Genomic DNA, 71,156 nt, shown 5'->3' with positions numbered 1-71,156 from the left:
TTAATTTATCTATTTCTACTTCATGGGTATTAGATACCGGATGTGGTTCTCACATTTGTACAAATATGAAGGGTCTCAAAAGGAGTAGAAAACTGAAAAGGGCGATGTGGACCTACGTGTAGGCAATAGAGCAAGAGTTGCTGCCTTAGCTGTAGGGACTTATGAACTTGTGTTGCCCAGTGGGCTTTTGTTAGTTTTGAACAATTGCTTTTATGTTCCTACTTTGAGTAGGAATATTATTTCAGTTTCTGTTTTGGACGATGAAGGTTTTTCATTTCTTATTAAGAATAAGAAATGCTCCATTAGTAAAGATGATTTGATTTATTGTATTGCAAATTCATATGATGGCCTTTATGTCCTTAATCTAGATGATTCTAGAGACAACAATATCTATAACATAACTTCTAAGAAAACTAAGCCAAATAAGTTAAACCCAACATATTTATGGCACTGTCGTCTTAGTCATATGAATGAGAATCGCATATCTAAGCTCCATAAAGATGGTTTATTAGATTCATTTGATTTTGAATCATTTGAAAATTGTGAATCTTGTTTGCTTGGAAAGATGACAAAGGACCCTTTTACTGGACAAGGTCAAAGGGCTTCAAACTTATTGGGCTTAATACATACAGATGTATATGGCCCACTAAGCATTAGTGCCAGGGGAGGTTATCAGTACTTCATTACATTCACTGATGATTTCAGTAGGTATAACTATGTCTACCTAATGAAACATAAGCATGAATCTTTTGAAATGTTTAGAACTTTTCAAAATGAAGTACAAAATCAACTTGGTAGAACTATTAAAATGCTTCGATCTGATCGAGGTGGTGAATATTTAAGCCAAGAGTTTGATGAACATCTTAGAAACTGTGGAATTGTTTTACAATTAACTCCTCCAGGAACTCCACAATGGAATGGTGTTTCTGAAAGGAGAAATCAAACTTTATTAGATATGGTTCGATCTATGATGAGTCAAACAAATCTCCCTTTATCATTTTAGGGTTATGCCTTGGAAACAGCTGCATTAATTTTAAACCGAATACCATCGAAAGTGGTTGAAAAGACACCATATGAGTTATGGACTGGTAAAATGCCCAGTTTGTCTTTTCTTAAGATTTGGGGTTGTGAGGCTTACGTGAAACGCCCAATTTCAGATAAGCTAGCTCTAAAGTCTATCAAGTGCAATTTGTGGGGTATCTTAAGGAAACCAAAGGATACTATTTCTATATTCCCTTAGAGAAAAAAGTTTTTGTTGCTCGAAATGGTACCTTTTTGGAAAGGAATTTATCTCTCAGAGATTCAGTGGGAGTACAGTGCGACTTGAGGAAACTCAAGCACCATAAGAGAGCATTGAACCACCGATAGAACCACTTCCAGAGCCACAAGCAGTTGTGGAAACTGAAAGGGCGACACAAGTCCCACGCAGATCTGATAGGACACGTCATCAGCCTGAGAGATATGGATTTCTCATGACTGACAGTCGTGAACTTCTGCTCATTGATCAATATGAGCCTACTACCTATCAAGAGGCTGTGTTAGGTCCAGATTATGAGAAATGGCTTTCTGCCATGAAATCTGAAATGCAATCCATGTATGACAATCAAGTTTGGTCATTAATTGATCCCCCTGAGGGTGTTAAGACCATTGGTTGCAAATGAGTTTTCAAGAAGAAAACAGACATGGATGAAAATGTGCATACCTACAAAGCAAGGCTTGTTGCAAAAGGTTTCAAACAAACTCATGGTATAGACTATGATGAGACCTTTTCGCCAGTTGCAATGCTTAAGTCGATTAGAATTCTCATTGCCATTGTTGCGTACTATGATTACGAGATATGGCAAATAGATGTCTAAACAACTTTCCTTAATGGAAACTTGCTCGAGGATGTGTACATGACACAATCTGAGGGTTTTCTAATCCCTGAGAATTCTGGAAAGATTTGCAAGTTTCAGAGATCCATTTATGGACTGAAGCAAGCTTCTCGGAGCTAGAATCTTCATTTTGATGAAACAGTCAGGGACTTTGGATTCATCAAGAATGAAGATGAACCTTGTATTTACAAGATGGTTAGTGGGAGTGCAGTTGTGTTTCTAGTCCTATATGTGGATGACATATTACTCATTGGAACCCTACCTTGCAAAAGGTTAAAACTTGGTTAGGGAATTCTTTTTCAATGAAGGACTTAGGTGAGGCTGCTTATATCCTTGGTGTTAAGATCTATAGGGATAGATCTAAGAGGATAATCGGTTTGAGTCAAAGTACTTATATTGACAAGGTGCTGAAAAGGTTCAGCATGCAAGATTCCAAAAGAGGATTCTTGCCCATGTCTCATGGTATTCATCTCAGCAAGAATCAATATCCTATGACATCTGATGAGTGAGAACGGATGAATAAGATTCTTTATGCTTCTGCTATTGGATCTATCATGTATATCATGTTATGTACTAGACCAGACGTCTCATATGCATTAAGCACATCAAGCAGATATCAGGCAGATCCAGGTGAAAGTCACTGGACAGCTGTTAAGAATATCCTAAAGTACCTTAGAAGGACTAAGGATGCATTCCTAGTTTATGGAGGATTGAAAGACAAGCTAGTTGTAAATGGTTACACAGATGCTAGCTTCCAAACCGACATAGATGACTTCAGATCGCAGTCAGAATTCGTATTCACTTTAAATGGTGGAGCTGTTAGCTGGAAAAGTTCCAAACAGAGCACTGTAGCAGATTCTACAACAGAAGTTGAGTATAGAGCAGCATCAGATGCAGCTAAGGAGGCAATCTGGTTGAAGAAATTCATCTCAGAGTTGGGAGTGGTTTCCAGCATTGCAAATCCTATGGACCTTTATTGTGATAACAATGGTGCCATAGCACAGGCAAAGGAGCCCAAATCTCATCAGAGATCTAAACACATACTCAGGCGATATCACCTTATTCGAGAGATCATTGATAGAGGAGATATCAAAATATGCAAAGTAGACACAAATGACAACATTGCAGATCCACTGACCAAGCCTCTTTCACAGGTCAAGCATGATCAGCACACTAGGTCTATTGGTATTAGATACTTGTATGATTAGGCCTAGTGCAAGTGGGAGATTGTTAGTGTATATGCCCTAGACCATTATCTTGGACCTTTTTTTGTATGTCGTTTGGTTATTAATAAAAGAAGTTTTTATCATTATTATTTGTTTGCATATTACATAATAATGATTATCATTCCTGGTTACTTATTATTATGTTGATAATAAAAAAATATAACTAGTATGATTATTGATTGATAATCATGAGATGATTATATATATGTTGATATAATTCAATAATCATAGATACTTGTTAGAGAACAAAGTATTGGATGGACCCGCATTGAGATCACTACATGGGTTAATGTCATAAGTGAATATCAAAGTAGTTATATCTTAATCCTTTGACTTGAGATTGTCATAGTTTCCAACATAAGGACTATTATGTTTTGACATAACTAAATATTGTCTTTAATCGGACAATCATAAAGGTTATGATTGAGCATAATAGAAATTAGGTAGAGGATATTGAACAATCAAGATAGGATTTGTCCCTCTCTCTGAGAGAGATATCTTCTGGGCCCTTTGATAAGTGAGACTGAAAAATGCATGGCCGTGCTCAAATGAATTGATAGTGTGATCAATATCATTTGAATTTATTAGTCTACTTAGAGATCGAGAAATCATAAGTTTGAACATTAAAAGTTTGACATTGACCATGACTTATGTTCAAACTAATATCGTGTGACAAAGAGATTAATTCATATTCTATTTATTAGGCTTTGTCGAACTATTGATCCTCATATTAGTTGGGTAATCATAATGTCTTGCTAGAGGCCACTTATGACTTATAGGCCTTGTGGGACTAGGCCTATTGCTAATTAATGTGAGTCTATTGGGTCACACACAAAAGAACGTTGTTGATGTGTTGTGTCATATTAATGGGCTAAAGCCCATTAATATAATTAATAATAATAAAGTGTTATTATTATTAATATTAATCATTAATATAATTAATAATAATAAAGTGTTATTATTATTAATAATTTATTATTATGAGATAATAATATTTAAAAGATCTGCAGTCTATTTGTAACTGTTACAGATAAAGGACTCTATCACATAAGATATTTGAGTATCTGCGAGATTGTGATAGTGGGTTATGAACACAACTCCTTTTAGGAAAAGAAGTTGTGGGAAAAACAAAAGACTGAAACATATAAATACCCCTTCTACGAATTGTGGAAGAGAGATATTTTTTTGAGAAAACTCAGTCTAAAAGGCTGCAGATTGTGGAGCACATAATCTATCTATCTTTGAGAGAGCTAGCACTCTAGAAGGATAGAAGGCGTTCGTGTGGATACTATAGAGGGTGTTCATTTGAAAAAGCAGCACCATCAGTCCACCATTGTATCTTCTCAACGAGATTAATAGGTTAGTCTCACATCCTTCTTATGAAATAAACGAAGCACTCAGATTCTGGGAATAGAAAATTGGAGAAATTTTATTTTTCCGCTGCGCCTTTGGATTGCAATAATCTATGGATTTCCCAACAGGATGTGCCTAAACCATTCTCTTCCAATTGCTTCTAGTGTTTAAGGTGGTTAGGACACACGAATTTAGGAGGGGGAAGGGTTCATTTCAGGAGCATTTGTTGTATTGGATTGGTATAGAGCAAATGCCAATTCCACCAGGTGATCAAGGGACGTAATTTCAGTGAGGCTTAAGGAACGTTTGTGGATGTCAATGGGGCGAGGGCATAAGTCTTGTTTCCTTATAGCCCAAATAGATAGGGTGGTGTAGGGTCCTTTGGGTCATGAAGAGGCTGGATTGGTTCTATTGATAGAGTTGGAGAAGTATTTGAAAAAAGTATTGTCTCATATATTGGGTGGATTGGGTTTTGATTAGATAGAGGATTTAAATGGGTGGGGGTGGATTGTTGGCTTATGAGGGGTTAGCCCTATTAAAAGAATATTCTTCTTGTCTGCAGTATCTCTAGGTGCTTATTTATTATAAATTTAACTATTTAAGTTTAGTGCTCAGCTTGATTTAGTTCAATAGTTAAATGCATATATAATTCACCTAAAGACCATATTTGAGTCCCCAAACTCCATTCTCTGCTTAAATAAAAACTAGTTAAATTTAGACACTTAATTGAATATTTGTGAAACCACTACATATTCTTTTGTAATTTTACATCAATAATATTTAATTGTGTTAAATGAAAATTTATTTATTTATTAACGACGCGTAATTATAAAATACCACTTTATCACAAATTTAACCTCAGACTCTACTTTAAAACACATATAACTAGATAATATATTTTTAAAATTTCTCCTAAAATAAAAAAATATATATGTTTTTTTATCAATGCGAATTGTATTGCATTTCATCAAGGCCCATTGGGCAATATACAAAAAGGATATAAAACTTATACCAATGGCCAGAAGCCAAACTCAAGTCCAACTAAAGACAGAATAAAAAACCAATCCAAAAGCAAAACAAATCGAAAACCAAATCAAATCAACTCCAACACAAACAAACACACAAACTGATGAAAAATACAAAAAATGAATTGATCGTCGAGTGGACTGTGTACTGCCATTGACCGACTGCTCATCATCGGCATCGAGAACTAGAATGAAGCTTAGTGAAATGAAATAGCACAAAAGTCATTCAGCAACCACAAACCGAAATAGTAGAACAAACACAGACAACCAAAACAGGCCAAAGGCTAAGTAAGATCAGAAAAATGCTCAAATCAATAGCTAGAAAGAGAACACAGTAGAGCTCACACGAGTGGTTGAGATGCATACGTCTCACTATCGAGTGCTCTCCCCAATCGATAGAACCGAAGCAAGACTAATTGCTCATCATCGGCATCGAGAACTAGAATGAAGCTTAGTGAAATGAAATAGCACAAAATTCATCCAGCAATCACAAACCAAAATAACAGAATGGATACAGACAACCAAAATAGGCCAAAGACTAAGTACGATAAGAAAAATGCACAAATCAATAGCCAAAAATAGAACACAGTAGAGCTCATATGGGTGGTTGAGATGCATACGTCTCATTATCGAGTACTCTCCCCAGTCGGTAGAGTCAAAGCAAGACCCCCAAAGCAAATCCACAAAGAAATACCTCTCACAAAACACTGTGACCTGCAAACAACAACAAAAAAAAAAAACTCAACACATCCTCTCCTAGGCCAGAGAACCAATCGGGGGAGAGCCAAGCAAAGGAAACCAAACAAACCACACAAAACAAGAAGACGAAGACCAAAATAAAAAAGACCACAAAACAACAACATGTAGAGGAAGCCGCTCCCGATCAAGGGCGAAGCTCTTCCGCCAAGAGGCGGAGAAGCTCAAACCCTTAAAAAATGAAAAACACGCCTCTTTAATACAGAGAAGGAGAGGAAGATGAAGGATGAGAGAGGAGAAGGAATGATAAGAAAAAGAGGAGCGCAATGCTTCTACTTGAGGATATTAAAGTAATTTTAAATTTCTATTAAAATAATAGTAAATTAAAACTTTTGTAATCAATATAGTGATTATAATGAATTAAAAGTCTTTTTTTATTTTAAAAAGTTTATGTTTTATTTTTTTTCTGCATTGCTAACAGACCCTTGCATCGAGTAAAGAGGAGAAACTATGTTTACAACCACCGGAAAGAGACATCAACACCATGGCACTTTTATCCTTTTATAACTATAGAGGAGGCGGTTTTAGGCCTACTACCCTTCAGCTCCTATTTTATCTATAATACCCGGCTAGACTCCGGTATCGGAATTCCTACCGTCCGGTGGAATCTCGGATGTCGGAGACCTCTAGAAGGGTAAAACCATGTTTTCATGAAATGTTTCAATGTTTTTGATGATTTTAAGTAAAGAGGAAATGAGTTTTTGAATAAAAAAAACCTTGGAGGAAAGCTCAGGTTCGGCCGCCAAACCTCAAGTTCGGCCGCCGAACATGCATGCGTTGCGGGTGTGCTTTAGGCCCCCGAAAGCATAAGTAAGGGAAGTCCAGGTTCGGCCGCCGAACATGGCATGCATGCGGAGGCACATTCGGCCCCCGAACGTGGCCTGGCCAGCCACTATAAAAGGGTCCCTTAGCCGAAAACGGGCGAGCTTTTTCCCCATTTTCGGCCAAGGTGAGCTCTCTGCCGTCCCTCACCGATCTTTGATGTTTTTCCTCTAGATATTTCGAGTTTTTCATTTGTTTTAACTTTGTTTTGAAGATTTGAGCTTTTGAGCAAAGTTTTGGAGCTTGGAGGTTCAAGAACCCAACCTCTCCTACCTCCGAGTTTTAGGTCGTCTCTCTCTCGATCTTCAAGAGGTAAGAGCCGATCTTAAGCTCATTGTATGTTTTAAATAAGTTTTATGCAAGATCTATGGGGTAGAAATGCATGTGTAGGTTGTTAGTGAGTTTTGGATGATTTTTGAGTTTATGGACAATGTGGCTTGCAAGTGCTTGTGTATGTGTATTGTAGTTGGGGTTTAAGTTAGTTTGAGACCCCTAGGAGCTTGTGTGCATGTTTTGGTTGAGCTAAATGCATGATGGTATGAGTTTGAGGCGTTTGTGCATGTTTGAACCAAGTTTTTGCCCTTCGGGAGAAACCAGGTTCGGCAGCCGAAGGGACTTTCGGCCGCCGAACCCTCTTGTGGAAGCAGCCTTCGGCTGCCGAAGCTTGCCCCCGAAAGAGGACTTTCGCCTCTGTCTGGGAGTTTCGGCCGCCGAAAGTGCCACCGAACATGCATGAGTTTCGTCTCTGTCTGGGAGTTTCGGCCGCCGAAGGTGCCGCCGAACCTGCCTGACTTTCGGCTTTGGAGGGACTTTCGGCCGCCGAACCTGCCGCCGAAAGTGCCCTGTCCAGCCTTCCTTTGCATGTTCTTCTATGGATGTTTTGAGATGTTTTAGGGGGTTTTTGGGAGATGTTTTTAGAGTTATGTTCTAGTTGTTTGGTCCCTCATTTGAGTCCACCTGTGTAGGTTCGGACCCGAGGAACCGAGGACCTCAACAGTGAGTCAGCTGCTTCAGTCAGTGTTAGAGCTAGCCAGAGGTGAGTGGAATAACTCTTATGCTTTTAAATAAATAAATCAGTTTTGAGCATGTTCATGCATCACGGATGCCATGTGATATTTTAGGTTGTTTGCATTAGAAATCACAAATATGTTGCATTGCATAATATGTTGTTGATGTGGATGAATGTTGAATGATCCATTAGCCCTCATATGTTATGACATGATGATATGATATGGAAGTCCAGATGTGGCCTGCACTACGCCCCTGGCACTATGTAAGGGAAAGACCGGACGTGGCCTGCACTACGCCCCCGACACCATGGATTATATATGTTATGTTATGTTATGTATAAGAGAAAGACCAGGTGTGGCCTGCACTACGCCCCTGGCATGATTGGATTATGTAGAGGGCTAAATGGTGACAAGTTCATCCTTGATATGATTAGTTGTGATGTGATGCATTCCATGATAGCATGTGTTTTAAATGCTTTATGATTCTGCTCACTGGGCTCTAGCAGCTCACCCCTCTCCCAAATTTCCCCAGGATTTGCAGGTACGGGTTAGACAGAGAAGTCAAGAAGAGTAATGAAGTCACATGTATGTAATATTTAGAATGTGGACATGACAGATTGTATTATGATGTATAGATATGTAATGTAACGATATTAAGGTTAGAAGTGTGCTTGACCATAGTATATTGTAATCCCTTTTTGAAACATGATCTTAATGTTATTGATGTCCATGTTTAGCCAACTCAACACTTGTTATGCCACCCATTGGGGGCATTGATGAGATCCCACAGAGGGGTCAAGTTTATGATTATGTATATATTCAGTGCATGAACAGGTTGAGTTTGGTGTATGATAGAATGTATGAAAGAAAAGTTCTAAATTTTTATGTATGTTGTTGATCATGTATGAGATTAAACAGGTTTACAGGTAACATGTCAGGCTTGCTACGGGTCCCGGCGGCCTTAAGCCGATCTGGATCCTAGCGCCGGTAGCGGTCCAATTTTCGGGTCGTTACAGAATGGTATCAGAGCCCTAGGTTCATATGGTCGGACCTAGAGTGTCGGGCTCATAGATGTCATAGAAGGTCAAGCACAATAGGAAGATCATGTCCACTAGGATAGGATGTGGAGTCCTGTCTTACATAATGATGTAAAATGCCATGATTATATGCATGTGCATTAATGATATGCTATGATGTGTGATGCGGGTTCATGTGGGCCCACATGAACCATATGATGCTAATGTTTATGTGATGTGTACTGTTTTTTCAGAAAACAGGATGAGAGGAACTCGTCGATCAGCAAGATTGATTGGAACAATTGGTACTCACTCTCACCAGACTATTCCCTTAAAGTGGGAGGTCAAGGGTTCGAGTAGTGGGGGAGGCGACCTAATTTCCAAAGGGAAATTTGGGCCAAATCCACTTGGGGAAGGATGCATTCGATGCAAGAACCCAAGGGGATAAATCCTGCCAGGAACCCGTGAGGGTGAATGGATGTTAAGAGCTGTTCACGACGCCAGTGGAAAGCTCGAGGTGGCAAGAGGTCAGGCGAGGGATAGCCCTGGGCCGTGAACGGTAACAGTGCCGGGGTTCACATCCGGGCTGTTACATTATCGGTCTTTACCAACTTCCAACAGCCACCAACCAAAGGAGACTTCTCCAAAAGTCACATATACATACAAAGAAAATCCAACAAAGTACCTCTTATATAATTATAGTGTATCTATAATTTAATTTTAATGGGGCATAGAGTTGTTTTAATTAAAATTTATTTATAAACTAGATATATAGATAAAATAAGCTCTCTATATATACTAATAGATGCCGAAATCATAAAAAATAATTTATTTCTTGTATATACAGTGAATAAGATCATATTATAGGAATTTGATACTAAAAACTTGCAATTATAACTAGAAAAATAAATAAAAAATAAAAGGGGTTGTGATTAATTATAAAACTAAAGCAAATATTATATAAATTACATATGATTGATTAATTTAATTATACTGATTAAAATTATATGATATAATTATTTAATATGATTTGATACGAATAAATTAATTAACATTATTTGGTATAATAAATTTATTAATGCGAATTGAAACGATTTAATATATTTAACATGTTTTAAAATAATTTTATTATTTATTTAATATATTTTGATGAAATTTAATATTTTAAATATTTATAGAATAATATATTATATGAAATTTATAGATTTATTTTAACTTTCATAAAATTTAATAATATATTAAAATATAAAAAAAATAATATTTTAACAAAAATTTATAAGACCATACAAGATTTAATGTGGTATATAAATACATAAATTAAATAAATTATAATAAATAAAATAAAAATAAAAATAAAAATGAATATTTATATTAATAATAATTCATCGTGCTATAATTTTTATTTATTTTATTTTTTTATATAATTTTTATTAACTTTTTAATTATATTCATTTTAAATATATTAAATTTTATTAAATATTAAAAAATATTTTAAAAAATTTTTAAAAATAAAATAAAATAAAATTATAATAGTTAATTTATATATTACCTATAAAAAAATAGAATAATTTTAAAATAATAAAAAAATATAAATAAAAATTATGAGACAGAGTGTATATTTTTTTAATAATGTAATGATGAATTGATACTTAAAATAGATTGGCAAGTCACAGGTCACACATGAACAATTATGATGGATTTTGGGTCAAATCGAAAAATTCGTTGGAATTGAATTAATTTAAAAATTCAGCTTAATTTTTTATTTTTTTAACAGATTTTATTTAAAAAAAAATCAATTATTTCGATTCAAATCGATTTTAATGAAAAAATAATAAAATTAAATCGAATCGACCGGTGAATAATAATATACTACTTTTAATAATATTGAAAGATTAGAGTATAATTAAAATTGAAATATTTTAATTTAATTTTAGAATAGTAAAAATAAAGCATAAAAAATAAAAAAAAATTACTCAATTAAATCAAATCAAATTAAATTAAATCGAATTAAATTAATTTTTATCTCAAATCAAATTAAATCAAATCGAATTAAATTAATTTTTATTTCAAATCAATTTCAACGGAATAGTCACCTTTATAAATAATAAATCATATTGTAAATATGTAAAATCAAATTAATGGATCAATTCGTAATCCGATTATTAATGAGTAAATAGATGAACATGATTTTAACACAAATATAAATAACCTCAATTCTATTTTTTTTTCCTATCATTTTTTTTAAGTATTGTATTAATAATTGCGACCCGTAGACAATACCACCGACCTGCAGAAGACAACAATAAAATCACCGAGCGGAAGCCAACTTTCTGCTGGCCGAAGAAGACTCTCTCTGCCGCCCCCCACCACCACCCCCCCCCCCCCACCCCCGCCGAAGGGCAAAGAAGCCAAGAAACAGAACCGCCTCCACCTTTCTCTTCTCTTTCCGTTTCTCTTTCTTTTTTCTTTTTTTTGGTCCAATCTCTTTTATCGAGAATTCTCTCTGTCTCACTTTGAAACGCCTCCCAAAGTAAAGTTCAGATACCATGTTATTACAACATTTTATAATTCAAAATTTCAAATGAAAAATCTCTTCATTGTGGAGTATTTGATGTGTTGTATTTTGTACCTTGAATTTCCAGAAAGGCATCCTTCATAACAGGGCAGAAATTGGGAATCCATATCTCAATAAAATTTCCAATTCCTATGAAATTGTTCCTTTCTTTTAATATAAAATTCTTCTCTATTTTTTTTAAGGAAAAAATCTGTTTATTCCTAGTAATAAATGCAATAAGAACTCTCAGTATTTTATTTATTTATAACTTTTTATTGATTAAATTATTATTTAATATAATTTTTTATTAATTAATAAATTTTTTAAATATATACTATGTCAAGTAGGAATTTCATATTCTTATTAAGGAAATAATAAATCAACACATCTATGTAGATCTGCTTTCCATTTACTCGGCATTAAATAAATTTCGGATTCCGAGGGTATATAACGTCAACTCTTCACTGATTATTTTATTTTTAAATTTGAAATTATCTCTACCATATGACGCAATAAATTGATATCAAATTGGTCCAACTCAAAATCTCCAAACGAAAGTCTACTATAACATAAAATATTAACCTTACTTGAGAGGTCCTTACCACCTCTCCGAGATTCCGACCATCAAACGAAACAACTACCCCTCTCTCTCTGTCTCTCTCTCTCTCTCTCTCTCTGGGCCTGGACCGACAAAGAATGTCAGAAACAAGATCGCCGCTGCCGTTGCTGTTCCGGCGACGATCAAGCAGCGAAATGATGAAAAATTTAGCCTCAGTTTCAAGCAGTCTATTGCCAGCTTTTGGAACTGTTGTGGACGAAGGATACTTGCATCTCCGGAAATACGTTATAGCTCCATATGATCGTAGATATAGGTAATTAAACTCTTCTTCTTCTGTTTTTTTTTTTTTTTTTGGAGAATATATAAAGTAGTAGTATTGGTTTGGTGAGCGTGGAATGATTGGAAGCAGGTGGTGGCAGACGTTTCTTGTTGCACTGGTAATATACTCTGCATGGGCGTCTCCGTTTGAGCTGGCTTTCAAGAAAGCGGCCACCGACGCTTTTATGCCCGTCGATTTGGTGGTTGATGCCTTTTTCGCCATGGACATTTTGCTTACTTTCTTTGTGGCTTACTTGGACAAATCTACCTATCTTCTGGTTGACGATCACAAGAAAATCGCACTCAGGTAATTAAATTAATTGATTAATAATCTTCTCTATTTCAAAAACTAATACTTTTTAAATTTGTATAATGAATGGCAAGTCGAATTCAAATTTATATCGTTAGATTTTGAGTTCAAAGGATAACTGAACTGATTATTTGATTGAATCTCAAATTTCTGATTCAAGGTTGAATTCTAATTGCATTATTTTTTTTCAGGTACGTCACAAGCTTATGGTTCCCCATGGACGTGGCCTCGACTCTGCCGTTTCAATTCTTATACAGAATCTTCACCGGGAAAATGAGCCACGGTGAAATCTTTGGCTTCCTCAATCTGCTTCGACTCTGGCGACTTAGGCGCGTTAGTGAACTCTTTAAAAGGTAAAAATGCCTGAAAGATTATATCTCAATTTTTGCCATTTTACTGATGCTTCATCTCTTGAATTTTCTCCAGGCTAGAGAAAGACACACGTTTCGGCTATTTTTGGACAAGACTCTTTAAACTAATCAGTGTAAATCATTCTTTCCTTTTTTTTTTGGATAAATTCTTTGAGAACACTTCGTCAGTTGGTATTATCTGTAACATTTGCTCAATCAAGTTTTGTCTTCAATCCAAGACAGGTTACTCTATTTGCAGTGCACTCAGCAGGATGCTTCTACTTCTGGCTGGCTGCCCATCATAAAACACCAGAAAATACATGGATTGGAGTTGAAGTTAGTGATTTCAAACACAGAAGCATCTGGCTATGTTATACCTATTCTATTTACTGGTCAATTGTCACCCTAACCACTGTTGGCTATGGAGACTTGCATGCTGTCAATACAGGAGAGAAGATTTTCAACATGCTTTATATGCTCTTCAACATTGGTCTCACTGCTTATATAATCGGAAACATGACAAATCTCATTGTTCACAGTGCAGTCCGGACTTTTGCCATGGTAATTTCCACCTATTTCTGCTCAAATCAATATCACATCTCAACCACCTCTAAAACCCAATAGCTACAACCTCCTAAAGAAGTGTTATGAAGCATCCCACACTTGTGGGTTCTGTGCAAAATTGATACACAACCTTATTGCATAGAAGTTGTTTTCTGGCTTGAACTCGTGATCTCATATCACACCAAAGTAGAACATCCTAAAAGGACCATAACTAGAAAGTTCTGTTCTTGTTATTGATGTGAATTGTGGATGATGGTTTGACAGAGGGATGCCATAAATGAGATATTAAGATTTGGAAGCAAGAATAGGCTACCAGAAGGCTTGAAAGGGCAAATGCTGGCACACATGCAACTAAAATTCAAGACAGCCGAGTTACAGCAAGAAGAAGTATTACAGGACCTACCAAAAGCTATCAGATCCAGCATTGCGCAGCATCTTTTCCATAGCACTGTTGGGAACACCTACCTAGTCAAAGGAGTCTCCGAAGACCTTATTAGCCAGCTGGTAACTATATCCTTTGCTCTTCTCCATAGAGCTTGAGTAATGCTATCAATGAAATTACATAAGAAATTGCATCAAAGGGACTAAACAAATAAATAAGTAGAACAGTAATGACTAATGCATGCAGCCAAAGCAATTGTAACTTCAGGAATATATTGTTTGTTCTTCAGGTATCAGAGATGAAGGCCGAATACTATCCTCCAAAGGTAGAAATTATTTTGCAAAATGAAATTCCAACAGATTTCTACATTTTGGTGTCTGGAGAAGTGGTATGTCTCCTCTCTTTTTCTCTCAAGCAATCCTATATAATCCTAGACATGAAACTTGAGATTTGTTTCAAATTGCAGGATGTGCTGACATACAAGAATGGAACAGAGCAGGTATGTTACCATTTTCTTAAACCATTGTGTGAGAACAACTTATCTAGGGATTGTTTAGCTTTATACAGTATATAAGAATTTGAATGAATACTTCGTATGCAAAGATAATATCAGACCATAGTACAACCTTTGCGTTTTAATTTTTGCCCTGCAGTTCTATTTAACCAAATAACTGTGATTTACACTATAACTGGTTTACGTATAACTCCACACCATGCATGATGAATGTCGAATCCGGATCAGATGGACTGATTGGACCGAAGCATAATCCAGTTTAGTTTATTAACAAACGCTGATTGTTATAAATTCATAATGAGCCAAATTGAACTTGTTGAATAACCAAGCTTGTTACCACATCAACTACACCTAACGTGTGCGACTGTGTAGCATTAAATTAGCTAGAATACAATACTTAATAATTATTCACATGTGACAATTGTGAAAAAATAAATGACAGTCTTATCTATTTCTCTAATTTGCGATGTGAGTAATCAAAAGTGTCAATAACTAATATTGTTTTAACAGAAGTTTAAGATCAAGATTTACTTATTTTTGTAATTATAGTGTTCAACATATATTATGAAATTGTTTTTCTATTTATTAATTTTTTATATAAAAAGAATTGTATTAAATTTTCTCAATAGACAGTTCTGTAAAATTTTAGTACATTAAAATTTATTTTTTTTATTAAAATGAATGAATGAAATTATTATGCAAATTTTATTCTGCATGTATTTTTATCATAACATAGGATTAATTAAAAGTGGAAAATAATTTATATTGAAATTCAAATAATTTTATTTACTAATTATAAAATATATTAAATTACTAATCATATTATAATTATAATTGAAGAACATATTAATTTTATATTATATGTTTAACGTTTAATTGATATTATATCAATTAACCTTTATTTTACCTCAATTAAATCTTAAAACCTCCAACCATCTTCTCACCAATCCAATAACTGCCTGGGCTTTAAAACCTTAGAATAAACACTAGGTTAGTTATCTTCAACTAATCAGCACAAATGGAAACCAATGCCAAGATTTTTCCCGAGAACAAGCGCACTTTATACTCTGTTTACCAGAGGGGGAAGAGTTCTTTAAACTGAAGGTTATAAAACCTCTTAAAAAATGTCCGGGTTTTGAATAATTTGGAACTTCTGAAAACTTTAACCTTCCTAAAAAAATTTTGCACCCAAACAAGCCACCCATTTACCCATTACTTTAAAAGTCTATAGCTTATCCCAAAAAACTATCTGCCAAATAGAGTGATACTGTCAACAACATCTCAGGAATTAAATAAACAAATAGGTTAAGGTACAACAAAACACGCTAGCTGAAATAGGAGTTTTTTGAAAAAAATACAATGTATAAGCATGCTAACTGAAGCCTGTTCTCCTAAGATTGTGCAATTAACATACTTTATCAATTTTCACAAGAGTTTTTCAGTCTTTGTCAAAACTAGGAGCTGCAGATATGGCAGGAGAAATAGGAGTTATTTTCAATATCCCACAGCCTTTTACAGTGAGGACCAAGAGGCTTTCTCAGGTTATCAGGATGAGCCATCACCATTTCAAGCAAATGGTGCAACCACAAAGTGAAGATGGGAAAATAATCATCTCCAACTTTATTCAGGTTTAAAGAAATTTCATGTCATACTCGTACCATCTAATTAATCACTTTCAAACTTAATATTTGACTAAATCTTAAGTTTTTGTTCACGCTGAATTCTTTGTTTTCAGTACTTGAAGGGCTTAAAACAAGAGATGCAAGAAGAAATACCCTTCTTAATGGAATTGTTAGATGATATGAATGCCACGGTATTTCTTCGTCTTTGACTAATATAACATCATTTGGTGCAAGAAAGGATCTAAGCTCACCTACTTGGCTGCAAAAGAATAAGGTTTAATCTAATAATCATGGGGAAAATACATTGCCCGGGAATTTAAAATAAGTTTTGGAAGGCAGAAGAGAAATCCTCTCAATCAAAATTATCAAATCACTTGATCTACTTTTCAAATTCACCCATTAGAATGGTGTGTTACACCATTTTGGATTTTTAATGAAAGAAAATTGCATGTGCCAAAGTGCACAGGGAGAGGAAAAGGGAGGTGCAAGGAAAGAAAGAGATAAAATCCAAAGAAAAGCAAAATATTTGTTTATTAAGTTTTAATTCATAAAAACCGTAAGACAGGTATGAGAATTAGTGGCTTTTATTAAACAATATGATAGGAAAAGTATTTGACATTTCGACTCTTCCTTCATTATGGTATACATAACCCATAACAGCAAGAATGAAAAGGTATTTGACAAAAATATTTGTGATCAATAAGTTTTATTATTATCTTTTAAGTAATTTTCTACTCTCTTTGCAGCACACAGAAACAAATGAGGAGCTACAAAATCCCGGAGCACTAAATTCTCACGCAGAAACAAATACAGAAGGTAAAGTGACACGCAAGGACCATGGAACTATCTTTATTCATATTTAACGATGTGCCCATGAAAGAGAAGAAAACAAACATGCACACAAAAAGATAAATAAAAGAATGCATTTGCTCCGACCATAGTTCTTAAGATCACAAGTTGACTTGCATAATTTTTTGAGTTTGAATCACTAAAAAGAATTTATGTAAAATGAAAAGCAAGTAAAATCGAGATAAAATTGCATTTTTTATGAGGGAATTTATGAATTAAAAAAACATCATTTACAATTCTATTATGTTACATATTTGAAATTTTAAAATTCAAAAACACTATCTTTATGTCAAAATCATTGTCATTCGTTTGTTTTAACATCAATTCTAGATTTTTTCTTCAAATTTTGATTTTAGTAATAACTACTCCCTTTGTCAAAATAAGGCCCATAGTTATTTTCCAAAGATTAAGAAATATAGTTGACATAGTTAAAGCAATAAATTTTATTTTGTACATGCCTCCATTGCTCGATTACTAAATTATTCTATTAACTAGTAAATTTCAATTTTTTAATGCTTATTAAATAGAGGTGTATAAGGGATCTAATAAATAAATTACCATCTCAAAAGAAAAATGGTTTATATCTTGAGAGAAAAGAGAGAAAAAAAAGAGTAAGCCCATCTTGGTGTAACAAACGGAATATTTTGTACTAACATGCCTATATATTGAAATCTCTTATATTATTTTTTGAGCAACTTTCTTATGTTATTTTAATAAAATATGATCTAATCCATATATGTATATATTATTCATCAAATATTTCTATTATTTGTATTTACATCTTTTCACAATTGGAAACTAAGAATTATATTTGCAAATATAAAATTTTTATGTGTTTTTTTTGTGTTAATTTCGTGATTAATAATTTTAATTATTCTGATAGCATGTCAAACAAAATATTGCCTTTAAAACTAAAATAATTTGAATATTACACTTAACAATATATTAGAAAGATTTTTAAGACCAGATTGAATCAAAATCAAGTTGAAGAATTATCCATAAAGTCTGGTTTAGGCCTTTAGGGCCGTTAGTTTCGTGGACTAGAATCAACGCTTTTGTGCCGTGATTGGACCTATTAATATCTTCATCTAAATTGATGAGCTAAGCAAATAAATCATTCTCTATTAAGGGAAAGCCTAGGTTCACCCAATGGTGGACCAAATACCCGGGCTCATTAACTTTAGAAACTTTCTATGTGGAGATTGCTAACTATTGGACCAAACTCCCTTTCCCATGCAATTACATGGTGGCGTAGGAAGAGATTAGTACTGCTTAACTTAATTTGAGATATATATATATATATATATAGAAAATAGCTAATTTTCAGTAGTTCTATTGATTTATAATTCTTAATTATGGATGCAAACCAGTAAAACCACTGAATTAAAATAAACCATTTTCTATAATTTTTCCTAAAATAAGTAGCTATAAGGTCCCTAGGATTTCCTACATAAGTGGGTGCTCACAAGGACCATAACCTGATGTCACATACAAGAGAAGAAAGTGGAAGAAGGCAGAAGATTCTGGAAGATCGAGAAAGAAGAAGTTTTATCGTCTCTCTCTATTCCTCTTCTCTATCCCTATTCTTTCTCTCTCTCTCTCTCTCTCTCCCTATACTCTTCTTCTTCTAGTTCCTGTTGCAGTAGAACCCTAATCCAAGGACTGCTGCTGACACCTGAATACCTTGCGTAGGAATAAAATGGCTTAGTGTTAATGTATGCACATGCTGAAGTCAGTAGCATTCTATATTCACTTATTTAATACTACAGTATTCATATATTAGATACATGAATTAAGTTTACTTTCCAATAGAGTAGGACACCGTCATCCTTAGTCATGAAGGTATCGGTAGCTCAGAAATCTAAAGTACGACATATCCACAATATGGTTATGGCCAATACGGGGGATGTCAGGAAGAATGCCTCAGTAACACAATAATGGATAGGCTTTGGAATGACCACATTTGTCATATAATAGGTGTATCACATAATGAAAGATAAAGAAAATCGACTAAGATGGTCTAGTCATGTCCATTGTCGAGCATTAAAAGGCGTTTTTGCATGGAAAATGTGTCCCTTCTCTTGGAAAGTGGCAAAGGGTATCTAGCTATACATTATACATTTTAGTTTACCTGAGGGGAACTATAGCTTTCCTGCTTGACAAAAAGACTCGATTTTTCCAATTTACAGAAAAATATATTTCGGTTATTGACCACCAAAGGTTCCTGACAAGTCTCATCTAACAATTTTGCAGGAAGACCAGAAACTTCGAGTCCAATATCACGCAAATGTCCCATAAGAGTGATAATCCACGGGCATCATTCAAATGAAAGTCCGAAAGAAGGTGACATATCGGGAAAGCTCATACACTTGCCAGATTCAATAGAAGATCTTTTTAGACTTGCAGGTATATAATTGCAGAAATAGAACCTTATATTTTCTGGGTATTTGTAGGACCTTATATGATCCCACTTTTTTTTCTGTGTGATTTCATTTCTACATACAAATGACAAAATAACAGAAAAAAAATGGAAGGACAGAATATATTGAACTTAAAATTTTGGCATGCAGAAAAGAAGTTTGGCAAACAAGGAAACACAATTCTCATGGAGGATGGCTCGCTAGTGGAAGATTTGGTTGCTTTAAGAGAGAACGATCACTTATTTATTTTCTGATAGTTAAAATAATGTTTTGACTAACAGCATATTACTTCTGTTTCAAGTGATCATTTGTCAATCTCATTGTGAAAGTTTTGAGTTGCCTAATATTTGACAAAGACAAACTATGTACCTCTCGTGTTTTGCGTCTGTGTCTACAATTACCATGTGATTTTGGTTTGGCCAACTGGCCACAATACATCTGTATATATTTCAGAACACAAAACTGCAAATATTAACAAAATTTTTGAACTTACAGTTCTTTAGCATCTGTTGTTGAGCATATCCAACACAGTATAAGCAGCTTTCTGAAACCTTTCCTTCTCTTCGCCCAAGATTTTCTTCCTTTCAAGGGCCGAATCTTTGCATTTTCCTATGTCCTCCATTATTCCAGTAGAGTTTTGATCAATTTCCCTGAAGATAATTCATCAAAAGTAAAAAAGATAAGGAATGAAATGTGTGCAAAGAAAGGAGATAAAGGGGGGGGAATTAATAATATACGGACTTATAAAAAAGATACAAGTTGAAATGGTGGAGAAGCAGAAATAACCATGTGCTAAACATATATATATCTCAATGCATTAACTGATGCATAAACAAGACCTTTTCCAACAATACTAGTCGTCGTATTCATTAAGAACTCACACTATCATCTTAAGCATGTTCCCCATTGCCGTCTGGACCTGCTGTGACAAATCTGCGAACACAAAATGCAATCTGAGAATTTTTTTTTTTCTCACTAGAGAGATACATTCAAAAGATATATGAGAAACAGATTCTAATATAGCAAATAAAAGAGAACCATTATAAGAGAAACATATTCTACCAGACTAAGAATAGCAAATTCTACGCAAGAGCATGCATTCTGTGCGTCCGTGCGTGGGAATTGAAGTGTATTGTAAGCACAGAGTTGTACAAACTTCACGAGGTTTTCTGGACTTTGAACATCTTGGAACTCCACGCTTAGCAGTTCACAAAATAATAATTTACAATAGGCAACCTCTGAGCACATACTCACATTCTCTCTCCCTTCTGCTTTGTGATAAAATTAAGGTAATAGTCATCACATTACCGAAAACTGAACTTCAGAGAAAAGGTACCTCATGACATTTTTCCTGATTGTTGATCCTAAAAATATTAAAAGGAACTCACAACGATGCCTTGTTTCTGATCATAATGAAATAAGAGTTCAAGCAATTTAACAATAAAATACGCAAATTCTAACGGATTAAGCGAGTTCTTCAAATCAGCATATAATATACGAAGAGATTGCATAACAAATTCTAACAGCTTAAAATTGCATGATTGCGATTAGCATATGGTGCGAAAACGAACCAGAGAGGAGAGACGAAAGCTGAGACTCTGCCTCTGGAGAAGAGGCAAGAAACTGAGAGTCAGGATCGATTGGTATAACCGCCATTGCAGATGCTTATGAAGCTTTCTGTAGAGAAAAGCAAGAGAGAACGCCCGGAATCAGGCAATCAGCGGGAGCGAGTGGGAGAACGGAGGAAGTTTTTGAATTCTTTCGCTTCCAGAAGCGAGTTTTTGTGAAGGGAAATTGCTTGGGAAATGATGTGTGCTCTTGAATGGGCCCGATTTGGATATTGGACGGGCTTTTGAGTTTTTATTGAACTTGAAAGCTGAAACCGAATCAGGCTTGCCTTTTCTATGATTTGTAAATCAAGACTCCTTAACACATATCTTCTCATTTTTTTACTAAATTATTTTTAAAATTATTTTTTTTAAAAGAATTAAACTATCAAAAAAATTCCTACTCATAAATTATATATTTGATTTTATAATCACCAATAGATCTAACAGATCAGTATCGTGATCCGGTTTGTCAGATTGAATCAAGTTTGAGCTGATCATTCGAGTCAAAATTCCCAACCCTCATATGGACATATTTATTAAACACGTTACATGATATTGACACGTGTAATTTATTTAAATAAATTGATCATTATAATGTCCTATGACATGAAATGATACTTTTAATCTATTTAAATGATAAGTTATTTTATACTAATGTTTATTATAATTAACTTAAATTTAAAATGTTATAAAAAGAGATAATTATAAAAAAAATTTATATTTTTAATTTTATTAAAATTATGCTATATACTATTTTTTTATTAATTAAATTTTAATTTTTTAAAATTACTTTAATTATATTTTTTTATTATTTGTACCGTTAAAATTAACAAATTATCACATTATTCGATAAATATAAGATAAATTATTAAATTTTATAATAAAATAATAATAATTTAAAATTTTAAAATAAAATTATAATAAAATTAAAAGTAGATATTTTTTTATAATTATTTATTATATTAACAAAATCTTTTTTTAGAGATGAAAATGACTTAAATCTACAAATTATATATTTTTTTAACAATTTAATTAAGTCAGACTACGCTTTTAAATTTTAATTTAATTTATATATTATTAATTTTTTAAAATTTATTATAAATATTAACATAAATTAAAAAAAATACTAATTAGTATTATTTTTGAGAGTTAAAATAAAAATTTTAAAAAAATATTTAAAAAAAATTATTTTATTATTTTTGATATTTTTAAAGTGAATTATGTTTTTTTTTAATGGAAAGTGAATTATGTTAAATATTATGTTAAATTATTTTTTAATATTCTATAATTAATATATTTAATAAGATTATTTTTTTAACTATAGTTTTAAAAGTAATATTAAATAATAAACATATTAAACATATTAAAAAAATTGATTGATAATTATTTTAGTCAAAATAAAATTAAAATAAATTATTATTAATAAAAATAAAAAATAATAATATAAATAATAATTTTAAAATATATTTAATAATAAAAATAATAATTTTATAATTTTCTAACTATATGGAGAACGGTAAAATGTAATTAATTAAATATTTAAAAATAAAAATATAAAATAAAATTACAATAAAATTAAAATATAATTTTTTTAATAATTAATTTAAATTTTATTAATATAATATGATGATAAGATATTAATGTGATAAATAATATGATAATTTTATTAATTTTTAATTGTATAAATAATAAATTAATATATTTAAAATAACTCTAAAAAAATTAAAATTTAATTTAAAAAATACAGAGTGTACTGCATTATTTTTTTAACTATTAACTCATATAAGAAATACATTAGTTTAGGATTTTAATATGGTGGAGAGATTAGTGCTACGTGAGAATGAAATAAATATTAATCTAGTGACAATAGACATAGACAAATAATAATACGAAGAAATTAATAAAATTTAATTTTTAAATTGATAATATTTTTTTTACAAATTTAATTAATTTATTTTATAAAAGTAAAATACGACTAATTATAGTATAGCATATAATTATAAATTAAATGAGTTATAATACATTTCAATTCATCAACTAAATGACGCTTACTAGCATTATTTATTATTGATATTTATATGTAAAAATAAAATTATAAACGATTTTATAAAAATTTATTTAAAATTTTTCTAATAAAATTATTTATACCAAATAAAAAATTAAAGTTTGTATAACTTTATATTTTATAAAACTTTTAAAATTCTCAATTTTTTAACAGAGGTTTTAAAATTTCATCTCTTTTTACTTTTCTTTATTTATTTAAAAAAATTTTAATTTTTATGTTTAAATTAAAATTTTATTTTAAATAACGATTATACGTGCATCTATTATATAATAATTATTAATTATGATGTAATATATATAAAACGCATTATAATTAACAACCATAATATAACGATTTTACATTTATATTATAAAATTTCTTTATTCAAAGACATTGTTAGAGAATATCGGACTTCAAAACTTGTTGAGACCTAAACACCACGCACTAAGCAAACACATTCTTACAAGTGAAGCACGAATGGTGTGGATAATGTCTCACTGGAGGTTCCCATTCCAAAACTTTGAAATCCTCCAATCTGCCTATGATCTTCTCTCCCCCCAAAAAATAAATAAATAATCAGAGCGTATCTTGTGGAGGAAATAAACCTGAAAATTAAAATGTGAATAATATAGGTTTACGTTTCTCAATTCTGGGAGCTATGGGAATTTTTTGGTACTTGTGGAGGTAGCCTCCTGTGACTTCTAAGGGAAGGAAGGAACAATTTTTCTTTTTCTTTTTCTTTTTCTTTTTTTTTTTTTCCTTTTCTTTCTGATATAAATACATTGAGTTATTGTCATTTACTTGGTGTCTGGTAGATGTGTAGCAGCGATGAGTGTATAAAAATCGCAACCACCATCCGCCTTCAGTCTTTTTCATACACTTGATAATAAAATACTAGCTTCTATAAATTCGCTGCGGTCTGAACCGAAACCGGAAATCAGATTTGGGTAAATTTAATTAAAATTGAGATTGAAATTATCTATGATTAAAATCATTCTGAAACGAATTCAATGCAAAAATTAGTTCTGGTTCTCTCCTTTTCAATATATACCAAATGAATTCGATTAATTATTTAGTTGTTTTACTAAATGAATTTAAAGTAGAAACCTTAATTCAACTCAACTGTGTATTTTAAACACCTCTTAAAATTTAGTTAAGAGTAGAGGGAATGAAATAAAAGAAAAAATATTTAATTTATCTGATTTACAATGTTTCTATTAAAATACGATCCTCAATTGTTTTTTTTTTGTAACAAAGTATATATAAATAATTTTTAATTTAATAATATTAGAATTATTTATGAGAGCATCAAATTATGAATTTAAATTTAATTGAAATTTAGTTAAAAGAAAAATCTTTAACTAAATTTTTCTATGGATGCTGTAGGAACTCTTCAATCTTCTATGGATGCTGTTGGAGGTTCGACTCTTGACTTGCGGTTGTCGAAACCGGTCAAAAATGACCTTCTTGTTTATCAACAATTTACAACTGCAGACAGTGATGAAGGATCGAATTCACAGAGAATTGATTACCTATTTATTTTTCTCAATCAAGACTAAGAGAACTAATTGAAAACACAATTGAAAGCAAGTAATTGAAAGCAGAATAAAAGTAAGGTGCAATAAAGTAAAAAGGGGGGTTTTGAGATTGATTTGACTAACAACTATTGAAAGCAATTAAAACAACAAGTAATCAAAATAAAAGAAGAAATCAATATGAAAAAGGTCTAGTTGAAGATATGGATCTATTTTGGTTGTTTGGGTTGATCATTGAAACTTAGGTTTTCTTGATTCATTCAATAGATTAGTTATGAAGGTGGAAGACGCTTCTCACCACCATGTCCCTCCTTATGATTAAATCAATTAGGGAACGTCCTCTAATCAATTACTAATTCAAATTGCCAAAGAACGTCATTGGGCCTTAGGCATCAAAACAATTGTTAATTGTATAAAGAATGAGAGAGATCCAACCCTAACTACTCAAACGCATGAGATGTTGCTAGATCATGCAATTTCTTAATTTTTACACCAAGTGTTTTTAGGTCAGAATATTTCCAGCAATTACGGACTAACAAATATCCTAACTAACAATCAATTAACTTTGCAATCAAGAATCAAGTGGCCAATTTGATCAAAACAACAAAGCAATATTAGAATTAAGCACAATTGCATGAATATTGAATAAACCAAAAGCAAACACTTTATGTTCAGATCTCACAACCCTTTAAACAACCTTAGTTTCAATCAAACTTCAACTAGAATTAAGGGTTTCAGCCACTCATGGCTGAACCAAAACAGAAAATAAAAGAAGAGAAAGCAAGAAGATGAAGAACCAAAGGGGAGAAGGAAAGATGGGGCTGCCGAATCCTTCAAGGAGTGGTGTGGATCAAATCTACCTCTTCTTGTCTTCTTGAAACCTTTAAATAAGTCTTGGGAGGCTGCCTAGGGTTTCTTGAATGTTCATGTATCTTTTGGAGACTTCCCAAAGTGCCCTTGTGTCTTCTATGTGCATGTGTGGAGTTTGTAAGGGCTTTTTGGTCTTTGTTGTTGCCCAAGGTGTATCCAAGAAGCCTTCTTCACATTATTCATGCACTAAAGAGGAAGGTGGAGCCTTGATTTGAATATTGAATGTGCATGGCATAAAGTGGAAAACATGTGATCTCCAAGATTTGGCTTATTGAACAAGGAGGAGGCTGTTCGGGGGCACTTTCGGCCGCCTAAGTTTAGTTTCGGAGGCTGGCCTTTCGGCTCTGGAGCAAAGGTTCGGCGGCCGAAGGTGCCTCTGAAGGTGGTGGAGTTTCGGATCTGGAGGGAACTTTCGGCTTCCGAAAGTGGGTGACTTTCGGCTTCCGAAAGTGGGTGACTTTCGGCTTCCGAAGGTGGTGGAGTTTCGGCTTCCGAACTTCACTTTCGGCTTTCGAAAGTGGCTTTTTTGTTTTTGGCACTTTTTGGCATTTTTAAGAGCATTTTCTCCGGATTGTTTCTTTATACCTAATACCTGTAAAACATGATTAAAACCACAAAATTAGGTAGAATAGGTGCAAATAAACATCAATAAGATCATGATAATATGGGCTAAAATATGCTCTATCAAATACCCCCACACTTAGCCTTTTGTTTGTCCTCAAGCAAATAAACATAGTCAAATAAGTTTTTTTTGCTCTAGATCCTTATTTCCACTTAAGCTCTTACTCTAGACACCTATTTTGAATTATTGCAGTGAAGAATATATGCATGAAGATTACTTACCCTCTTTCCTTGTTTCCCTTTGCTTACCATGGCTAGGATTTGTTTTCCTCAAGAGAGACCATACATGCACATTTTTGTTAAGACCTTTTCTAGCTTTCAGAGTGACTTGCCCTTACCTTGAAGTACTTTATTCAGGCTTTTGCACTTAGATTTTCCTTGAGAAAGTCACCAACCTTTTGACGTGAAGGTACATATTTATGATACTCACTCCCAGTTACTCAGTTGGTCACCTTTCCAAGTGGCTACTAGCTTTGTTCTTAGTCTTTTGACCATTGGAATAGTTTTTGATTTTTTTGCTTTTGAGGTCTTTGCTTTTGCTGAATTTTCTTTCTCTCAATGATTTGGGCAAATCAATACCAATTGCTAAATCAAGTCACATTAAGTTCATTCACACAACTTTCAATTTATTCTCATCAATTGAGGGTCATCAATATATTTTTCACCATGGCAAGCTCAAAGATTCAATTCAAAAGGCAATTCTCAAACATGAATACAACTCACTGCAATTGATTCAACATAAGTTTAAAGAGTCATCACATCAATGGGTCATGGAAAGAAAAAATCATCCAACATAGTTCATCAGTTTGAGTATAGCAAAACAAAAAGAAGAAGAAGGTTGTGGCTGTGTGTGTTTTATTGAAAGCATAAATAAACTAAAATGGAAAAAAAAATTCAATTGTGGCTATTTAAACTGAAAGAAACGCAAAACTGAAAGGAAAAGAAAAAATTTTCGCAATCTGAAAGGAAGAAGAAGATCTGAAAGGAAGAAGGAGAAGAAGAGAGAGAGAGGAGGAGAAGAAGAAGAAGAAGGAAGAAGTATGCACCCCCACACTTAAATCATGCATTGTCCTCAATGTAAAAGAAAAGAAGAGAACAAAGGAATTTGAATACTCCCCTGGGGTGTGGTGTGCATGGCATGATCACTTAGGCAGAGTGAGTGAAGAATAGATGTTTGTCTGAAAAGTCTTCCTTGACTGGACAAGGCGTAGAGCTAGACGGAAGCCGGCTGAGATGGTCGGCTACAAGATTTTCTTTTCCCTTTTTGTCTCTTATTTCCAGATCAAATTCTTGTAGGAGAAGAATCCATCTAATGAGTCTTGGTTTTGCTTCCTTTTCCTTGATCAAATATCGCAAAGCTGCGTGGTTAGAATAGACAATGACTTTAGTTCCCAAGAGGTAAGGTCTGAATTTCTCCAAAGCAAACACAACTGCCAAGAGCTCTTTTTCAGTTGTTGTGTAGTTGCTTTGTGCAGCATCCAGTGTGCGAGAGGCATAGTGAATGACATGGGGTGAGTTTCCCACACGTTGCCCCAAGACTGCTCCTACTGCATAATTGCTTGCATCACACATGATTTCAAATGGCAAGTTCCAGTCAGGTCTCTGAATAATTGGGGCAGTCACAAGCAATTCTTTAATCAAATCAAATGCCTTTTTGCAATCTGCATCAAAATCAAATGTTACATTCTGTTGGAGCTATCTGCATAATGGCAAAGTAATTTTTTAGAAATCTTTGATGAATCTTCTATAGAATCCTGCATGGCCAAGGAATGACCAGATGTCTCTAACATTTGTGGGGTAGGGCAGATTTTTGATGGTATCCACCTTAGATTTGTCCACTTCAATGCCCTTTGCTGAAACAATATGACCTAAGACCATACCTTGATTAACCATAAAATGACATTTTTCATAATTAAGCACAAGGTTAGACTCAATGCATCTTTGTAATATCTTTTCCAAGTTGGCAAGGCATTCCTTAAAAGAGTTGCCATGCACTGTGACTTCAATTGTCTTACCCACATAGTTAGAGAATATGCTCATCATGCATCGCTGAAAGGTGGCAGACGCATTGCATAGTCCAAACGGCATTCTCCTAAAGGCAAAAGTGCCAAAAGGACAAGTGAAGGTGGTCTTCTCTTGGTCCTCTGGAGCGACTGGAATCTGATAAAAACCTGAATAACCATCAAGACAACAATAATGAGACTTACCTGCAAGCTTTTCTAGCATCTGATCAATGAATGGTAGTGGGAAGTGGTCCTTCCTTGTGGCAGCGTTGAGCTTCCTATAGTCCATGCAAACTCTCCATCCATTCTGAACTCTTGTGGGAACAAGTTCTCCTTCAGCATTTGGCACAATGGTAATCCCAGTTTTCTTTGGGACTACATGCACAGGACTCACCCATTTGCTATCAGAGATTGGGTATATGATACCGGCATCAAGGAGCTTGACTATTTCTTTCTTTACTACTTCCATCATGGATGGATTTAGTCTTCTTTGAGCATCTCTGACTGGCTTGCATTCATCTTCCATGTGTATTCTATGCATACATGTGGAAGGAGAAATACCTTTGATGTCATCTATGGTCCACCCTATGGCTCTTTTATGCTTCTGTAGTACCTTCAAGAGGGTTGCTTCTTCATGTTGGCTTAACTCATTGGACACTATTACTGGTAGTGTCTTGTTAACTCCCAAGTACATGTATTTCAGATGGTCTGGGAGAGGTTTCAGATCTGATTCTGATACTTTCTGGCTTGACTGCAGAGGAGGTGGGCTGGAAGAGCTTGCTTGCGCTGGAAGCTGTTGAACAAGTTTCGACGGCCAAAGTATGTCTGCATTCGGCGGCCGAAGGTCAGTTGAGTTCGGATGCCGAGAGCTCATGGCTTCAGTCTGTGCTGGGGGCTGAGAGGAAAGATTCGGCGTCTGAAAGGTAGTCGGATTCGGCGGCCGAAGCTTGCCTGTGTTCGGTGGCCGAAAAGTGTCTTCAGTTAGTGCGTCGGTCTCAGTTTGAGAAGCAGAATTCGGTGTCTGCAAGCCAGTAGGTTTCGGCGGCCAAAAGGGGATTGGATTCGGCGGCCGAAAGTTGGCTTCAGCTTGCGCAATATCAATCTGCTGGATGCTGCAGACAGTCTCTTTCTGGTTCTCAATCTGCACCTGATCAGTTTCTTGGCAGAAATCATTGTTAAGTATATTATCTTGATTTTCATCAAAAACTTCCTAACTCAAACAATCAACAATATCAAGACCATAAACAGGGGACATATCATGTGGATATTTCATGGCATCATAGACATTGTATTTAATCACTTCTCCTTCAAACTCCATGGTTAAAGTACCATCATGCACATCTATTTTAGTTCTAGAAGTACTTAAGAAAGGACGCCCGAGAAGGATATCAGAACTAGCATTGCAACTATCTTCTTTAGTATCAATCACATAGAAATTAGCAGGAAAGACAAGTTCACCTACTTGGACTAATACATCTTCTAGAACACCTATAGGATATACCACAGATCTATCAGCTAATTGAATCACAACTCTTGTGTCTTTCAGTGCACATGCAACAAGGCCAGAAGGAGGAGGATTAGGAAGGACGATTCTCTCATTACAGTGGGGAGCCCTAATATGATAAAGGGGGGTATCAAGGTATTCTCGAGAAAAGAAGGTTGACAGAGAAGAAGGGGTAACGTTAGATTCCTAGTTCAGGATATCGGGAAGCCTGGGACCATCCATTGCAGAGTAGAAGACGTGCCTTGAAAATGGTTCTGAAGGGAAACGAGAGAGTTGGAGCACACAGAGAGCATAGGGAGAAGAAGAGTTCTATAAGAGATTTAAAGTTTTGAATTTTGAAATCAGTAAAGTAAAGAAGAGACGTTTTGATGGAAGCCGTCATTGGGCCGCGTGGTTATAATGAGACCTCGGGATTTACCCCTCACTAGTCATGCCATAACTGCTGAGGAGGTAAATGGCCAATTGATGACCGTCAGGCTTTACCACCCCAGGGTAAGGCCGGACCTAAGAAGACAGTGCTGGCCCTAAGCCCATGAAGTCTTTTCTGAACGACCGGTCTAACATCTCCAGCTCTGACCTAGGCACACGGGGCAGGCCGGATCACCCGCGAGTCTAGGTCCAGCAAGGAAAATTCCAGCCCGGTGACGTGATATGAGGAAGGATAGTAGGCCCAGTCACTTCGCAGCCCTGCTCGCATGCGCGCCGGAAGAAATTAAATGGCTGTCTGGCATAAAAAGGGACTCTAACATTTTCGTACGTACAGACCCACGTGACATAGATATGTGGCACTGTAGCAGAGAGACCGTTAGACGTCACTAATAGACAAACAAAAAGAAATAAAAGGGGAAGGAATACCTTCCTCTCGAACTAAATTTACACAACTACTGTAAACACTATTTTCTAAATCTCAGAACATCACTCCTTATATTTCTATCACATTTCATTTTTTTTAAGTATGTTATCATTAAATGAAAATTTATCCCAAGCAATATGAGACTATAACCGACTAGAGTGAGGGCATATGAGTAATTCAACCAACTTTGTAGGGACTCGGAGTTGCACTCAGCCCTCTAACCGTAGTTAATAACCGTGACCGTTTGTCAGTTTCAATTAAAACCATTTTACAGATAGGCTTTGTCCTTTTGCGATGACTCACCTAATTAAAGAACAGAAGGGTAGAATAGTAACTCTACTGACCACACCCCTGTTTTATCTTCTCAACTCTTCTCAAAAACAATATACGTTCTCATCTCGTTGTGCTTAATTACTTAATTAATTTTTTTTTTCAACAAAATATTTTTATTTTTTAAATATTACAAGAATTAATTTGATAAAATTATATGAATATATTTATATATGTATGTTTAAACACTTATGTTATTACTTTTTAAAATAAATAATATACATAATCAATAATATAAAATAAATAAATAAATAAATAAATAAATAAATAAATAAATAATATTTAATTTATTCCATAATTTTTATCTACTTTATTTTTTCACACATATTAAAAAATATAATTTTTTATTAACTTTTTAATTACACTCATCTTAAATATATTAAATTTTAAAAAATATTTTTAAATTTTTTTTAACAATAAAACAAAATTAAACAAGATTATAATAAATACATTATATCTTTTATTTTTTAAAGAATTTGGAATTGTTTTAGATAAAAAAGTTATTAAATATTATAAATAAATTTAAACATTTTTCTTTCTTAGTTTCTTAATTACAAAGTTTAAAAATTCTTAATCACTAAGTAAACTATTCTGATAAAGTTGAAAATTTTAATCTCCTGCGTAAATAATCAAATTATTTATTTATTATTGTAAAACAAAAAAGGTTTGAAAATCTAAACATTGAAATTATTTATTTCTTTCCCAAAACAAGAAATAAATTGAAAATTGAAGGAAAATAAGGGATATATTGAATTGACGAGATAAAAGGTAAAAATTAAAAAAATTAAAAAAATATAATTTATAATATAATTTCTAAAGTTAATAAATTTACAAATTAATTTTTATCATTTTAATAATAAATAATTTAATTTTTAAAATTTTATTCTGTTAATAAAATAATATTTATAGTAAAATTAACTGTTAAATTATAATAATTTAATTTTTAAGTTTTATATTTTATATCAATTTAATTTTAATAATAATAATTAAATTTTTATATTTATAATAATTTAATTTTTTTAATTTGAATTGATTTTATTTATTGATGATAAATTTAAGAAAATATTATTTTGTTAATAAAATAATAATGTAAAAATTTAATTATTTATTATTAAAAAAGATTAAATTATAAATTTTAATAAATTTTAAAAATCATACTGGAAATTCTCAAAAAAAATAAAAAAAAAAGGATTGAAGCTGGAGGAGGTTTGAATATTCAATTTTCAAGGTTAATTAAAGGCATTGAAAGGCTCTGAAAAGATTGTAGGAGAAGAAAGAAAAAATTCAAAGAAGAATTAATGAAAATTAGAAATAAAAATGGATAAAAAGTGAGAAGGAAGTGACAAAACAAGACAGCTCAAATTTTATGCATTGCTTTCAGCCTTCAAGAAAAAGTTGGTAGACAAAAAATCTGTGGGCAAACACTGTATTCTATACGTACATCTTCAAAGCAACAGAGAGAGAAAAAAAAAGTATAATTATACTCACTGTCACTCAGAGAGAGAGAATGGAGTATTTCAGAAGCTCACTGCTTTGCTGATTTTGAGAGAGAGAGAGAAGAGTGCTGCACAAGAACCCATCTTTTCTTTATTTTTTTTTATTGCATTTGAGTCTCTCATCTAGAACTTCATCTTCCTGTAGTTTCCACTGCAAGATATAGGAACCCAGGTCTGTTTTTTTTTCCCTTCATTTTCTGATTAAACTTTTATTGCTGTGCTCTCAGTTTATGCAATTTTTTGTTTTTAATTTTGTAGTGTGTGGCTTTGATCATCTTCTTATGCATTTTTGGTTTTATTTTGGGGGATTGCTTGTCTGGATATCTCATCTTTGAGCGATTTCTATCATTTGGGTTTTTCAAATTCATGGGGAAAATCAAAATGGACAGTGTTTTACTTCCATATTCTCGCTTGGTTTTCTTATTCTTTTTCCTGCATTTTGAGATTTTTCTATCCCTTACTGCTTTTTCAATTGATTCGATGTTTTTCCTGTTTGTTTTGACGAGGTTTATGTTTTGATCGAGTTGTTATCTGGGTATTTTTAGGATTTGAGAAATTTCAATTACTAAACTCTTATTTCTTCTGATCTTTCTCCTCAGCATTGTCCGTGAAATATTTACTCTTGTTGTTTGTGAAAATATTTACATCGTTTTTTATCACTATTTTCCTCAATGTAGCTGATGATTGATGATCCTGATAAGCATATAATCAATCTCCTGCTTCTTCTAATTTTTTTCCGACAGCAACACTTGTTTATTTGTTTAATCTTTTGCTTTTTCTACAGATTTAGGGTTTTTTGCGGTTCCCAACAAGGGTTTTGGGGGTAATGTTGAGGAAGAGAACCAGGTCACTTGAGAAAGATCAACAGATGGGTCCTTTAACAATGTCTGATTCAATGTCTGATTCTGGTTCTGAGTCCCTCACCCAATCTGATTGTCTGGGATATAATCACAAAACACACTCCTTTTTTGGTGTCCCCGGTCTGTTTGTTGGGTTAACTCCTAAAGGTTTGTCAGATTGTGATTCTGTTAGAAGCCCAACATCTCCTCTTGATTTTAGGATGTTCTCAAATCTAGGAAACCCCAATTGGTCCCCAAGGTCATCTCATAATGGGCACCAGAAGAGCTGGGATTGCAGTAAAGTAGGTTTAAGCATTGTAAATTCTCTTGATGATGATACGAGAGAATCTGGCAAAGTTCTTCTATCATCAGACAGCAAGAATATTCTTTTTGGACAGCAAGTAAGAATTAAAAAGCCAAACTTTCAAGGCAATGCTAATTCTTTTCAGGCACCAAAGTCTCTGCCAAGAAATTTTTCAATTTTTCCTCATACCCATACCAAATCTCCTCTTCAGAAGGGTAGCCCTAATGTTATTTTTGAGATTGGAGAAGCCCCATTTGAACCTGAGAACTTTGGGAAAATTCGGTCTTGTTCATTGGAGTCCTGCAAGTCCTTCCCAACCCTATCCCGTTTGGCTGAAAAGAACTGGAATGTGAATTCTGAGAATTTCGGTTTGAATACTCGAACTACCCCAGTGAATACTCCTTTGCAGGTTTCTGGAGGAAGCCCAAATTCAAACAACTCTTTGCAGACAGATTTGAACTTTACTCAAATGTCTGTAGGCTCTGCTAATGGACATATTGTTTCTCTCTCTGCAAGTGAGATTGAGCTTTCTGAGGACTATACATGTGTAATTTCTCATGGTCCCAACCCCAAGAAAACTCATATCTTTGGTGATTGCATCTTGGAATCTTACTCTAATGAAGGAAAGGAGACTGGAACCTCTCAGGCTATTGCTAACTCTGTAATTTCAAGCGTATTTCCTTCAAATGATTTTTTGAACTTCTGTTATCATTGCAACAAGAAATTGGAAGGAGGAAAGGATATTTACATGTACAGGTTTGTCTGAATTATCTGCATAGGCTTTTATTTCGCGCAATGCACATTACTGGACAATAAGAGAATAATGTTTTTATTTTTTTGTAATTTTAATTTTACACAGAGGTGAGAAAGCCTTTTGCAGTTTAGGTTGTCGCTCAGAGGAGATTATGTTTGATGAGGAGATGGAGAAAGCAATCGACAAATCATTTGATGACTCACATGAGTCTGACAATGGTGAGGAACTCTTTGAAAGTGGCATTTTTAGCGCTGCATAGTTTCACTTGCATGGCTTACCAATAGCCACCATTCCCATGATTAATGAGACTGTCCATGAAGGTAGACACCCTTGATCATCTGTTTATAAAGAGCTGTTTATGTGCATCTTTTAGCAGCCATGGATGATCGTTTTGTACATTGTTCCCTTTGTTCATGTTTCATCTTTCATGGTCGTGGGCAATGGGCCTTTATTTTGTTTAGTTTTTTGCTTATCATAATTCAGACTTGCATTGCCTCATAATTGAAGTAGAACAAGTGGGAGCTGATTTTTCTGGCCGCCCATTTAATTCTTTTTCTCCTCTATCTCTTTTATGGCAAGAGTTATTGTATAAGTCTGTAGACTCAACAAGTTTTTTTCCTTGATATAAAATGCAATTAAGTATTATATGCTATTTTCTGTAAGCTTTGCAAATTTCCAATAGCTTGATTCCCAAATTTGATGCCGGTAAGTAATACTTATTTCTTCCCTTGGAGGCCAAACCAGAAGTCAAAAAATGATATATACAGGAGTCCCTAACTGCCCATGTGGTGAAGATGAAATTAGATTTTGTAGTTTTCTTTGGTGACAAATTTCCCCTTATGATGTAAGCCTATTGAGGATGTTGACATTTTCCTTAAATTTCTAGCTCATTTACAACCTAATGGAAGTTCTTGCAGGGTTGTGGGTCCAAATGTTTCACCATCACGAGGTGAATAGATAATCTCTCTTTCTTTGAGTTTGTTCAACAGAGAGAGAGAGAGAGAGAGAGAGAGAGAAATTGGTGCTCTTGTTTTTATCTGCACTAATGGCTCATTGAATAACTTTTTGTTTGCTCATTATACAAAACCAAACTTTTGAGTCACCATTTATCTTTACAAGAGCAATACCCATCTTTGAATCTATGAAATCTGTAGATATCCCTGATAACTATTTCTCTGCCATAAGCCTGAGACACTACCTTCATAAACGAATGGCAATCGCCACAAATTCTAACGTTATTCACAACTCTTATGGTAGACTTTCTCTGGCTGTTAAGCAAACCAAATGCAACAGCCAATCTTTCACTATGCTGAGATGAGGTGTCTGGTAATTGCTGCTTTATTAATCTTTTCTCTATCTCTTCCAACATGGAGCAGATTTCTGCAGATTGCGGACTTGAAAACTCCCCTGCGGTAAACTTTTGAAGCACTCCATTTTTTTCAATTGTACTGAAACCTGGTTGCTTCCTTACTCCTATGTCATGTAGCTTCATTCTCACCTTACTCGCATCATCCCATCTACCAACATTTGTGTATGTATTTGAAAGCAGTATAAAAGCTCCATCGTTTATAGGGTCTATTTCTATGAGACGTTTAAATGCAAACTCTGCTAATTCCACATCGTTGTGACTTCCACATGATCTCATCAATGAGCTCCATATAGAGACATCTGGTTCCAGTGGTATTGTTTCGATGAACTTCACTGCTTCTTCCAAGTGCCCGGTTCGACCCAGAAGATCAACTATGCACCCATAATGCTGAATCTTTGGATTAATATTGTAGAGAGTTTTCATTTTGTTGAAATATTTGTAGCCTTCATCCACTAAACCTCCATGGCTGCATGCGGATAGTAGAGCTATGAAAGTGACATAATCTGGTTTTATTCCCATTACCTCCATTTCCAAGAAAATATCAATAGCTTTGTGGGCATGCCCCTCCATGGCATATGCTGCTATCATTGCAGTCCAAACAAATACATTCCTTTCAGTTAGTTTAGAGAAGAGCTCATAGGCTATTTCACTGCAACCGCACTTCCCATACATGTCAATTAGGGCAGTAGCCAGCTTGGAATCCAGACCAATTTCATTCTTTTCTATGTAAACGTGAAGCCAAATGCCATGATTCAAGGCTCCAACTCTAGCACAGGACGAAAGCAAACTGATAAAAGTGATGTTGTCAGGCTTTACATTTGAACTCTGCATCTCCTGGAAGAACTCCAATGATTCTGTAAAGAGGTCATGCTTCACATAAAAATTGAGCATTGTGTTCCAAGAAATTATATCCTTCTTTGGAATGTTATTGAAAAAGCTTCTTGCTTTATCAGCATCTCCACTTCGGCAAAAACCATCCAACATTGAATTCCTTGATGCAGCACTTCTGCAAGGCAACTGCTCAAAAACTACGCATGCTTCCCTGAGTTTCTCGCATTTTGCATACATGTCAAGCAGAGCATTCCCAAGATACCCATCAACCATCATTCCATATCTCATGATCAAGCCATGAATGGCTCTGCCTAATCCAAAATCTTCTACATGAACACAAGCTGAAAGTGCTGTCACAAGAACAAGCTCATCTGGGCTCACATTTTTAAACCTCATTTGTTTAAACAACTCTAGACTTTCTGAATAACGCCCAAGTTGAGCATACCCAGATATCATAGTAGTCCAAGATATCAAGTTCCTCTCTGCCATCTGGTCAAACAAATGCCTAGCTTCTTCTATCTTATTGGCTTTCACATACCCACTAATTAGTGTAGTCCATAGAACAACATCCACCTCGGATTTTTGATATCTACCCAAAAGCTTGTGCGCTTCCTCCATTTTCCCACACTTCACATACATATCTGCCAAGCAATTTAATAAACTACCATTACTCCGCAAATTATTGTCTTCAATGTAGACATGAAATTTTTTGCCCATTTCTAAATCCCTCAACTTAGTACAAGCCGAGACCAAGGTAACCATCGTTATCTCATCAGGTTTAACCCCATCCACCATCATTTCATCAAAGAAATGCAAGGCTTCCCTATACATTCCCACTGAAACAAAGCTAGATATCATGGTATTCCAACTAATGACGTCTTTATGAGGCAATTTCTCAAACAACTGACGAACTTCCTCCACATTTCCAAATTTTGAGTACATTCCCATCAAATTGTTGTTCAGCGATCTGTTAGCTCCGAACCCAGATTTCAAAATCCTACCATGAACTTCACTTCCATGTTGAATTGAAAATTTTCTAGAACAAGCATGAAGCAGGAAGTGAAAAGTGGAAAGATCTAACACCGCACCTTGAGTGACCATACAATAATAAGCCATAAACACTTCTTCTGGAAAACCATCTTTGAGTTGGTTCTCCATATAGGTGTTCCAAATTATGGTTTCTGGTTCCAATGTATAGCTACTAATCTTGTGGGCGTAATCAAGCTCATCAATAGAGATTAAAAAACGAAGAACACGGGTGGTTATCAAAGAATCATTGATGAGATTTGAGGTGATTAAAATTGCATGAAGGGGTGAAAATTCTCTTGCATTTGAACAAGATTTTAACAAAGGTATGATGCAATTAGGTATTAGAACTGAAACAGAGGTAGGATTTATTCGGTAATTGGGTCTTGTAATTGAAATAGAGGTAGGATTTATAAGGCTTAGCTTGTGGGTGAAGGGAGAGAGGGATGCGGAGACGATAGAAGAAACTATGGCCATTTTTGGTTTTGGATGGTAGCTAGCCGTTCCCCTCCAATTTGTTGAAGATTGGATATGGCTAATGGGAAGGCAATAATGCTCCTATAGTCGGTGATTTATTATTATTTGAAAAATTACTATTTAATTTAATTTTATGTAAATAAATTAGTTGATTTCTTTATTTTATAAAATATATTAAAATATTTTTATATTTTAAAAAAGTCTAATAGTTAATTTTTTTATTAATTTTAACGGTTAAATATTATAAAAAAAATTTAAAATATTTGTGATATAAAGGGATTAGTTAGTAAAACTTTTAAAAATTTAAATAACGAATTAATAAAATTTTTAAAATTATAGAGATTCAATAGTAAAATATTAAAAAATTTATTATTTACTTTCTAGATTTTGTCATTATTAATAAGTCAATTTTTATATTTTCAAAAATTTATTAAAATATTTTTAATTTTTTTCTATAAATAAAATAATGGCAATATTCAGAATAATTAGTAAACTTTTTAAAATGTCAAAATATTTTAATATATTTTTTAAAATTGAAAATTTGACTAGTGATTTTTTATAGACATTAAATAATATTTTTTTTAAAATTATTATTTAGGAAAATAGTGCTTTATTTTTTAATTAAAATAATATCTAATTTTATTTTAACTACCTTTATTTCTTAAAATAATATTTTTTTAAAAAATATTTTTAATAAAATAAAATAATTTAATTATTTAATTTATTTTAAAAATAAAATATATTAATAAATTACATATAGAAATGCTAATAAAATTTTCAATAAGTGGAAAAACGGACTTTAAAAGGTATTTTTTTTTTTCAAATGGTTTAATTTTTTAATTAAATTTTTTTTATTAATTAATTTTTTTATAGCTTTTAAACATTGAAAAATATAAAAAATATTTTTTAAAAAATATATATTTTTAAAATAAATGAAGCCTTAGTTTTAAAAAAAGAAAATAAATTACGAATTGACTTATGTTCAAATAACCCAAATTTAATTTAGAATAAAAGTTATTAGATAAAAAAATGTAAATATTTCCATAAATTCATGATTATTGCTAATTTTTTAGATTTTTTCCATTGTAGGAAAAATAAAAAAATTAAATTAAATTTGACAAGTTTAGAATATATTATAATATAGATAGAAGAATTTTATAACTTTAGTTATTATATTTTTAAAATCAAATAATTTAATTCATCACTTCTATTATATACAAATTGTTCATTCATACCATCTACTATTAACTTTAACAAAAAGCGATTAGAATTTTTTTTATTGTTTTTTACTATGTGATGACCGCTGGATTTCTTCACCCCAGACCAGGGGCTTGACCGCAGCCAAAGGCCCATAACGTAGAGGCCCACACACCTGACATGCACAACAAGCTTGGCTCATTCAACCTGCAAGGCCAGGCTTAACCAAGCTTCTTCATTCGGATCGGCCCAGTCCGCGACCAACAGGCCCTCTCCTCTCAGGTTCAGCGTCCGGCCCGACTCTCGGCCCAGCCCAGTTTCCAGAGCCATATTCAGACAACCTAGCAGATCCGCTCGAGCGTACGCACGAGGAGAATCAGAGGCCGTTACGCATGGAGCAGGCGGCTGATACCCTCGTACGCCCGAATCTGTATGTCAGAGACGCGTGTCCCAATCATGGAGAGGCCTTTACACGTCACCAGCAAGCATAGCGAAATGGATAAAAGGGGAACCCCCTCCCCAGAAAGTTTAAGTTTTATATTTTCAATACCAAAACCCTTGTAAAACCCTATTCTATTGGATCTCAGATCATCAATTGGCGCCGTCTGTGGGAACGAAGGAGATCTTTTCATCACCGGAGTTTTCACTTTCAAAACCCACTGAGATCCACAATGGCAAACCACCAAGAAAATAACCCTAACATTCCGAATGACCTGAGCTCTGCCCAAGATGGGCAGCAGTTCTCCTTTTCTAGCCCTACAACGTTGAATAACCAAACGTCTATTCCTCTTAATCCCTCGCCAAGCTTGGCAGGGAATACTCCCACCATGACCCTGTCTAACCAGGACATTCAAACCATGGCTCTCTAGCTACAGACTACTGCTCACTGGTTGGGGCAGATAATGCAACAGAGGGGCCTTAGCACCCCAGTAAATGCACTCCCAGTGGTGGAGGAACCCAGAACCAATGAACCCCGACCTATCTTTGACCGCCCCCAAACTAACAGCCGTGATACCGAGGAAGAGGAAGAACCGGAGGCCCGAATCCATGGGAGGAGGGCAAGAGAAATGATAGAAAATGAGGGGGCGGACAACTATTCTGCCGAAACAACGGGAACTGCAGCAGAAGAAGAGGAATGCAACTTGGAGGGAAGATCCGGTTCAGCAGACGAGAAAATGGACCAAAAGTTGAAAAGGTTGAAGGAGCAGCTCTTAGCCGAGCTAGGTAAGAAAGATCAGAGCCAAACCTCCTTGCCCACTTCTTCTCCTTTCTCAAAGATAGTACAGCAGGAGACCGTTCCCAAGAAGTTTATGATGCCGCCGATGGCGGCCTATAACGGAGCTGGTAACCCGAGGGAGCACGTCATGAACTATAAGACCTTCATGGAGTTGCAAACTCTGTCAGATGCCTTAATGTGTAAGGTGTTCCCAACAACGCTCTCGGGACCAGCGCGGGCGTGGTTCAACAGCCTGGAGACCGGGAGCATTAAAAGTTTTGGAGATCTTGCCACCCGCTTCATCAGCCGGTTCATAGCCGGGGTGCCAGCAGATAGGAAGACGAGCTATCTAGAAACAGTGAAATAGAAAGAAGGAGAATCACTTAGAGAGTATGTCGCCCGCTTCAATACGGAGGCCCTGCAGATTTCCGAGCTGGATGAAGGAAGGGCGGTGGAGGCCATGCAAAAGGGAACAACCTCCGCCGAGTTCTTTGGTTCTTTGAGCAGGAAACCTCCGACCTCACTGGCTGAGTTGATGACGAGGGCGGAGAAGTATATAAGACAGGATGACGCCTTAGTGACGAGTAGATTTGCTAAAGGAATGGCAGGAAAAGAGAAGGCCCCGGAGGAGAGGAGGCCGGAGAGACACGAGAAGAAACATGGAAAGAGACCTGAGCCATACAAGCAGGCCTGGGAGAGAAGGGATCAAAGGCCTCCTCCTCCTCCTCGGGCTCTTGAACCAAGAGTGCTCCCTCCTTGGGTTCCCGAGAAACCAACCCCCCTCAACGCTTCCAGAGCCGAAGTGCTAATGGCAGTCCAGGATAAGGAGTTCCTCCAGTGGCCCAAACCCATGAAGTCGGAAGCAGATCAAAGAAATCCTGACAAGTATTGTCAGTATCACCGGAGCCATGGGCACCATACGAATAACTATTTTCAGTTAATCGCGGAGATTGAGAGGCTGATCAAAAGGGGGCACCTCAAAAATTTTGTAAAGAAACCAGAGGGACAGAGGCCTCAGCCTGGTCCGACAACTCAGACGCCTAGGAGAATAGGAGCTGGACCAGTGAACGATGGGTCCAGCGGGACCATCAACATGATTGTTGGAGGAACAGGAGGACGGATGAGCCGTCGAGGAAAGAAGAGAAATCGGGAAGGGGAGACCAGCAATAGTGAAGTCATGCAGATCGTTGAGCACTCTCCCATGACTATCGCTTTCTCCCCGGAAGATGCACAAGGCATTCAGATGCCCCATGATGATGCGCTCGTCATTGAGGCTGTCATTAATAATTTTCGAGTAAAGAAGGTTCTGGTAGATGACGGGAGTAAGGTCAACTTGCTGCCATATCGAGTTTTCCAGCAGATGAGAATCCCAGAAGAACAGCTGGTTCGGGACCAGTCACCAATCAAGGGGATCGGAGGAGCACCAGTACTTGTAGAAGGAAAGGTGAAGCTGGCTCTTACCCTGGGAGAAGCACCCCGAGCTCGCGCCCATCATGAGGTGTTTTTGGTGGTCAAGCTCCCACTGAGCTACAATGCGATTTTGGGGAGACCGGCGTTGTTCGACTTTGAAGCTGTCACTAGCATCAGGTATTTGGCACTCAAGTTCCCAACGGAAGAAGGAGTGGCAATGGTCCGGGGCAGCCAGGAAGAAGCAAGGGCGGTATACTTGGCCACAGTAACAGAGCCGAGCTCAACTGGAGAAGCACTCGACTCGGAAGTTCTGGAGGTCAGGGATGAAACAAAAGAAGCCCGGACAGAGCCAGTTGGAAAGTTGGAAACCTTCCCCTTATCAGAAGCAGCTGCAAACAAGGTTTTTAGTCTTAATGCCAGCCTCACCAAAGAACAAAAAGGCGACGTCATGGCCCTGATCCGAAGTCACGCGCCGACCTTCGTATGGAAGCCCTCAGACATGCCGGGAATTGACCCCAAAGTAATGACACACCGATTGAATGTTCTCCTCGAGGCCAGACCGGTGAAGCAAAAGAAGAGAGTAGTGGGAAAAGAGAAGCAGCAGGCCACCCGGAAAGAAGTGCAGAAGCTAGAAGAGGCAGACTTTATTAGGGAAGTCATGTACCCACAATGGTTGGCAAATCCGGTGTTAGTCAAAAAAGCCAATGGCAAATACAGGATGTGTATAGATTTTACTGACCTAAATAAAGCCTGCCCTAAAGATTGTTACCCCCTCCCCGATATTAATAAAATGGTCAACTCAACGGCCGGTTTTGATTATATGTCTTCTTTGGATGCTATGTCGGGTTATCACCAAATCCCAATGGAAAGGTCGGATGAGGAAAAGACCTCATTTATAACTGAAGATGGAACTTACTGTTATAGAGCTATGCCCTTTGGATTGAGAAATGCCGGGGCAACTTATCAGAGGTTGATGAATAAAATCTTCAAAAACCAGATCGGTCGAAATCTGGAAGTGTATGTGGACGATATGGTGGTCAAAAGTTCAAATTTCCAACAACACATAGCAGATTTGAGAGAAATATTTGGGGTGTTAGATCAATACAGAATGAAGTTGAACCCAGCAAAATGTGCTTTCTTCATTAGGGGAGGAAAATTCTTGGGGTACATGGTGAGTGGTAAAGGCATTGAGCCCAATCCGGAGAAAGTGGAAGCCATACTGAATATGCCAGAACCGACCTGTGTAAGAGATGTTCAGAGACTAACCGGGAGAGTAGTAGCGCTTAACCGATTCATGTCAAGGTCGGCAGAAAAGTGCTTACCATTCTTCCAAAAGTTAAGGAAGGTACCGAATTTCGAATGGACAGAAGATTGCCAAAAGGCCTTCCTAGAGCTTAAGAAGTATCTTAGCTCGCCCCATGTGCTCAGCAGTCCCATAAAAGGAGAAGAACTACTGATATATCTGGCGGCCTCAGAACAAGCAGTCAGCGCAGTGCTAGTAAGGGTGGAAGAAGGAGAACAGAAACCTATTTTCTACGTTAGCAAGGTACTCCGAGACACTGAGGTCAGATATTCGAGCATTGAAAAATTGGCTTACGCCTTATTGCTGGTAGTCCGGAAATTCAGAGTTTACCTAGAAAGCCACCAAGGAGTCGTAATGACAGACCAACCCTTAAAAAAGATTCTACGTAGACCGAAAACTTCAGGGCGGATGTTGGCATGGTCCGTAGAAATTAGCCCTTACTGTCTAGAGTACCGACCTCGAACAGCCATAAAATCTCAAGCTCTGGCTGACTTCATAGCGGAGTGCGCATTCAATGAGGAGAAGGGAGGATCATCCTCGGAAATATCAAGCAAGGGGGGAGAGAGAGAGTCCCCCCAAGAATTTAGCTGGAAGCTGTATGTAGACGGAGCATCAGGTGCTGAGGGTAGTGGCGCGGGGATAATGCTTAAAGGGCCAGAAGGTTTTAAAATATGTTACGCCTTGCGTTTAGAATTTACAGCTTCTAACAATATGGCCGAATATGAAGCCCTGGTAAATGGAATGTTGGTAGCTTCGGAGGTAGGGGTAACCGACCTCGAGGTGAATAGCGACTCTCAGTTGGTGATCAACCAGGTTACGGGAGTATATCAGGCTAGGGACCCCATCATGCAGAACTATCTTGATAAAGTAAAAACTATAGAAGCCGAGCTCACGGGTCGGGGAGTTATCGTCAGATTCCAAAGAATACCTCGGAAAGAAAATGAGGAAGCAGACCTGCTTAGTCGGTTGACCAAAGAAGAGTTAGAACAGCTCCCCGATGAGGTATATATACAGCATGTCCGCACACCTGCTTTTAAAAAGACAAACACGGTACTGCAGGTAGAACAGAGCTCAACTTGGATGACCCCATACCTGAGATACCTGGAGGAGGGCAAGCTCCCCGAAGATAAAGATGAAGCCAGAAAGATAGCAGCTCGTGCTGCCAACTACCAAGCAATAAGGGGAACCTTATACAGAAAAGGGAAGTCCAGCCCATGGCTCCGGTGTGTGAGTCCTGAAGAAGCTACAAAGGTAATGGAAGAAATACATAGAGGCCTGTGTGGGGCTCACGAGGGAGCAGGGACATTAGTCAACAAAATATTCAGGCAAGGGTACTACTGGCCCACTGCTAAAAAAGAAGCAGAGGAGTTTGTCCGGAGGTACGACGTATGTCAAAGATTTGCTAACGCCATCAGAACCCCCGCCACTCCTCAAGCAAGCATATCCAGTCCATGGCCTTTCTCACAATGGGGAATCGACATCCTAGGACCTTTCCCCAAGACTACGGGGCAAAGGAAATTCGTGGTGGTGGCTGTGGAATACTTCTCGAAATGGCCAGAGGCAGAAGCAATAGCTACAATCACAGCCCGCAAGATGATAGATTTCGTATGGGGACATATCGTCTGCAGATTTGGCATACCTAGAGTGCTTATCTCAGACAACGGCAGACAATTTGACTGCAGCATTTTCAGAGCCTTCACGACGAACATGGGCATATGGCATAAGTTCTCCTCCGTGGCTCATCCTCAGACTAATGGCCAAACAGAAGTCACTAACAGAGCTATCCTTCAAGGATTAAAGAAACGGCTGGATGGCGCAAAGGAGAATTGGGCAGAAGAACTCAACAGCATACTATGGGTACTCCAAACCACTCCCAGAGCACCCACTAAAGAAACACCGTTTGCACTTGCTTATGGCACAGAAGCCGTAGTTCCAGTTGAATTGCAGATCCCCACTCATCGAGTCCAATTCGTTAGTGAGAATACTAATGAGGCTAAGTTAAGAAACAACCTGGATGCTCTTGAGGAAGTCAGGGAAGAAGCCCAAGTCCGAACTGCCGCTTATCAACAACGAGCAGCGAGATATTACAACCAAAAGGTCAGGGAAAGAAGCTTAAAGGTGGGAGATCTGACCCTAAGAAACCTGGAAGCTACAGGAAAAAGAGCGGCCGCGGGCAAGTTAGCACCGACCTGGGAAGGTCCTTTCAAGGTGACAAAAGTGGTCAAGCCAGGGGTATACCGAATTGAAGATATGCAAGGAAACCCCGAGCCCCACGCTTGGAACATTCAGCACCTAAAACGGTATTTCCCTTGAAATATTTGTAAAGAAACACATTGTATTTTGATAAATATAAGTAAATAAAAAATTCTTTATATGAATTATCTTCATGAATAACATTCCTCTATGAAAAAGAAAGAACAGGGCTCAGAAAGATCCCTCGAAACAAGACCTCAGTTAGGCACGAAACCAGCTGAGATGAAGCGACAGTAAGGCCAATAAGCCTGAATCTTGTGCAAAAACCTCAAGAAGGCATAAAAAACTGCCGGCGGGGCCCCGAGGTCACCCCGGAACGGTCGGCGAGGATCTTAAAGATGCCTCCCGGAGCATGAAGACCGGGATCCCCTAGAACTCCCGGGAAAACAAAATAAAAAACTGCCGGCGGGGCCCCGAGGTCACCCCGGAACGGCCGGTGAGGATCGTAAAGATGCCTCCCGGAGCATGAAGACCGGGATCCCCTAGAACTCCCGGGAAAACAAAATAAAAAACTGCCGGCGGGGCCCCGAGGTCACCCCGGAACGGCCGGAGAGGATCTTAAAGATGCCTCCCGGAGCATGAAGACCGGGATCCCCTAGAACTCCCGGGAAAACAAAACAAAAAACTGCCGGCGGGCCCCGAGGTCACCCCGGAACGGCCGTAGAGGATCTTAAAGATGCCTCCCGGAGCATGAAGACCGGGATCCCCTAGAACTCCCAGGAAAACAAAATAAAAAACTGCCAGCGGGGCCCCGAGGTCACCCCGGAACAAAAACAGTCAGGATCTCGTAAGATCTCCTGAAAACAAAAATGGTCGGTGAAGGACTTAAGAGCTTCCCGAAATGAAAATTCCCCATATCATATGCAGGGACAACTTAACACACAGTTCCGACCTCACAAGAAGAGAGGAGCCCGGAGCTACCAAAGAAAAATTAGATTCCGACCTCCTGAAGAAGCACGATAGCTAAGAAGCACCGACCTCAAAACAGATGACTATAGGACAAAAGGCCGGGCTCCCAGCTCGGATCGACTTATATCCTCAAAAGCTCAAAGATATGAAGGCTAAAGAAAAAGGCCGAGTTCCTTCTCTAAAAGGGCTCATAAATGAAGAAACCTTCAGAAGGATAAATAAGGGAGAAAAAGGGCTATACTCAAAGCCCAAATCAGTTTATCTGGAACAAACATCCAAATTTACAACCAAGAAGAAGGCTAAAAGCAAAAAGCAGACATACTAGTCGCCATTAAAAGGTATGAGATTTAATCTCTCAGACTATTAGATAAGAGCTAAACTTGCAACTCAAGAGCAATTCAAAGCTTATGAATGAGAATACACAATGTACAAATATGAGAAAAAAGATATCAGAGTACTTTGAGGAAAAAGAAAACTGATATTTCATTACAAATAACTATTACAAAATTATCCTTCTGACGAGGTGGGGGGATAGATAGTCCTCAAAGGACTTACATCAGTAAGAACACCCTCGCCTACATTATTTCTACTTGCAGTCACATCTGCAGGAAGCTCAGAATCCCTTGGATCAGAGCCCTCAACGTTTACAACAGGAGCTATCTCTGACTCAAGGTGGAGATCCTCCTTCTCAGAGTTAGGGTCATCCTTCCCTGACTCAGGGACTTCCACGTCCTCCCCCTCTAGCTCGGACTCTTCCGAAGAAGACTCAGCAGGCCGGCATATGTCCCTCCGGCAATCTCCTCGGGGCATAGGGAAATCATCCTCCCCATACAGCACTGGCTCGCCATCTGAGTCCACTTCGTACCTGCGAAGCTTGGCCAAAGGAGTATCAGGAGCGTATCTGGCCTCTCTTAAGCCACGATTGTAGCCGGTCACATACATACGGAAGGCTTTCTTAAGAACAGCCGATTTCATTTCACCAGAAGCTTTATATTCATCGAGATGTTCCTCACAGGCCTCAGCTACAAATTCCTTAAACTCAGAAGAGTCTTTGTAGTCCTGAAGATAAGCCTCACAGGCCTGCTTGATCTTCTTTTTCAGCTCATCAGACTCCTGATACTCTGCAATACATTGCTCGCGCACTAGTTGAGCCTTACCTTCAACATGCTTCACTACCCCAAGCAGGGCTGAACACTTGCGCTCTAAGGTCTTGACTTCATGGTTGAGTTGCTGGTGGCGAAGGTTGAACTCCTCAGCCGATAAAGCCAGATCTCTAATACAATCAGAGCTCGTGCTCAACTCCTGCTCAAGGACCTCCACCCGAGCTAGGGCTGTTTTCTTCTGAGCCTTCACTTCCTTCAGCTGAGCTTGAAGCTCTTCAAAATCGGCCTTTAAGGCCCCATATTGTTGCTGGACCTCAGCTTTTTGCCTCATGGCCTCATCCCTTTCGCTAAGGGCCTCTGTCATAGAAGACAGCTGCTTTAAAACCCCTTCGCAGCAAACCTCCAAGGCAGCTGCCCTCTCATCAGACACTTTGAGAACCTCGCGAGTCTGAGACAGCTCTGCTTCTAAAGACTTGGTATGCCCTGCTGTCTCAACCGCCTTCTCATCAGCCTTTTTAAGGGCCTCTAGCGCCGAATGCAGCTCCACTTGGAGGGACTGGATTTGCTCTCGAGCAGCTACCAGATTACCCCTTGCGTCACTGGTTGCAGATAAGTTCTCTTCCAGACGCGCCTCCTCAATCCGGCGGTCTACAGACTCCTGGAGGGAGCGATCACGAGCATCCACCTCCATAAAGAGGCCCGTCGCCTAAAATGGAAGAACAACTGTCAGAAAAAGAAAAGAAGCAAAACCTAAAAAGAGGTGAAAAAACAACTTACCATTAGAAGCATTTCTCTAATTGAAGATCCAAGCTCCTCACGAGAGCGAGATCGGAAGGACATTTGCTCCTTGGTAGAACTGGCTAAAAGACCAGTCAGGGCAAGAAGACGAGGATCCGAAGCCTCTGTAATTCCGTCGAACATCCGCTCCCTGAGCAGTTCGGCGACAGCACTGGCCGAAGACTCGGGGGTAATGTCCGATGCATTCAGAATGTTGCCGGAAGGAGACAATGACGGCATAGCAGGAACACCTTTCTTTTTCCCAAGGGGAGGAAGAGCTGGAGAAGGTCCTGTGGCAGCCCTGGATTTCTTCCGAGCTGGAGATGGAGCAGATGTTTCAGATGGGGCTGGGCGTTTATCCCCGGTCTTTGGTAGAACGCCCTCAGATCCAGTCCTCACAGAGGCAGGGGCATCTTGAGCAGAAACCTCTGAGACTTGGTCATCTAGGAGGATGATCTCCATTCCTGTCCCAGAGGCCTCTTTGTCTTCAGTAGCAGGGGACTTAGATTTTCCCCCTGGCACCACTTCAGGAGAATGGGCAATACCCTGCTCCACTTGATCAGAACTTTGGGTCTGCTCCACAATAGCTAAGGAAGCTTCCCTCACGACCTCTGAGGAGGCTGGAGCAGATCTAGGCCCTTCAACAGGCCTCGAAGTTGAGCTCGATCCACCTTGGCTAGGCAGCCGAGATGACTTGGTGCTGCGAGAGCCCGGCTTCGAAGCTCTAGAAGAAGCCTTGGCGGGAGGTCGGCTAACCTTCTTGGACGAAGCAGCTTGAACCATCTCCGCGGCAATCTCAGTCACTGAACGCCCATCCCCAAAGGCGTCGAAAATAGCATGCATGTTATCCCGAGACAGGACAAAGTTCTTGGGGAACTTGATGTCATCCATTTTTACCTCAGAAGCTGTAAAAGAAATGAAATTATAAAGAATCAGCATACTTCCCGATATTATGAGCAAAGAAGAAACAGAATAGTCGGACAAGGCATTATACCCGTGTCCCGGATATCCCTAAGATTGGATGCGAACATACACTTCTCGACGTCATACTTCCTATCAACGGAAGTCAGTCGAAGCAGCCCGACCTACTCAATAAGACTCAATTGGGGCAGATCGTTGCAACCCGGAAAGATCTCCCCCTAACTTAGATCCACCTCCCACGTTCGGGCGGACCCTAATTTTAACTCCACCACAAGAAAGTTCTCCACCCACCCCTTTATGGAGTCCTTGTACCCCGTGAAAAGAGATAACCCAGTACGGGGGGAAAAATAATAGAACTTTTAGGCCGCCCTAACCAGACGGAAAAAAGTGACAAACATACAGGCCGTGGGTGTGAAACCCCAACTCAGGCAGATAGACTCAAAACAGGACATGAACAAAATGGAGTTTGGGGATAACATCCGAGGAGTTACCCCGAAGTAGTCAAAGACCTCAATAAAGAAAGGGGTAAAAGAAAACGGTAGACCGAATTCTCTCTGCTTCAAGAAAAACACTATGCGACGACCCTCTTGGGGATCTACCAAACCCGGAGGGGGAGGGAAAGGAAGGACTATCCTTTCATTTGAAAGAGGTGCTCGAATGAAATACAACGGAGCATCTAAAAGTCTCTGGGAAATATACTTAGTTATGTTGAAGGGCGTAATATGCGACTCAAGGTTACCAACATCAGGAAGCCTTGAATTGGCCATGGAAGAACAAGGAAGCGTACCTGAGAACACAATGGGGTGAAAAATGCAGAAGGAGTTACAGGAAAACAGAGAGCAGAAAAGAGCTAGTTTCTTCAGAAGACAGAAGGAATTCGAGATGAAAGGCAATAATGAGACGGAACGTGGATCTGAACAGTTTTGTCTTGGAGCGGCGCGATCATTAATTACTCTCGAAGTTTACCCTCTCAACGGTTAGATAAATAACCGGTGAGAAGGTAAAGGAGCAAAAAGATGATTGCTGGGCTTCTCCACATCCGTCAAGGGCCGGATCCGTGATTACAGCCCATCAACCAAAGGCCCGTTCACCACCTACAAGCCCAACTTAGCCCGCAGGAACAACTCAACCTGCAAAATTCACCACTCCGCCACTTCCATGGTAAATGCCAAGGAAACAGAGGGGCAAGTCATGAAAAGACTCAAAAGTACAAGTAAATGGGAGCATGATAAAGGCTGCGAGATCGGAAAGAGGCGATAAGGGCACCTCGGAACTATACAGAACTGAGAGCTCAGAAATCAGAGGTTAAAGACCGAGCTCACAGGTCGGATTAGTCCAGCTCGGAAAAAATAACCTGCGAGCTCGGTCGGCTAAAGGAGGCTCAAAGCTCAACCCATCAAGGATTAAAGACCGAGCTCACAGGTCGGTTAGTCAAGCTCGGAAAAGTAAAACGACCGTCCAGTTGGTTAAGTAGGCCCAGAGCTCGGCTCATCGACTAAAGGAAAGAGTTCACGAAATATGGTCAGTTCAGCTCGGAGAAAACGAAACAAAATTTAGTTGGCTAAAGCTATGAAGAAAAGCAGTATCAGTACCCCGTCCAGGACAGAGAAAGAACAAGTATGAGAAAAAAACAAGAACTTCATTAAAAGAAAAGTACATTACAGCACATTACAAAGGCCTACACTACAGGATGAAAGACTATCCTTAAAAGACTTACATAACCACATACACCATCATCTACGTTTACATCACTGACATCTGCTTTACTATCTTAGTCTTAATTCCGGGGACTATCCTAATACGGAAAGCGAGCTCTACAGGTCAGCTGAGCTCTGTCTCGTTATTATAGGGGAACTGAACAAGTTGATTCCCATAAGCATTTCTCACTGTTCCCCTGGGCAAACGTTCGGTTACCCAAGTGTGATGCACGGTACATTCGGACAAGCTCGGATATTATATGCCGACCGTGCACCACACATGAAAAACATAAGTCTTCGAGTTACGGCTCCGAAGAGATCACAGAGCATACATTCGTAGGCATCGCTAGAAGCTTGACTGATCGCAGCAGATCTCAGTCTCGCATAATACTGGTACTTCACATCGATGGGAGCAATAAGCTGATCTTTCTCGCCACTTCCATTTATATCAAAAGAAGATAACAGGGGCACCGGAGAAATTTCTTTCTCCCTCTTGAGGGAAGGCAAAGTTAGAGCAAACTCCCCAACAGCCCAGAACCTCTTTGAGGCCCGGACAACAAACAGAGGAGGAGGCCGGCCAGACGACCTGGGTAAAACAGTCTCAGCAGTTTGCCGAATAGCCCCATCCATCGGCCGCCCTACCAGAAGGATCTCCAAAGCATCATCCGGACTCCTTAGAGGTAACATCAAATTTGCAAGAATTTTGAACTGACCCATTCTTATCTCAGGTACTGCAAAAAGTTTCAAAACAGAGACAAGTCAGCAACAATTCTCCATCAAGATGATAAAAGCAAGACTGAAACAAACCCCTGGGGCAACAAAGCAATACAAACTCAAGCTCACCTCATTCCGTTTGAAGAAAGCGTCAAATGGATCCTTTGCAGATAAAACAGAACAATCTTGCTAGAGGAAAGAAGCAGACGGAGAAATGGAAAGGAAGAACCTCTTGTTCCAACAGAGGATTTGAGAATGAAGAAAAGTTAGCGTTGATATATACCCAGAGTCTGAAGCCTTAGTACGGGGCAGAGCTATGCTAGACTTTAAGCTAATGGCGTCAGGATTTTAAAAGATAGTCATGGAAAAGGAAAGAAAGGACATGTCCAGATAATGATGACAGAAAAGCAAAGACAGCAAAGAACGCGAAGAATGGAGAAAAGCCAGAAAGGGGAAAGAGCAGATAGGATTCGGAAACGGCACAATGACAGAAAGATGAAAGGATGTTATTAAGGCACCTGCCCAAACAGGCGCGGTCATAATGGTTCTTGATATTCACCCCCTCGGCAGTAGGAGTAATAACTACCGAGAAGGTGAAGGGGCAATTGATGACCGCTGGATTTCTTCACCCCAGATCAGGGGCTTGACCGCAGCCAAAGGCCCATAACGTAGAGGCCCACACACCTGACATGCACAACAAGCTTGGCTCATTCAACCTGCAAGGCCGGGCTTAACCAAGCTTCTTCATTCGGATCGGCCCAGTCCGCGACCAACAGGCCCTCTCCTCTCAGGTTCAGCGTCCGGCCCGACTCTCGGCCCAGCCCAGTTTCCAGAGCCATATTCAGACAACCTAGCAGATCCGCTCGAGCGTACGCACGAGGAGAATCAGAGGCCGTTACGCATGGAGCAGGCGGCTGATACCCTCGTACACCCGAATCTGTATGTCAGAGACGCGTGTCCCAATCATGGAGAGGTCTTTACACGTCACCAGCAAGTATAGCGAAATGGATAAAAGGGGAACCCCCTCCCCAGAAAGTTTAAGTTTTATATTTTCAATACCAAAACCCTTGTAAAACCCTATTCTATTGGATCTCAGATCATCACTATGAAATATATGAGCTCATGAAATATTGTTTTATTAATAAAATAGCCCCTTAATTTAAATATAAAAAATATTTTATATTTTATTATATATATTTGTAATGCTATAATTCCATATAGGTAAACTTTTTAATGTATAAATAAGAAAGAAAGAGACTATTGAACCGTTGAAAGACCATAAGTATACATAAAAAATAAAAATTTATGGGAAAATTTAATTTCAAAAACAAATTTTGGAAGATAAAATTTGCTTTGGAGTTTGAACTTGTGTGACCAAAAAGATAAAAATTCATCACTTTGATATCGAAGATTTAATTCAGTAATTTAATTTAATTTATATACTATTTTGATTTAGTTTTAATTTTTATAATTTTTAATTTTTTTTATTAAATTCAATTAAAAGTAATTTTTTAAATTTTTTTCGAACTTAGAACCTTTTCCTATCCGATTATTTTTTTTAAAGCAAAATTACTGGTTATATTAAAATTTTATTAAATAAAAAAAATTTGATAAAAAAAAATTATTTTAAATAGATAAACGATTATATCTCATAGATTTTTTAGTGAAAATATAAACGGTTAGAATGAGATAACTATATTATAATCAACTTCGGTCTGCTGTGGTCCTACGAGATCATAGAGTTGCCGTGGTTGATTGGAGATGCAAATCTGTTCCCCATGCTGATGATCCTTTATATTTGGAGGCTTTAGCTTGTCGAGAAACTGTTGTTTTAGCTCATAACTACAGATTATCCAATATTATGATAGAAGGTGACTGCAAGGAACTCATTAATACTCTGTTTAATGAGCCTTTTCCAGTCCAGATTCGTGGTTTAGTGTTTGACATCAAACGCTTCTCTGAAGATTTACAGTCCGTCACCTTTGCATGGATTCCTCGTTCCCAGAATTAGGTGGCCCACTTTTTAGCATCAAAGACTCTCAACAGCAAGTGCTTCGGCCAGAATCCTGCTCAACAGTTGTTTTTTATCAAAGATTCTATGTCGTAGTGTTTTTATTCTCAGACAAAAAAAAAACATTTTCATCTTCCTTCATTCCTTCATTCCTTCTTCAGCCACCCTTCCTTAATCTCCTTCTCCCTTTTCTTATTTGCGCCTGATATCAAGTGTCGCTGGAATCAGGAGCCGCTAGCAACACCACAACGGACAGTGTCGAGACACTGTACCACCGTATAATAAAATAATGAGATATTAAATAAAAAATTTAAACATTTATAATAATTTATATTTATATTCAACACTTTAAATTTTGATTAATAAAGACTTCAAAAAAAAATTTTGATTAATAAAATTAAAATTTTTCAATTTATACGATTATAATTAATGAACTAAATTAAGTTAATAATAAATTATAATATAATACATAAAATTTTATATTATTAATAAAATATATAATTTTTTAATTTAAATTTTATATTGAAATTAAATATATCTTTTATCTATTATATGTAATGTTAAATGTATTATAAAATATTTATTATAAATAAATTCATATTATATAAAATATCATATATAAATAATACCCTATTCGTCCATAAATTTTATTCATCTTTATTTTTTTTTATTTTAAAATTATTTTTTATTTTTTTAAACTATAGTAATATATAAATAAATTATTATAACTTTATTTAATTTTTATTTTATTTTCAAGAAATCTTTTAAAATATCTTTAATAAAATTTAATGTCTTTAAAAAAGAAATAATTAAAAAATAAATAAAAAATTATATTTCTTAAAATGTGTAAAGAGTATATATTAAAATACTTCATTAAATGTTTATATTCAGTATTATAAATTATGCTTATATTTTTTATATTTGAAAAACTTTATTTTTTGTTAATAATATTTTAAATAAAATAAAATATTATAGATTTTAAATACTAAAGATTTTTTAAATTTTAAATTTTTATTAATAATTTATAATATTATATAAAAGTAGAAATAAAAAAATAAATAATAAAATTAATAAAAAACGACATTATTGCATATATTTTTAAAATTCTATTTTATTAATAAAATAGAATTTTAAAAATTATATTAAATTTGATATTAATTTTTTAAATTCAATTTAATTTTTTAAAATAATTATAATAAATTGAAAATATTTAATTTTACTGTATAAAATTTTAAATATTTAAAATTTTTTTACAATAACAATAAAATAGCATATCATCATCTCTCCATGTCTGGGTGTCCGAACAAGTCAAACATTAAATATTTTATAAAACTATTACTATTATTTTGCGTCATTACACTAAAATAATGTTGTCTTATTTTTAGTATAACTATTACTAATTTTGAGAAACTTAGACGAATTTTCAAGAAAATCTCGGTCATAAACCCTAATTTAAGAAAATATCCAGCATATTCATGTATAGTACTTCTCGAAACAGTTGGAACTTCAGATCTCATAGAATTTCACTCACAGCCACAAAGCAAAGAGAAGCACGGTGTTAATTCTTAGCAGTAACACTAGCTACCATTTTATTACACTCCTCTTGAAACTTGCCATCTCAGTAACCATTCCCACGAAATCTCATTCTTTGCATTTGTTTAGATGTTAATTAGCATCCGATGAAGAAAAAGAATCAAACTTTTTCCTTCTTTACTCCTTTTACTCTCATTTGCTTCTTTGTTTTTAGCAATGCAGCTCTTACAGACTCGTTGCCACCAGCAAATGTTCAAAGAAAGGCTTTGGGTTATAGAGAGAAGTTTCTTTCAATGGAGGATCATGCTGCCAACTTACCTTCTCTTACATTTCAAAACCCAAGACTCAAAAATGCTTATGTTGCTCTCCAAGCATGGAAGGAATCTATAGTCTCTGATCCCATGAATTTAACTTCCAACTGGGTTGGATCCGATGTTTGCAATTACACTGGAGTCTTCTGCTGGTCTGCTCCCGACAATCCATCTCTTCAAACTGTTTCTGGGATTGATCTGAATCATGCCGACATTGCTGGCCACTTGGTTGAAGAGATTGGACTCCTTACAGATGTGGCAATTTTTCATGTTAACTCCAACAGATTCTGTGGTAGAATCCCAAAAGCTATGAAGAAACTTAAGCTTCTGTACGAGCTCGATGTAAGCAACAATCGTTTTTCAGGCCCGTTTCCTTATGTAGTTCTTGATTTGCCTGATCTCAAGTACCTTGATCTTCGATTCAATGAGTTTGAAGGTAATGTTCCGAGGGAGCTATTTGAAAAGAATCTGGATGCAATATTTATAAACGATAACAGATTTGGTTTCGAGTTGCCTGACAATTTCGGTAACTCACCGGTTTCGGTTATCGTTCTTGCAAACAACAAGTTCCATGGTTGTCTTCCTGCAAGTATCGGAAACATGTCGAAAACTTTGCACGAGCTGATCTTGCTGAACAGTGGGCTACGTTCATGTCTGCCTAAGGAGATAGGGTTGCTCCATAATTTGACGGTTTTTGATGCAAGTTACAACAAGCTGATGGGAGAATTGCCTGATGAAATTGGAGAAATGAAGAGCTTGGTTCGATTTGCTGTGTCTCATAATATGATCACAGGGAGTATTCCCAAGAGCTTTTGCAAGCTTCCCAGTTTGGAAAGTTTTCATTTTGGCTATAACTTCATTACCGGTGAGCCGCGGGTGTGCTTGAGGTTGGATGATATTGACGATAACAGGAATTGCTTAAGGGATCGGCCAAAGCAGAGATCTCATTTGCAATGTGAAGGGTTCTTGTCCAGACCAACAGTTGATTGTAAAGCTTTCAAATGTCACAAGTTTGACATTTCTCCGCCTGGGTCGCCACCACTTGCTCCGCCAGTGCATTCGCCTCCCCTTCCTAAACCTTCCTCTCCTCCACCACCAGTGTATTCGCCTCCTCTACCACTGCCTTCCCCTCCACTTCCACCTCCACCAGTTCATTCACCTCCTCCACCACGACATTCCTCTCCTCCACCACCGGTTTTTTCGCCTCCTCCACCTCGACATTCCTCTCCTCCACCACCGGTTTTTTCGCCTCCTCCACCAAGACGTCATTCTCCCCCTCCACTACCTCTACCTCCACCTCCACCGCCATCTCGTTTACCCCCTATTCATCCACCTCCACTGGTTCATTCACCTCCACCACCGCCATTGCTAAGACCACCATCACTGCCTCCACCCAGATCACCACCACGATCACCACCGCGACCACTATTATCTCCACCACCTCCACCAGCTCCAGCATACAATGGGCCATTTCCACCAATAATTGGCGCCCCATATGCATCTCCACCACCACCACAATTTTATTACTGATTTGTTATTTAGAAAGATTTGTCTCCTTTCGCCAATCCAATTGATAGCTTCATCAGTTCTCATGTATTGGTTGTTCTTCCAGCAAGAAGAAAATGAATGTGATATAAAATCCTTCTAACAATCTCTTATTCAAAGCTAATTTCTCTTGCGTTTGAATAATTGTATGCTACAAGTAGGTATGCGTAGGATTCAAGCTAAAATACTAATCCAAGGGTAAACCAAAAAAAGAAATAAAACTTGTTAAGTGTTGAATTTCAGATAATCACATTAGTTTCGTATAAAACCCCTCGTTCCGACATTTAAATTAGAGAAAGAGTAGACGCCATATATATATATAGATTTGTCCAAACATGTTATTCATTATTTGAAATTTACTAGTTTGATTAATTTAAATTTAAGTCGGATATGCCTATTAAAAGAAATAAAATACTTTCTCTCAAAATTTAAATATATTTCATTCCCAGCTTACAAATTCAAAACCCATGATTAAGAGACAAGAAAGTTTCCATATATTATTTCACTTTTTGCAAGTTCCTTAAGTTGGCTATATTTATAAGAAAAGAAGTGAGTGCATTCTTTGGATAAAGGCATAATTATCATTTTATTTAGGAGAATATTTTATATATGATATGTGTTGTTGCATGTTCTACACTACAAAAATTTTCAGGATTACCAACGGATTTTTCCGTTGGTAATCCTGTAAAAATCCGTTGGTAAACGAATTACCAACGGATTACTAACGGATTACGATCCGTTGTTAAAAAGCTCGTTGGTAAATTTTTACCAACGGCTTTGAAGTCCGTTAGTATTACTAACGGATTTACTAACGGAATTTCCGTTAGTAATACTAACGGATTTACTAACGGATTTTAAATCCGTTAGTAAATTGAGAGAAAAATAATTTATTAACCGATTTTAAATCCGTTGATAAATCCGTTAGTAAATCTATTGAAAATTTAAATACTTTTAAAATAATTATTATTTCAATTAAATAATAAATTTTATTATTAATATTATTTTTTATTTATTATTTCAATTAAATAATAAATTTCATTATTAATATTATTTTTTATTAATTCAATAAGATTTAAAATTATATTATTATTGTTACTAAGTTTGTAATTTATGTCCAATATTTATTAGAAATATATAGAAAGTAGAAATAAGAGAAAAGTAGATGAGAGAAAATGATAAAAAAAAGAAAGAAAAAAGAGAAAAGAAGAAAATGATAAAAAAAAAAGAAAAAAGAGAAAAGAAGAAAATGATAGAAAAATAAAAATTATGAAAAAGAAGGAAGAATGAGAGTAGAGTAAAAAGATGATAGAAAAATGAGAAAAAAAGAGGAAATGATTAGAGAAGAAAATAATAGAAAAAGTATAGATAAAAAGAAAATGATAGAAGAAAATAATATGAGAGGAAATAATATGAATGATAATTATAGAGAAAATTAAGAATAAGAGAAGAAAAGGAAGAAAATAATGGAAAGAAAATAGAGAAAGTGAAAGGAAAATTATGGAGGAAAATAAAGAAAATAATTGAAGAGGGAAGAGAATGAGATAAAAAAGGATAAGATAAGAGATGAAAGGAAAATAATAGAAAAAAAAATGAGATAAGAATGTGAAATGAAAGAAAGTAATAGAAAAAGAAAGAAAATGGGGGAAAGGGAAAGAAAATGGAAGAAGTAAAAATGATAAAATGAATGAATGATAAAAGGAGAAAAGTTTGTATTATATTTATAAAAGTAGATCACTAACGGATTTACTAAAGGATTCAAATCCGTTAGTAAATTCTGAAAAAAAAAGCGGGCTTTTTCCCTCCAAAAATTACTAACGGATTTTCAAATTCGTTAGTAAATCCGTTAGTATTTACTAACGGATTCAAATCCGTTAGTAAATTCTGAAAAAAAAAAGAGCGGGCTTTTTTCCTCCAAAAATTACTAACGGATTTTCAAATCTGTTAGTAAATCCGTTAGTATTACTAACAGATATTTATCCGTTATTAATCCGTTAGTATTACTAACGGTTTACCAAAGGATTTTAAATCCGTTGGTAAATTTTTACATAAAATTTTTTATATTAAAATTTACTTGAAAATCCATTAGTAAATCCGTTGAAATTACTAATGGATATTCATCGGTTAGTAATCCGTTAGTATTACTAACGATTTACCAACGGATTTTAAATCCGTTGGTAAATTTTTACATAAAATTTTTTATATTAAGATTTACTAACGGATTTTTAAATCCGTTAGTAAATCCGTTAAAATTACTGACGGATTTTCATCCGTTAGTAAAATCCGTTGGTAAATCACAACTTTTTTGTAGTGCTAGTGAATTTTTGTCATTGTAAATGCGTTCTGCAAATAAATAAAGATTAATGCAAAGCAAATGCTTCAAAGTGGGTTTTGGCGGAATAAGAAAGGTATCAAGACCAAACAAGAACCATATATATTTGATCGGTCATAGGGACAAGCTGCCTGCAGCTTTCTCCAGATTAAAAGCCTCAAGCATTTCATCCATGTTCCAAAACTAATCTGCATGCTTCTAAATAATTAGTTTCCTACTTTTTTTTTTTAAATCTCAGTTTGAAATAAAAAATTGAAACGATTATATAAAAATATTGTATTATACTATTTTTTTTTACCGGTTAAATTATAATTTAAAGTTGCTCTAAGTGTATTGATATCCTGAGATCCAGTAAAGGATAGGTTCAAGATGTGTTTTGGTAAGTTTGGTTTGGTTTGTCCTCTCCTGTTTTCTTTATTCCTTTTTCCTTTCGTCCTCTAGTGATGTGTAACCGCCGTTCTGCGTTTGAACCCTCCTGTTATAGTCACGCTTGGCCGTACGTACGGACGTAATACGTTCTTTTTCATCGTCAGATGGCTATTTAATTTCATCCGACATCATGTGGATACGATTCCGAATCTTACGGGGTCTGTTGTCTCATCTAACGAGTTAATCGAGTAAGACCTCCCATATGTAGGCTCGACTTTGGTCTGGTTCGCCAAAGTAAGTCCTGAACTTGTATGTGAAGTAGACCTATGTATTGGATCTTAATAGAGTTAAGACCTACCCTTTCAAGCATGGGCTCAACGTGGGCCGGGGTGTTCAGGGTCCGATTATCATTAAGTGCCCCTTTTACCTGCTCATTAATTATTTCATAATTAATAAAAGGTAAATCCTGAAGCTCAAATTATTACTGCACAGCTCTAGGAGAGTTCTCATCAAAACGTCTCCTCTTCACCTTTACTCATTTCAAACTTACGCTCTTGATTTTACTTGATGCTCTGCCTCTTGTGCTGCTTCTACTCTCTTGCCCTTTCTTTTCCCTATAATTCTTGCATTTCCAATCCGAGGTACGTCCTACTCTTCTCATGGCTTTTGTAGGATTCCTGATATAGTGGACCTGGTGTCCTTCATCACCCCTTCCTCCTTTTCTCATTACTTTTTCAGCGACTACTCTAACACTACCATCTATAGAATTAGGGCTCCTTTACCTAATGAGCGGATTGTTTTTCCTTACCACCGCCAGAGGGCCTGATAGACGCCCAATAAGGGCGCAACTTGGTCTTTTTCATCAAACAACGCGATTTCAGGCTGACTTTTCCTTTTACACCTTTATTTATTGAGGTATTCCATCACTTTAGGGTGACTCTTCGGATGCTGTCCCCCAATTCTATCTTATTCATATGCTGTTTCGAGTCCGTTTGTCTGTGTTGAGATTTTCCCCTTTCGATTGAGTTGTCCTGCACTTTCTTCCATCTCATTAGGTCTATCTATGGATTCTATTACTTTGGTCTCCAAGATAGGCTGTTTATTTTTGCTGGGTATAAGGATTCGATAAAAGGCTGGGCAGAAAATTTAATTGTTGTTGAGCTAAAAGAGAGCTCAGATATCAACTAGAATATCAACCTCTCCTGGGGAGAGGTCCCTCAGGGCTATAACAACTTCCCTAGGTTAAGCCTAGTGGACCAAATTTTTCTTCTTCTACTGATCTCTGTAAAGAAGAAATACGACGTTGAGAAGTACATGTTTATGTCTAACCTGTAGGACTGTCGAGAAACTGGTCTTCTTTTTTTATTTTCTATCTTTTTATGTTTGTCTTTCATTGTTTTGAGCTTTAACTGGTTTGGTATTTTCTTTTCAGCTTCTGCTATGTTAATGGGTGCCATCAAGCTTCCCAAGAATTTCATCTTGTCTCGGGAGAGCATGAAGGCGACTTTGACTGCTTTTAAGGCCAACAAGATTGTAGCCGATATGACCCGAAAAGTTTTTTAGGCCGTCGACCTCGCATCCTCAGCTTGCCGCTCTGCCCCTGCTCTTGCGCCTTCCCTGATTTTCTTGCCTATGACAGGGGGCTCTTGCTTCTCAACATCTAGGACATTTGTCCCTGTTAAAGTATCGGCTCCTGCTAAGACTCCTCCTGCTCCTAAGGAAACTCCTAATGATCCCAAAGAGTAGCTCAGAAGAGGGCACTGAGACTGCTCCTTTGGGCGTTTCACCTATCTAGGCTGTGGGAGCTGTCGTGATTAGAGCCGAGGCTGCCAAGCGTGCTTGTACTTCAGAACCTGCGATCGAGGGTAGGGCTGCTAAGCACACCCAGACCTCAAAACTTGCAAAGGCACCCCCTTCTTTTCCCGTTGATAAGGGAAAAAAGGCAGTAGAGCACCTGTCATCTGCCCCGGACAATGAGCTATTGACCGCCGCCGAGGTGACTGCTAAGTCTACTCCAGCTTTTGTGGCCGAGATGCTGCGTGAGAAGATGTTTGAGGGGGTCTCAGATGCCTCTGATCCCTGCTTTCTAGCCCTCGTCAGCCATTTGACATGCTTTACCAAACAACGGGAAATCTTTAGTTCGCGGTCTCGAGAAAATCTTGGGGACAGTTTGAGAAAGATGCTTCTCATAGTGAGTTGTCTGTCCTCCTCGGGGGTATTTATGATCTTCTGGCTTTTTTTACTTTTTTGCTCTTTCTGGCTTTTTTAACTTTATTTTTTGCTTTTCCATGGCAGGCGTTAGGTGTGTTCATGGAAATTGATGCCTGAGACTAGTCTCTGCATAGCTCAATGGATCAACGCATTGCTGAGGTGCACCGAGAGGAGAATCTAGTTGCCACCGGTGAGGCTCATGGGCACATCATCGAGTTCTGAGGGAAAATCAAGGACCTCAACAAGTAGCTGGGGGAGATGAAGGAGAAGGTCACCAGAGCTTCCCAACGGGCTTCTGCAGTGGAGTCTCAGCGGGATGAAGCCCTTGTGCAGCTGTTTGCTATGGAGGAGACTTGCCACCAGCACGATGAGGTTGGGACCCAACGCGATAAGGCCTTGACTCATGCTGTTGTCCTCCAACAGGAGCTTAATACATACATCAAAGACCTAAGGGGCATGACTTCGGCGGTGGAGGAGTCTCGACTTCAGTAACAACAACTCCACCAAAAGGTATTTGCCCTAAAAGAGAGGTGTACTTCATTCCTGAGGGATGCCCAGACTATAGGGACAGGGTCCAGCAGGCCTGTGAGGAGCAATTGCAAGAGTACAAAGACTCTGCAGAATTAAAGGAGAAAATCCAGTAGGTCTGTGAAGTATGATTGGAGGAATATAAGGCCTCGACAGAGCTAAAGGAGAAGATATACAAAGAGGCCTTTTGCATGTTCACTTTAGGCTTTAACCAGTGCCTTAAAGCAGCTCGGGATGCCACCTCCACTTCGATGGCTGACCTGTGAGCCCTCGAATTTGATTCTGATGGTGAGGAGGTCTGCTACAGAGAAGACGACAATCCCTTGCCCAAGAACCCTCCTCCTTTGCCCTCTGGACTGTAGAGGGCAATTTTATAAATAATAATCCTATAAACGACCTAGTCAGTTCTGCTCCCCCTTCCCCTACTGCTTTTGTAACCCATTCCAATGGCTAATTGAATTAATAAAATTTTAAGTTTTTCTATTTTTTTTATTTGCTCACTTTTATTTTTCTTGTCTTCTTAAATTTTATTTGTATTCTCATACTTAGACGGTTTTTATGTATGTTGCCCGCGAGTTGTGCTGGACTGGTTACTCGTTTGATATTTTGCTTGTAAAGCATCTAACTTATTGTGTTTTGTACTTTGTTTATCGAATGTCTTGGTGTTTCATGCCTTCTATTCTCTCGGAGCCTTTAGCTGACCGGGCTTTTATTTGTTATTGTCTTAAAATTGTACGTTCTACTTGCCCATATTTTGATATTCATGAGTCTATTTCTGGGAGGTTAGTGGTATGCCTTGGCTTCAACTTTCTTCAAGCTTTAGGGGTGCCAAGCCCCCTTTTTTCGAGGATGAAATTATACCTTAGCTTTATTTGCCTTTAGATTTTAGAGGCGTCGAGCTCTTTTTTGAGGTCGATACCAAGCGTTAGCTTTATTTTTCTGTGAGCCGAGTTCTTTGGTGAGGTTGGCACCAAATCTTAGCTTTATTTTTCTATGAGCTGAGCTCTTTGGTGAGGTCGGCATTATATCTTGGCTTTATTTTTCTGTGAGTCAAGCTCTTTGGTGAGGTCGGCATCAATTTTTAGCTTTGTTTTCCTTTTTCTTTAGGCTTTGCATATGCCAAAGTCCTTTCTTGAGGTCGGCATCATGCCCAACTAGATCATTTCTTTTAGCTTGTAGCTTTGCCAACATGAGCCTTTAGCATGGCCTTTATCTCCTTAACTGGTTTTATGATGTCGGTGGTCTAATTTTCGAGACTAATCACCTACCTCATTGAGGTCTTCATCTCCTTAACCGATTTTGTGGTGTCGGCAGTCTTATTTTCGAGATCAGTCATCTACCTCATTAAGGTCTTCGCCTCCTCAATCAATTTTGTAGTGCTGATGGTCTTATTTTCAAGACCGATCACCTACCTCATTGAGGACTTCGTCTCCTCAATTAATTTTATAGTGCCGGCGGTTTTATTTTCAAGACTGGTCACCTACTTCATTGAGGGCTTCGTCTTCTGAATCGGTTTTGTGGTGCCGGCGATTTTACTTCCGAGACTAGTCACCTACCTCATTGAGAGCTCCGTATTCTCAATCGATTTTGTGGTGTCGACAGTCTTATTTTTGAGACCAGTCACCTATCTCATTGAGGCTTCGTCTCCTCAATCGATTTTGTGGTGCTGATGGTCTTATTTCTGAGATTGGTCACCTATCTCATTGAGAGCTTCGTCTTCTCAATCAGTTTTGTAGCTACAGGAGTCTTATTTTTGAGACCGCTCACCTACCTCATTGAGGTCTTCGTCATCTTAAACAGTTTTATGGTGTCGGCGGTCTTATTTTCGAGATCAGTCACCTACCTCATTGAGGTCTTCATCATTTGCTCAGAAGTGTTTTGGGAGTAGAAGAAATAATTTTATTTATATTTTCAATACAAAAATTACATTATACGTCTTTATAAAAAATACCTTTTTAAGTGCCAGATGTTCCAAGCGTGAGGTTTCCTACAAGTCTTCAATTCTATATACTCCCGGTCTAATGACTTTGGAGATTCTGAATGGTCTTTCCTAGGTGGTTGCTAATTTTCCAATAGCAGCTCTCTTTCTTGTGACTTCTAATCTTCTCAGGACTAGGTTCCCAACCTTCAAGTTCCTCTCACAGACTTTCTGGTTGTAATACCGAGTTGCCTTCTGCTTATAGGCAGCTGTTCGTACCTATGCTTCATCTATGAATTTCTCACCGTTGGTGCTTTCATCATTGAATTAGACCCGGTGAGTAGGAATCTGTAGCTCTATGGGGACTACAGTTTCTGTCCTAAATGCTAGCGCGAGCGGTGTCTTCCTTGTTGGTGTCCGAGGTGTGGTCCGGAATGTCTATAAGATGTTATGCAGTTCGGCTGTCCAATTCTGTAACGACCCGAAAACCGGACCGCTACCGGCGCTAGGATTCAGATCGGCTTAAGACCGCCGGGACCCGTAGCAAGCCTAACATACCTCCTGTATACCTGTTAAATCCCATACATGATCAAACATATACATAAAAACTTTAAACTTTTTCTTTTATTTACCAAGCTTAAACTGTGCATGCACATAACCATAAACATAAAACCCCACACTGGAGCCCTCATTAAATGCTCCAATGAGGTAACATATCATACATTAAGCTTGGTTTACATAAATCATCATGAAAACATTTCATAGATCATGTGCAAAAGGGATTTACTTTACATACTAGGGTCAAGCACAACTCTAAACCTCAATATACATCATTACATTACATTACATTACTATACTTTACATTACATGTCCACATCTAACTATTACATACAACATGACTTCTTTACTCTTGCTGACTTCCTGGTCTATCCCGTACCTGCAAACCTGTGGGATTAAGGGAATGGGGTGAGCTACTAGAGCCCAGTGAGCAGAATAGGAAAACATTATATTAAAATTCATGCTTTCATGAAATGCATCACATCACAAACAATTCACATTAAAGATGAACTTGTCACCAATAGCCCTCTACATTTCCAATAGTGCCAGAACGTGGAATGGGTCCTGGTCTTTCTCTTACATAACATATCATAACATTCCAAGGTGCCAGAGACGTAGAATGGGTCTTCCTGGACTTTCTCTTACATAGTGCCAGGGACGTAGAATGGGTCTTCGTGGACTTCTTTACCGTATCATCATCATATCATACCATATCATTTCATACGAGGGCTAATGGATCATCCAATGTTCATCCACAACAACATCATATTATGCAATGCAACATATTCGTGAATTCTAATGCAAATAACCTAATATATCTTATGGCAATCGTGATGCATGAACATGCTCCAAATTGATTTATTTGTTTTGAAACATAAAGATTAATTCTACTCACCTCAAGCTAGCTCTGAAAAGACACTGAAGCAGCTATCTCACTGCTGGGGTCCTCGGTTCCTCGGGTCCGAACCTACACAGCTGGACTCAAATGAGGGACCAAACATACATGAACATGACTCTAAACATCTCCCCAAAAACCCCCTAAAATACCTTAAAACAATCATAGAAATCATGCAAAGGAAGGCTGAACAGGGCACTTTCGGCGGCAGGTTCGGCGGCCGAAAGTCCCTCTAGAGCCGAAACTCAGCCACTTTTGGCAGCACCTTCGGCGGCCGAAAGTGATTCTAGAGCTGAAACTCATGCATGTTCGGCGGCACCTTCGGCGGCCGAAACTCCCCTCCAGAGCCGAAAGTCCAACTTTCAGGGGCAGGGTTCGGCAGCCAAAGGCTTGCCTCCACAGGCAGGTTCGGCTGCCGAAAGTCCTTCGGCTGCTGAACCTGAGTTCTCCCAAAGTGGCAGAACTCAGCCTCCTCATGCACATTTTGCCTCCCAAACCATTCAAACATGCATTTAGCTATTCTACAACATGCATACACAAGCAAATAAGCATATAGGGGTCTCAAACTAACCTAAACCCCAACACAAACACATATAGCAACTCATACAACACACATTATCCATAAACTCAACATTAACCTAAACATGCATTTCTACCCCATAACCCCTCAAAACTTGTTTAAAACATACAAGAAAGGTAGGATCTAAGCTTACCTCTTGAAGATCGAGAGGAGAGACGATCCTAACTTAGAGATGGGAGAAATCTAGCTTCTTGGGTCTCCAAGCTCCAAAACTTGATCTTAGCTTCAAAAATCTGCAAAACCAAGTTAAAACTTGTTAAAACTTGAAAGATTTGAGGAAAATCATCAAAACCAACCATGGGAGGGCATGGACTCACCGTTGGCCGAAAATAGGGGAGAAAGCTCGCCCATTTTCGGCCATGGGGCCTTTTATAGGTGGCTGGCCAAGCCACCTTCGGAAGCCGAAGGTGACTCCAAAACTCATGCATGTTCGGCGGCCGAACATGGATTTCCCTCTATGGTATTTTTCATTCAAAACTCAATTTCTTTCTTACTTAAAACCATAAAATACATGAAAACATTTTATAAAAACATGTTTTTACCCTTCTAGAGGTTTCCAACATCCGAGATTCCACCGGACGGTAGGAATTCCGATACCGGAGTCTAACTGGGTATTACATTCTCCCCCCCTTAAGAACATTCGTCCCCGAATGTTCACCAAACAAGTATACATAGCATAAAACATAAACATACATACAAAACACATAACACTCACCTTAGAAGAGATAAGGATATTGCTGGAGCATAGAGTCCCGTGTCTCCCAGGTACATTCTTCTATGTTGTGGTGATTCCAAAGGACTTTCACCATCGGGATTTCCTTGTTCCTTAGCTTTCTGATTTGCGTGTCTAAGATCCGCACCGGCTGCTCAACATAGGTGAGATCTTCTAGGATTTCCATATCAGGCTCACTAAGAACCTTGCCCGGATTTGACACGAACTTCCGTAACATGGAAACATGGAAAACCAGATGGATTCTCTCCATTGAAGCAGGTAAGTCTAACTTGTACGATACATTCCCGATCTTTTACAAGATTTCAAAGGGTCCGATGTACCGTGGAGCTAACTTACCTTTCTTCCCAAAACGAACAACCCCTTTCATAGGAGACACCTTGAGCAATACCAAATCCCCCTCCTGAAACTCTACTTGTCTTCTGCGGATATCTGCATAACTCTTTTGCCTGCTTACAGCAGTCTTGATTCTTTCTCTGATAATTGGTACTACTCTGCTGGTGATCTCTACTAACTCAGGCTCCGCTAAGCACCTCTCTCCAACTTCCTCCCAGCAGACAGGTGACCTGCACTTCCTTCCATACAAAGCTTCATATGGAGCCATCCCTATGCTAGCATAATAGCTGTTATTGTAGGCAAACTCCATCAAAGGTAGATGCTGCCTCCAAGAATCTCCAAAATCTAGCACACACATTCTGAGCATATCTTCTATTGTCTGGATGGTCTTCTCTGATTGTCAGTCCGTCTGAGGATGGAAAGCAGTGCTGAAGTCTAGCCTGGTACCTATAGCACTCTGCAAACTCCGCCAAAACCTAGAGGTGAACTGGGGTCCTCTATCAGACACTATTGAAACAGGAGCCCCATGCAACCTGACCACTTCATCAACAAATACCTGCGCCAATTTGTACACAGAATAGCCACTCCTGTCCACAATCACCCATATGGAGTCCAATCTGTTGGACACTGCCAGTAACCCCACCACGAAATCCATAGCTATATTCTCCCATTTTCATTCTGGAATCGGCAGTGAGTTAAGTATTCCAGCCGGCTTCTGATGTTCCAGCTTCACCCTCTGACATACTTCGCAGGCGGACACGAACTGTGCCACTTCTCTCTTCATAGCTGGCCACCAATACACTCTTTTCAGATCATGATACATTTTGGTGGCTCCAGGGTAAACACTGTATCTGGCATTATGAGCTTCCCTCATAATGTCTCCCTTCAGACCTCCGTCATCTGGTACACACAATCTGCTCCCATAACGAAGGATCCCCTTGCTGTCAAATCTGAACTCATCATTCTTGCCTGACTGAACAATCCTGGCAATCTTCACTAACTCTGGGTCCTCGTGCTGTTTCTGAGCCACCTGCTCCAGAAACACAGGTGTCACTCTCATCTGGGCTATCAAAGCACCTGTACCAGACAACTCTAACTGTAGCCCTTCGTTAATGAGCTCGAAGAACTCCCTCACCACTGGTCTTCTCTCTGCTGTAATATGGGACAAACTGCTAAGTGATTTCCGGCTTAGGGCATCTGCCACAACATTCGCCTTACCCGGATGGTACTGAATCTTGCAATCATAGTCACTGAGCAGTTCTACCCATCTTCTCTGCCTCAGGTTCAACTCTCTCTGACTCAAGATGTACTGCAAGCTTTTATGATCTGTAAAGATCTCACATCTTACCCCATACAGGTAATGCCTCCACATCTTGAGTGCAAAGATTACAGCTGCTATCTCTAGGTCATGTGTAGGGTAATTCAACTCATGCTTCTTCAGCTGCCTAGAAGCATAAGCAATCACCCTTTCATTCTGCATCAACACACAACCCAATCCCACACGGGACGCATCATAATACACTATGAAGTCTTCATTACTGGTAGGCAGAGCTAACACTGATGCTGACGTCAACCTTTTCTTCAGCTCTTCGAAGCTCTCTTCACACTGGTCAATCCACACAAACCTCTGATTCTTCTTAGTTAATCTGGTCATAGGAGCAGCAATTTTTGAGAAGTCCTATCCGAACCTCCTGTAGTAACCTGCCAAACCCAAGAAACTCTTGATCTCTGTCACTGTAGTGGGTCTAGGCCAGTTAGCTACAGCTTCCACCTTCTTAGGGTCCACTTCTATTCCATTCTCTGACACAACATGCCCCAAGAATGAAATGCTTCTCAACCAGAACTCACACTTGGAGAACTTGGCATACAAGCCGTGTTCCCTCAAGGTCTGCAAGACTAACCTCAGATGATGGGCATGCTCCTCTGCATTCCTGGAATACACTAAGATATCATCTATGAAGACAATAACAAAGTGATCCAGATACTGACTGAAAACTCTATTCATGAGGTCCATGAATACTGCAGGGGCATTAATTAACCCGAACGGCATCACAAGGAACTCATAGTGCCCATATCTGGTTCTGAACGCCGTCTTCAGCATATCCTCTTCTCTTATTCTCAACTGATGGTACCCGGATCTCAGATCTATCTTGGAGAAACAACCTGCTCCTGCTAGCTGGTCGAATAGATCATCAATCCTAGGCAACAGGTACTTATTCTTCGTAGTGACTTTGTTCAACTGCCTGTAGTCGATACAAAGTCTAAGGGATCCATCCTTCTTTTTCACAAACAGCACTGGAGTGCCCCAAGGTAAGGTACTCGGTTGGATGAAGCCCTTATCTACCAACTCTTGCAACTGTTCTTTCAACTCTTTCAACTCAGCTGGTGCCATCCTGTAGGGAGGGATAGAGATTGGTCTGGTTCCAGGCATCAATTCTATTTCAAACTCTATCTCCCTAGTAGGTGGTAAACCTGGCAGCTCATCTGGGAAGACATCTAAAAACTCTCTAACCAGGGCACTGAGGCGGGCTCTCTAACATGACTATCCAGCTCTCTCACATGAGCTAGAAAACCCTGACAACCCCTCCTGAGCAACCTACGAGCCTGTAGGGCTGATATCAAACCTTTAGGTGTACCCCTCCTGTCTCCTCTGAAGACAACCTCTAACCCATCCTGACCTCTGAACCAGACTACCTTGTCTCTGCAGTCCAAGGTAGCACTATGGGTAGATAGCCAATCTATCCCTAGAATGACATCAAAATCCATCAAATCTATAACCACAAGGTCGACTGGAAGGCATCTACTCTCCACAAATACTGGACAAAGCCGGCAGACTGACTCTGCCACTGACGGGTCACACTTGGGTCCACTGACCCATAGGGGACACTCTAACCCAGAGACAATCAAACCCAACCTCTCAACGGCGCTCGGAGCAACAAAAGAATGAGATGCACTAGGGTCCATTAAGGCATAAACATCCGAACAACCAATGATGAGATTACCTGACACCACGGTGTTTGATGCATTTGCCTCCTGCTGTGTCATAGTGAAGATCCGCGCTGGAGCTGATGGACCTTCACCCCTGAAGCCCGTTGAAGAAGAGGCTGCCCCTCTCCCTCTGCCTCTGCCACTGGCCTGAGTCGCAGCTGGAGCTACTGGCTGAGCCACACTACCAGAAGCTGTCTGCTGGGACTGTGCCATAAAAGCTGCTCTAGGACACTCCCGTGCCATGTGTCCCTCCTGCCCACATATGAAACAGGCTGTCGTCCCAAACCGACATACTCCCTTATGCGGCTTCCCACACTTCATACATACTGCACTGTCTGCACCTGAGCTTGAGCCACCTCCTAATCCCAGACCTGACTTTATCTTGTTCCAAAACTTGTTCTTCTTTGACTTCTTAGTGGTATTACCCCACTTTTTACTGCCTGAAACTGCTGCACTCAAAAAAGGAGGGTCTAACTTTCCCCCACCTGGGGTTTTGAAACCAAAAGGCTGTGCCACTGACTGCTTAACTTTTCATTCGATTATTGCACTAGCCTCCATCCTCTGGGCCATATCCACTATGGCATGGAAATTCTCCCTCTCTGCTGATTGGATCAAGGAGGAATACCTAGAATGAAGCTTCATGATATACCTCCTAGCCTTCTTTTGATCTGTGTCCAGATTTTGCCCTGCAAACGGCAACAGCTCCAAGAACTTATCTGTGAACTCATCTACACTCATCTCCTCTGACTACCTCAACTGTTCAAACTCGATCATCTTCAACTCCCTTGAGCTATCAAGGAAAGCCCATCCTGCAAACCCATTAG

The 71,156-nt window shown here is 37.6% G+C and overlaps 6 protein-coding genes across 9 annotated transcripts; 3 read left to right on the top strand and 3 right to left on the bottom strand.

Moving 5' to 3' along the window:
• The first annotated feature begins 12,188 nt into the window (after positions 1–12,188).
• On the top strand, positions 12,189–20,013 carry LOC110603019 (potassium channel KAT3). 2 transcript variants are annotated; one of them, XM_021740660.2, is made up of 13 exons: positions 12,191–12,508; positions 12,605–12,820; positions 13,015–13,176; positions 13,250–13,307; positions 13,417–13,734; positions 14,002–14,241; positions 14,409–14,507; positions 14,586–14,618; positions 16,076–16,261; positions 16,369–16,446; positions 17,002–17,071; positions 19,358–19,510; positions 19,675–20,013. In XM_021740660.2, the coding sequence occupies exons 1-13, from the start codon at positions 12,333–12,335 to the stop codon at positions 19,776–19,778; spliced, it is 1,893 nt and encodes a 630-aa protein (XP_021596352.1). In that variant the 5' UTR covers positions 12,191–12,332; the 3' UTR covers positions 19,779–20,013. The 2 variants fall into 2 exon arrangements, with proteins under 2 accessions (XP_043807976.1, XP_021596352.1); XM_043952041.1 differs by having other exon boundaries at positions 12,189–12,508; positions 14,409–14,618.
• LOC110603020 lies at positions 14,029–21,343 on the bottom strand. Of its 3 annotated transcripts, none has more exons than XM_021740661.2 (4): positions 21,096–21,339; positions 20,406–20,457; positions 20,018–20,174; positions 14,029–14,283 (listed from the first exon to the last, which is right to left on the bottom strand). In XM_021740661.2, exons 1-3 carry the CDS (start codon positions 21,178–21,180, stop codon positions 20,024–20,026), a joined length of 288 nt encoding a protein of 95 aa, XP_021596353.1. In that variant the 5' UTR covers positions 21,181–21,339; the 3' UTR covers positions 14,029–14,283; positions 20,018–20,023. The 3 variants fall into 3 exon arrangements, with proteins under 3 accessions (XP_021596353.1, XP_021596355.1, XP_021596354.1); XM_021740663.2 differs by lacking the exon at positions 14,029–14,283 and adding an exon at positions 18,488–18,787 and having other exon boundaries at positions 21,096–21,343; XM_021740662.2 differs by lacking the exon at positions 14,029–14,283 and adding an exon at positions 18,488–18,779 and having other exon boundaries at positions 21,096–21,343.
• Positions 21,344–32,353: 11,010 nt separating this feature from the next.
• On the top strand, positions 32,354–34,937 carry LOC110602859 (FCS-Like Zinc finger 10). The gene is made up of 3 exons (XM_021740442.2): positions 32,354–32,562; positions 33,175–34,289; positions 34,393–34,937. Exons 2-3 carry the CDS (start codon positions 33,217–33,219, stop codon positions 34,544–34,546), a joined length of 1,227 nt encoding a protein of 408 aa, XP_021596134.1. The 5' UTR covers positions 32,354–32,562; positions 33,175–33,216; the 3' UTR covers positions 34,547–34,937.
• Positions 34,938–35,088: 151 nt separating this feature from the next.
• Positions 35,089–38,041, bottom strand: LOC110602858 (pentatricopeptide repeat-containing protein At3g62890). Its single transcript, XM_021740441.2, has one exon. The coding sequence runs from the start codon at positions 37,988–37,990 to the stop codon at positions 35,387–35,389; it is 2,604 nt and encodes an 867-aa protein (XP_021596133.1). The 5' UTR covers positions 37,991–38,041; the 3' UTR covers positions 35,089–35,386.
• An 8,490-nt stretch (positions 38,042–46,531) lies between these two features.
• LOC110603270 lies at positions 46,532–51,406 on the bottom strand. Its single transcript, XM_043951750.1, has 6 exons — positions 51,109–51,406; positions 48,377–48,673; positions 47,355–48,029; positions 47,223–47,300; positions 46,834–47,075; positions 46,532–46,540 (listed from the first exon to the last, which is right to left on the bottom strand). The coding sequence occupies exons 1-6, from the start codon at positions 51,404–51,406 to the stop codon at positions 46,532–46,534; spliced, it is 1,599 nt and encodes a 532-aa protein (XP_043807685.1).
• A 3,568-nt stretch (positions 51,407–54,974) lies between these two features.
• LOC110604278 (leucine-rich repeat extensin-like protein 4) lies at positions 54,975–57,037 on the top strand. Its single transcript, XM_021742444.2, has one exon. The coding sequence runs from the start codon at positions 55,181–55,183 to the stop codon at positions 56,873–56,875; it is 1,695 nt and encodes a 564-aa protein (XP_021598136.1). The 5' UTR covers positions 54,975–55,180; the 3' UTR covers positions 56,876–57,037.
• Positions 57,038–71,156: the final 14,119 nt, after the last annotated feature.

Source organism: Manihot esculenta, chromosome 16 (assembly GCF_001659605.2).
Source record: "Manihot esculenta cultivar AM560-2 chromosome 16, M.esculenta_v8, whole genome shotgun sequence".
Lineage (NCBI taxonomy): Eukaryota > Viridiplantae > Streptophyta > Magnoliopsida > Malpighiales > Euphorbiaceae > Manihot > Manihot esculenta.
The sequence above is the reverse complement of the archived record's forward strand: the minus strand, read 5'-3'. Positions and strand labels throughout refer to the sequence as shown.

Excerpts from the sequence above, each read along its gene's own strand:
- LOC110603019 (XM_043952041.1), top strand. The coding sequence starts at position 12,333 with ATGTCAGAAACAAGATCGCCGCTGCCGTTGCTGTTCCGGCGACGATCA. Across the intron at positions 12,821-13,014 it reads CACAAGAAAATCGCACTCAG|GTACGTCACAAGCTTATGGT; the intron begins GTAATTAAATTA and ends ATTTTTTTTCAG. Across the intron at positions 17,072-19,357 it reads CGCAGAAACAAATACAGAAG|GAAGACCAGAAACTTCGAGT; the intron begins GTAAAGTGACAC and ends ACAATTTTGCAG.
- LOC110604278 (XM_021742444.2), top strand. The coding sequence starts at position 55,181 with ATGAAGAAAAAGAATCAAACTTTTTCCTTCTTTACTCCTTTTACTCTC.
- LOC110602859 (XM_021740442.2), top strand. The coding sequence starts at position 33,217 with ATGTTGAGGAAGAGAACCAGGTCACTTGAGAAAGATCAACAGATGGGT. Across the intron at positions 34,290-34,392 it reads AAGGATATTTACATGTACAG|AGGTGAGAAAGCCTTTTGCA; the intron begins GTTTGTCTGAAT and ends AATTTTACACAG.
- LOC110603020 (XM_021740663.2), bottom strand. The coding sequence starts at position 21,180 with ATGGCGGTTATACCAATCGATCCTGACTCTCAGTTTCTTGCCTCTTCT. Across the intron at positions 20,458-21,095 it reads GCTTTCGTCTCTCCTCTCTG|ATTTGTCACAGCAGGTCCAG; the intron begins GTTCGTTTTCGC and ends TTGTGTTCGCAG. Across the intron at positions 20,175-20,405 it reads AACATGCTTAAGATGATAGT|GGAAATTGATCAAAACTCTA; the intron begins GTGAGTTCTTAA and ends AATTATCTTCAG.
- LOC110602858 (XM_021740441.2), bottom strand. The coding sequence starts at position 37,990 with ATGGCCATAGTTTCTTCTATCGTCTCCGCATCCCTCTCTCCCTTCACC.
- LOC110603270 (XM_043951750.1), bottom strand. The coding sequence starts at position 51,406 with ATGGATGGGGCTATTCGGCAAACTGCTGAGACTGTTTTACCCAGGTCG. Across the intron at positions 48,674-51,108 it reads TTCTAGCGATGCCTACGAAT|GGGGAAAATCTAAGTCCCCT; the intron begins GTATGCTCTGTG and ends AAGTGGTGCCAG. Across the intron at positions 48,030-48,376 it reads GCCGTCATTGTCTCCTTCCG|ACCGCCGGATTGAGGAGGCG; the intron begins GCAACATTCTGA and ends AGGAGTCTGTAG.